This window comes from Trachurus trachurus, assembly GCF_905171665.1.
Source record: "Trachurus trachurus genome assembly, chromosome: 14".
In the NCBI taxonomy this organism is placed as follows: Eukaryota; Metazoa; Chordata; class Actinopteri; order Carangiformes; family Carangidae; genus Trachurus; species Trachurus trachurus.
The window spans coordinates 31267374-31339462 of NC_139903.1; the positions used below are offsets into that span (position 1 = coordinate 31267374).

Consider the following 72089-nt stretch of genomic DNA (forward strand, 5'->3'; position numbering starts at 1 on the left):
AGGTCTGTAGGTCAAAGGGCGTGGCTGCTAGCGCACGGCCAAGTTCCGCGATTCAGCTAAAAAGGTTTAAATGCTATCGCGCCCACAAATTTGATCGCAGCGGCTTCAAACTTGGTGCACATGATGATGACGTGACCCTGAACGATCCGACATATTACTTTCATACGTCGCTCATAGCGCCCCCCGGTGGTTACAGGAAATGACATATTTTGCATCAACATTGTCCGATTTGCTCGAAACTTCACATGTGTGATGAGGTAACGACCCCGAACGCAACGGCACACATCCCGTTACCGCCCCCTGGTGGACGAACCGTAAACTTGCCGTAACTCCATCGTACATTGTCCGATTTGCTCGAAACTTCACATGTGTGATGAGGCAACGACCCTGAACGCAACGGCCCACATCCCGTTACTGCCCCCTGGTGGACGAACCGTAAACTTGCCGTAACTCCATCGTACATTGTCCGATTTGCTCGAAACTTCACATGTGTGATGAGGCAACGATCCCGAACGCAACGGCCCACATCCCGTTACTGCCCCCTGGTGGACGAACCGTAAACTTGCCGTAACTCCATCGTACATTGTCCGATTTGCTCGAAACTTCACGTGTTCGACAAGGGGACCGCCCTCGACGCAGCCGCCCACGTCCGGTTGCGCGCGGGGGTTTCGAAGAGCGGCCCGGGGGTAACGGGGACGCCGAGTGGCGTGGAACGAGGGCCCGTCATAGCCGCTTGCGGCTTTAATTTAATTTTATTTTTTTTAATTTATAACATTTTTTTCATGAAATAATCTGACAAAAATTAGTAAAATCAGAGATATGATATTGACCAATATCATATCTCTGATTTTACTTTCCTGCCGCGGTCCTGCCACGGACCGTGCATGGACACAGGGGAAATTTTGCATGGCTCCTACTTTAACAAACGGACCATACCAGTGTCTGACTGTAGCCGTTTCGATGTGCACAAGAATGCAACTGTTGTGTTGTGTTCACACTGAACCAAACACCAAACTCAGGCCCACAGTTAAACTGGGGCAACCAAAACAATACCTTTGTGAAAACACACTTATAAAATCAGAGATATGATATTGACCAATATCATATCTCTGATTTTACTTAACCAGTAAAGCTGTAATTTTAAGTTATAATTGTGAACTGAAGTTGGCAGATTATTTTGGGGGCTATGTAGAGTTAGGTGGTCCACAAGTGTTTTTTATGGGTTAAAGCAGAAGTGAGTGATCCGGTCGTTTTCGCTAATGCTGCGTTCCAGGCAGGCTTTTGAAATCGTAAATTACAGCTTCAAGTCACAACTTACGACTTTGTAGCGTTCCAGGCAACCCACTCGTGTTTTTCCGACCTGTTTTACCGGTGAAAGTCACTATAACGGCCACTCGTAACTTCCGACCGGTGAACTCGTACCAGATCGAACTGGTACCACTTCACGGTCGGAAAAATACGAGTTTCCTTGAACGCACCATAACAGTCCTCGTCGCTACGTCACCACATTCACGGCGTTCCTTGGCTGCACACACAGCCCTGCATGCCGTTCTCTCTCCTCATTGGATAAAAACTGTAGGATACGATAAATGTTTTCTCCTCGGCTCAGAGCAGAGCAGAGTGACTGACAGACCCGTGTTTCAGTCCAAACACTCTATGTAAGTGATTGCTGTCGGAAGATATAACTATTTAAGACTTATATTAACACAAATATATCACTCACTTCTGCTTTAAGTGGTCCCTGGTCTGAAAAAGTTTGAGAAACACTGCTTTTTACCCCTCATAAGTATACAGCCTAGTAACAATATTGAGTGTAAATAAAGGAATGTGAGCACTGTTCATGAGGCTTGCAGAGCAGAACAGTGTTACACTATGAACAACTGGACAATTATCTTCAACCAATCATCGTTCAAGAAACATGACTATCATCATGATGGTACGGACCAGGAAATTGGAATATTGTGCAACTACTCCACCCACACTAACATGTTACCCATGTCATGGTGTCACACAAAGTGGGTGTGAGGACTCAGCTTTTAAACTGTTGCAAGATTTTCACTCAACACAAACTAGAGAACATTCTGCTAATACACCATCAGGCTACTATTTGTAAGTGCTATTCTAAAATGTACACAAATCAGTCTCAGACCAACATCACTGTTGGACTACAATATCAAGGCTTAATGGGATTAGTGTTGTTTTCTCTTGTGTCTACAGTACCATCCTGTGTGTTTCTCTTCATTAATGGGACTTTGTTATTCACCTTGAGGAGTAAACCAGTGTTTTGTGAGACCTCTCGGTATATTCTTCTGTATAACCTAATTTTTGCTGACACGATAAATTTGGCTCTCAGCCAGTTAATGTACCTCTTAGCTGTCTGTAGAATAAGACTAACGTATCCTGTGTGTGGTGTTGTCAGCCTTTTTGGAAGTCTCTTATCTGTGATTTCTCCACTAACACTGGTGGTGATGTCTTTGGAGAGATATGTAGCTGTGTGTTACCCACTGAGGCAAGCAACTATTATCACCATCAGAAACACAGGAGTGGCCATCATTTTAGTTTGGGCCCTCAGTTCGCTAAATATTCTCACTCGAGTTCTTTTACTGTTAGATTTTCCATTTGAAGAACTGCAGAACCTGCAGATGAAGGACTTTTGCACTGTCATGGCGATGTCACTTAACCCAGTGTCAAGTGTTTATGAAAAAGCCTTCACTTATTTTCTATTTGTTTCAGCTGGTTTGATAGTCATTTACTCCTATGTAGGTGTGGTGGTAGCAGCCAGGTCAGCCTCTACAGACAAAGCTTCAGCCAGAAAGGCTCAGAACACACTGCTGCTGCATCTGGTGCAGCTGGGCCTCAGTCTCTCATCAACTTTACAAAGCCGCTTATTTATAGCTTTGTCAAAGATCCTAGACAGATTAACTATTGTGCGTATACAAACTGTCCTTTATGTGTGTGTTATAATCTTCCCTAAATGTCTGAGTGCTCTGATCTATGGCATCAGAGATAAGACAATCAGACCTGTCCTCATGTTTCATCTCTGCTGTCAGTGGAAACACTCATCTTCTCCTTCACAAATCTCAACCAAGGCAAAAATTATCATACTTTATAGATAAATATTAACTTCAACTTAATCTGGTTTGCTGTAAACTATTAATAACCGGGAGAATGGGTACTTAATCTGGATAGATATGATTAACAGTTTTAGGGATGCCTTTGCTGACAATAATTGACCTAACCCCTTAAATCTACTTTGAAATACTAACAACACTGCAAGCCATAATGTTGAAATGTGAAATGTTAGTGTGTATGTCACGTATTTGAATATGCAAAACTTCAGTATACACTGTTTAAGCAAGGCAAGGCAATTTTATTTGTATAGCCCGTTTTTACCAACAGTTTGTCTCAAAGGGCTTTACATGGCATCATAACAACATCCTCTGTCCTTAGACCCTCACATCCACTGAGGAAAAACTCCATAGAAAACCCTTTTAACAGGGAAAAATCGGAGAAACCTCAGGGTGAGCAACAGAGGAGGGATCCCTCACCCAGGACGGACAGACGTCAATAGATGTTGTTACAGACAAGAAAACAGTTCATAACAGAGAATGTGGGAAGCATGGAAATGTTAACAAGAGCTGATTTACAATTACTTCAACTCAAACATAGTGGAAGCACTACAGCCCTTTGGTTTAGAACTATCATGAACTGTATCAATCATTTTATGATACTGGAGGGAGGCTCACGCCTCTTCTTTTACCATTTGACTTTGGAGGCACCTAACACAACTCGATTATTGTTATTTAATGAAAAACACATTTATTATTGCTGTTGTTGTTGTTTTCCCTTTTCTTCTTCTTCCTCCTTCACATAAATCCTACTTCCAATGCATGAAAATTCACCAAAGTTTGCACAAAGGTCCAGTCCCATGACAGATTTGCTCAGATACAAACACGTCAATAGTCCTCAGTGGGGTGGGGGACAGAAAAGCTTCTAAATTTTATTTATTTGTTTTTAAAAAAAATTGTCAATAGGCTCAGTGAGATGAAGGATGCTCCTCAGTGTCAGAGGTAGTGAGTTCAAGTCTCAACTTATGGAAAATGTACATTGTAATGCCAACTTTCTTATTGTCTTCCTATTCTGTCTCTTGTTTCTCAGAATTGCCTAAAATTGCCTGGTCCTGACCATTGCTGCAAAGCAGCTTTAATGTTATTGTTGAGCTCTTGAGTAAGCTAACAGAATGTACAAGTGTTTAAAGTGCCCTTAATGCACATTTACTGGCAGGTGCCCTATTTTATTGTGCTATTATTGATATTTTATTTTCATTTATTTCTACCCATTAGACCTAATTTCGGTTTAGTAAAATCTATTTGATGTTGATATTTTACAATGGTTAGTGTGATTGGTGTATGTTTATCCTGAGAGGGTAAAAGGTGCATCATACATAACACACATAGTGGAAGTCTTTATGTTTTTACACTGTCACACTCTATACCAGCCTTTCTGGTGCCATGTCATCATTCCGATATTCCAATAGTCCGAAAATTTCCCATTATTTTGAAATCTCAATGTTTAGACCATATTAAACCCATTGTTTCGATGTCCCGTTGTTCTGAAATCTCAATGTTTCAACCCTAACCCTGACTACATGTGATTAAACATTTTGCACTAGGCCTTCCACTTCCCCAGAGGCGATCCTGACTTTGCTGTGGTTCAGCTTGTCTACTGTACCTATGCTTTTAGATTGCCTTCCCTGTCACTGCTAGCCTATCTATCAACCACATTTGGGTTTAATAAAATCAATATATAAATGCTATATCCGCCTCTGGAGATAAATGGCAAAAAAATAAACTATGAAAGAACTCTGTGACTCCTCCGAAGCCTCTCGTTCCTTGATGTCCCCTGAACCAGGCTGATTAACGTCAGTGATTCCTCCATGACTAATGGAGACATTTCATTGGGAGATGTGCAGTTGGCTTTGTATAAATTATCTCTCATGTTTTCTTACCATTCAGGGGCCTCATTTATCAAAAAGGGTGTAAAAGTGCTACTAAATTTTGACGTACGGCAAAAAGCCAAAAATGGCGTACACCCAAAATATTTACACCCTTTTCAGATCTATCAAACTGGGCGAACAATTCTCCGCAATTTCCAGTGATAAATCACACCGGACCCAAGAAAAATGCGGATGTGAACACGCCTCATATTCCACCTCCTAAACAGCCAAACACAACCATATATGGAATATCAATGCAAATCAGCACATGCATATTAAGTAGCCATGTGCGCTCTGGAAATTTGTGGAGTGACGTCAGTGGAAGACGGTGAAGACAATGGATGAGGGCGGGGAAAGAAGCAGAATTTCTCTGAAAGCTAGATACATGGCAATATCAGTCAGAAAAATCATCTTGCAGCTTGAAATAGGCTATAATAAAAACAAAAAACTCCCAAATCTGAATGAAACAGAGCAGAAAGAAGAATAATCTTACTTAATCTGCCCCTTTATTTAGATGATGTCAGAAATAATTTAAAGAAGGGTTTCTAATACCAGTTACCATTATTTTGCACCCCTTTCCACTAGCACTAGAACGGTTACACCCCGCCTTTCCGAAACTCCGCCGTTCCAAAAATAGACTTCCATTCTTTGTAATATCGGGGGGTTTCCTATTTTTTTAAGACCCTCTACCTGGTATTTTTACTAAACTTAACCAACTCCTTCCTTCATTGCTTAAATCCAACCAAAGCATCTCCCCCAGTCTGCTGTCAGCAGGAGCGGCTGCAGCAGCCTCGCGCCCGTGTGGGCTCAAGCCAGGTTCAGCCATGCTCGAGCGGAGCGGGGGAGAGAAAAAAAAAGTGTATTTCTTTTACTCTGTGGAGATCTATCACAAAGGAGTGGGGGAGAAAGCAAGTGGGACAGATCTGATCTGCCCAGTCCCTGTGCAGCACACGTTTCACAGAAAAGCCACAACGCAGAGTCTAAACAACGTTACGTCACCAACGTCAGCACCATGGACAGGGGGGGTTGGAACAGCGGTGTTTCGAGGGGACGTTTGGAACAGTGGGGTTTCGGAACAGCGGGGTGTCAGAATTGATTGATTCTTTTAATGACCACACAGCCAGGCTGGTGGAATTTGCTTCCAGTACAGCTCATTGGTACAGGTTCCAAACATATAACATGTATAGACAAACACACAATTATGGAGGTGTTCCGGAATGGAGAGCTGTCCCCCACTAGAATCGCCAACTGCCGTTCATTGGACGACTTGATTTTCATTTGTGCATAGCTATATTTAAAAAAAACATTGAAGTCCATGAGTCTGTGACTTTTCCTAAAATATGTTGGCCACCATCACTAGTAGTTACTGGGTAACTCCAGGAGAACTACAGTGTACTTACACACTATGGAGGGGATAAGAGTGCACACTTTATAATACAGCCTGATACCCTGTAGTTACAGGTAACTCCAGGAGAACTACAGTGTACTCACACACTAAGGAGGGGATAACTGTCAGGATTGAGGGAAGCAGGAGGACCCAAATGCAGACTGAACAAAACTCTTTTATTCTCACCAAAAGAATTGAGGGACGACAGGGAACCAGGATGAACGTGAGGGGTTGACACTCAGGTAGACATGGGTTGACAATGACGCGACAAGAGACAATGGAAACACAGAGGTTATCTACACACGAGGGAACGAGACACAGGTGGTGCAATCAAACACAGGTGAGACACATGAGGTAATCAAACGGGCGGGAAACTTAACAGGAAGACAGGAATCAGACACAGACTTCAAAGTAAAACAGGAAACCAACAGGAAAAACTAGACAACCACAACACACAGGAAACAGGACACAGAACTACAAATTAACACAAGAACCTACACAGGACAAGACAGTGACAAAATTCCAAAACCAAACTAAAAGCCGAGCCACAACGTGGTGGTGAACTTGGGGCATGACAGTACTGGACACTGGAAACAGGAGCCTGACACTTGGCCGGTTGGACACAGGAATCAGGAGCAGGACGGGCCTCCTGCTGGACACAGAAAACAGGAGCAGGACAGACCTCCTGCTGGACACTGGAAACAGGAGCAGGACAGGCCTCCTGCTGGACACAGGGAACAGGGGTGGCGCCAGCCGTGACCCCCGACGCCGGAACAGGAGTGGCGTCTGCCGAGGACCCCCGACACCGGAACAGGAGTGGCGTCCAAGGGTGACTGCAGCTCAGGACGTGGCGCCGGAGAGCACTGCAGCTCAGGAGATGGCGCAGGAGAATGCTGCAGCTCTGGAGGGGGGCAGGAGAACACTGCAGCTCTGGACATGGCACCAGCAAACGCTGCAGCTCTCAGGACTGTGCCGAGGGATGCTGCAGCGCTGGAGTTGGCCGAACTGCCAACGAGGCATGGGGAGCAGGAGTGGGCCGGACCACCGACCGCCTAACTGCAGGTGGTTGCGGCCCAACTGGAACAGGAGATGGTTGCGTCCCAACTGGAACAGGAGATGGCAGCAGCAGAGCAGGGACTGGAGATGCAGCTCAGCCGGAGAGGGAATGGGTGTGAGGCTAACTGGCTTACCGCCAGTAGCTAAATGGACTTGCACTTATATAGCGCTTTTCTAGTCTCTTGGACCACTCACAACGCTTTACACTGTAGGTCACATTCACCCTTTCACACACACATTCATACAGCGCTGGGCACAGCGCGGGAATCTAGCCATTCACACACATTCGTACACACAATGAACGCATTGGGGGGCAAGTGTGGGTTCAGTGTCTTGCCCAAGGACACTTCCGACATGTTGCCAGGAGGAGCCTGGAATCGAACCACCGACTTTCCGGTTAGTGAACAACCCGCTCTACCTCCTGAGCCACAGCCGCCCGGATGTTCACGTTGGATGGAGAGGGGTCCTCCCCGTGCCAGGCGGGATCCCCAGAACGGGTTGGTAGGTGGGTTGCTGGGGATAAGGCCTGGGTTGCTGCTGCTGCTTCCGACGGCGGTGAGAGGAGACTCCTCTGCTGGGCCCTGGGGAGTTGGTAGATGAAAATACTCAAAAAGAGTGATCACCTGGGGAGGGGAATCACCTGCTGGGTCCTTTTTTGGTCGCGTCATTTACTGAGTTACTGGGTACCTCCAGGACAACTACAGTGTACTTACACACTAAGGAGGGGATAACAGTGCAGACTTTATAATACAGCCTGATACCCTGTAGTTACTGGGTAACTCCAGGAGAACTACAGTGTACTTACACACTAAGGAGGGGATAACAGTGCATACTTTATAATACAGCCCGCTACCCTGTAGTTACAGGTAACTCCGGGAGAACTACAGAGTACTTAAGCCCTAAGGAGGGGATAACAGGGCTCAAAATTTAATTATGTTAGAAATAACAACAAACAGACACGCGGACACCACGAAAATGCAACAGTGTAATAATTCCTGTGACAGTGACTGCAGCTGGCCATGGTAGTCCAGGTCAGACCCCCGTGTCAATCACAGGCTACAGAGGTTCAGCAAAACGTGCGGGCACATGAATTAATATTATTATTGATGACATATGACACGCATTGCCAGGAGAGATCCGATCTGTTTGTTTAGACATATTGGCAGATATCTGATTTATATCTGATTTATTTTCCACATATAAAGAGGGCCTGAATCCGATCTAACAATATCTGATTCCATACATCTTTTTCCCCATTTACAATCGGAATTAGACCACTTGAACCATGAAGTGTAAAGACAGCCTTAGATGGATGTTATCACTATATTCCGGTGGCTGTGATTGCCATCCAGTGACCTACAGGATCCCTGAAAAAATGTCAGCCCCTACCTATGGCCCCTACCCGGGACATAATCACTGCTCCTCCCCGTGGACAAATGAAGCATTGCAGCTGATTTTCACACCGGCTACTCATGGGCGTTAACAGTCGTGGCTGCATTCACTACATCACCGCAGGGGCCCGCGGACCAAGCGGCAGGCCATCACGGATACGTCAGTCACGGTCCTGCTGCGGACCGTGCCTTGAAATGGGAAAAATAAGTATACAGTCTAGTAACAATATTGAGTGTAAATAAAGGAATGTGAGCACTGTTCATGAGGCTTGCAGAGCAGAACAGTGTTACACTATGAACAATTGGACAATTATCTTCAACCAATCATCGTTCAAGAAACATGACTATCATCATGATGGCACGGACCAGGAAATTGGAATATTGTGCAACTACCCCAACCACACTAACATGTTACCCATGTCATGGTGTCACACAAAGTGGGTGTGAGGACTCATTTTATAAACTGTTGCAAGATTTTCACTGTCATACAACTGGAGCTCAACACAAACTAGAGAACATTCTGCTGTGTTTACACTGCTGATACACCATCAGGCTACTATTTGTAAGTGCTATTCTAAAATGTACACAAATCAGTCTCAGACCAACATCACTGTTGGACTACAATATCAAGGCTTAATGGGATTAGTGTTGTTTTCTCTTGTGTCTACAGTACCATCCTGTGTGTTTCTCTTCATTAATGGGACTTTGTTATTCACCTTGAGGAGTAAACCAGTGTTCTGTGAGACCTCTCGGTATATTCTTCTGTATAACCTACTTTTGGCTGACACGTTAAATTTGGCTCTGAGCCAGTTGATGTACCTCATAGCTGTCTGTAGAATAAGACTAACGTATCCTGTGTGTGGTGTTCTCAGCCTTTTTGGAAGTCTCTTATCTGTGATTTCTCCTCTAACACTGGTGGTGATGTCTTTGGAGAGATATGTAGCTGTGTGTTACCCACTGAGGCAAGCAACTATTATCACCATCAGAAACACAGGAGTGGCCATCATTTTAGTTTGGGCCCTCGGTTCGCTAAATGTTCTCACTCGAGTTCTTTTACTGTTAGATTTTCCATTTGAAGAACTGCAGAACCTGCAGATGAAGGACTTTTGCTCTGTCATGGCGATGTCACTTAACCCAGTGTCAAGTGTTTATGAAAAAGCCTTCACTTATTTTCTTTTTGTTTCAGCTGGTTTCACAGTCATTTACTCCTATGTTGGTGTGGTGGTAGCAGCCAGGTCAGCCTCTACAGACAAAGCTTCAGCCAGAAAGGCTCAGAACACACTGCTGCTGCATCTGGTGCAGCTGGGCCTCAGTCTCTCATCAACTTTAAAAAACCGCTTAATTATAGCTTTGTCAAAGGTCCTAGACAGATTAACTATTGTGCGTATACAAACTGTCCTTTATGTGTGTGTTATAATCTTCCCTAAATGTCTGAGTGCTCTAATCTATGGCATCAGAGATAAGACAATCAGACCTGTCCTCATGTTTCATCTCTGCTGTCAGTGGAAATGCTCATCTTCTCCATCACAAATCTCAACCAAGGCAAAAATGATCATACTTTAGAGATAAATACTAATTTCAACTTAATCTGGTTTGCTGTAAACTATTAATGACCAGGAGAATGGGTACTTAATCTGGATGTTTTAGGGATGTCTTTGCTGACAATAATTGACACTGACCCTAACACTGACCCTAACCCTACTTTGAAATACCTAACAACACTGCAAGCCATAATGTTGAAATGTGAAATGTCAGTGTGTATGTCACGTATTTGAAAATGCAAAACTTCAGTAGGCTATACACTGTTAACAATTACTTAAACTCAAACGTCTGTAATTACTGACTGGAACTGCAGAAGAAAACAAAACAAGAATAACAGCTTCACACTAAAAAAAGTTGGGTTAAAAATAACCCAATTTTAACCCAATTGCTGGGTCGAATAAGCACAAATCCATTTTTGGGGTTATTTTAACCTTATCGTCTGTGGATTCTGTATGCCTTTCTTTTAGGGATTGTGAAATTCTGGGCCGATGCAGATGGCGATGTTTAAAATAATAACTTGGCCGATGCCGATGTTTTTTCTTATTGTTATTTATTCCGTCTTTGGTGCCACAGAAACATTACTGAACTATTTTAAAAGTCTTTCAGCGCTTCATCATATTATTATTTAATGAGCACAAATTCAACAAACAGATTTATGAAACAAAAACAACCTTTAATGTCAATTTTTAGTTGACATAACCTTAAAACACTTACAGTAACCTATAGTTAGTATTAGAGTTGCTACATGGTAAAAGTAATTAGTTACCAGGAAAAGTAACACCGCTGTTCCGACACCCTCCCCCCCGCAGCTGTCCAATGTCCAAGGTGCTGAACCGCGTGACGTTGTTTACATTCTGCTTTGTGGCTTGTCTGTGAAACGTGCTGCTCAGAGACTGCTTTCTCCCTGACTCCGTTGTTGGAGATCTCCCACACAGTAATAGAAATACACTTTTTTTCGCCCCCCCCCCCCGCTCCGCTCGAGCGCAGCTGAACCCGGCTTGAGCTCACAGGGGCACGAGGCTGCTGCAGCCGCCGCTCGTGCTGACAGCTGACTGAGGGAGATGCTTTGGTTGGGTTTAGGCAATGAAGAAAGGAGTTGGTTAAGTTTAGTAAAAAGACCAGGTAGAGGCTAGACAGGCTAGAAGCATAATGAACATTATATCATTAATATGAAGTATTTGCTTGTTTTGCAGTTAATTATGCACATGATCCGTTTGACCCCAAAAAGGAAAAAAGGATCACTGCGCACTGGGGGTTTCCCCAATAGCCTTTTCGGAATAGCGGGGTCTTTAGAAAAAATAGAAAACCCCGCTATTACGATGAATGGAAGTCTATTGTCGGAAAGGCGGGGCTTCGGAAAGGCGGGGTGTAACCTCTTTTACTCTGTGGAGATCTATCACAAAGGAGTGGGGGAGAAAGCAAGTGGGACAGATCTGATCTGCCCAGTCCCTGTGCAGCGCACGTTTCACAGAAAAGCCACAACGCAGAGTCTAAACAACGTTACGTCACCAACGTCAGCACCAAATTTAATTATGTTAGAAATAACAACAAACAGACACGCGGACACCACGAAAATGAAACAGTGTAATAATTCCTGTGACAGTGACTGCAGCTGGCCATGGTAGTCCAGGTCAGACCCCCGTGTCAATCACAGGCTACAGAGGTTCAGCAAAACGTGCGGGCACATGAATTAATATTATTATTGATGACATATGACACGCATTGCCAGGAGAGATCTGATCTGTCTGTTTAGACATATTGGCAGATATCCGATTTATATCTGATTTATTTCCACACATAAAGAGGGCCTGAATCCGATCTAACAATATCTGATTCCATACATCTTTTTCCCATTTACAATCGGAATTAGACCACTTGAACCATGAAGTGTAAAGACAGCCTTAGATGGATGTTATCACTATATTCCGGTGGCTGTGATTGCCATCCAGTGACCTACAGGATCCCTGAAAAAATGTCAGCCCCTACCTATGGCCCCTACCCGGGACATAATCACTGCTCCTCCCCGTGGACAAATGAAGCATTGCAGCTGATTTTCACACCGGCTACTCATGGGCGTTAACAGTCGTGGCTGCATTCACTACGTCACCGCAGGGGCCCGCGGACCAAGTGGCAGGCCATCACGGATACGTCAGTCACGGTCCTGCTGCGGACCGTGCCTTGAAATGGGAAAAATAAGTATACAGTCTAGTAACAATATTGAGTGTAAATAAAGGAATGTCGGCACTGTTCATGAGGCTTGCAGAGCAAAACAATGTTACACTATGAACAACTGGACAATTATCTTCAACCAATCATCGTTCAAGAAACATGACTATCATCATGATGGCACGGACCAGGAAATTGGAATATTGTGCAACTACCCCAACCACACTAACATGTCATGTTGTCACACAAAGTGGGTGTGAGGACTCATTTTATAAACTGTTGCAAGATTTTCACTGTCATACAATTGGAGCTCAACACAAACTAGAGAACATTCTGCTGTGTTTACACTGCTGATACACCATCAGGCTACTATTTGTAAGTGCTATTCTAAAATGTACACAAATCAGTCTCAGACCAACATCACTGTTGGACTACAATATCAAGGCTTAATGGGATTAGTGTTGTTTTCTCTTGTGTCTACAGTACCATCCTGTGTGTTTCTCTTCATTAATGGGACTTTGTTATTCACCTTGAGGAGTAAACCAGTGTTTTGTGAGACCTCTCGGTACATTCTTCTGTATAACCTACTTTTGGCTGACACGTTAAATTTGGCTCTGAGCCAGTTAATGTACCTTATCGCTGTCTGTAGAATAAGACTAACATATCCTGTGTGTGGTGTTCTCAGCCTTTTTGGAAGTCTCTTATCTGTGATTTCTCCTCTAACACTGGTGGTGATGTCTTTGGAGAGATATGTAGCTGTGTGTTACCCACTGAGGCAAGCAACTATTATCACTATCAGAAACACAGGAGTGGCCATAATTTTAGTTTGGGCCCTCAGTTCGCTAAATGTTCTCACTCGAGTTCTTTTACTGTTAGATTTTCCATTTGAAGAACTGCAGAACCTGCAGATGAAGGACTTTTGCTCTGTCATGGCGATGTCACTTAACCCAGTGTCAAGTGTTTATGAAAAAGCCTTCACTTATTTTCTATTTGTTTCAGCTGGTTTCACAGTCATTTACTCCTATGTTGGTGTGGTGGTAGCAGCCAGGTCAGCCTCTACAGACAAAGCTTCAGCCAAAAAGGCTCAGAACACACTGCTGCTGCATCTGGTGCAGCTGGGCCTCAGTCTCTCATCAACTTTAAAAAACCGCTTAATTATAGCTTTGTCAAAGGTCCTAGACAGATTAACTATTGTGCGTATACAAATTGTCCTTTATGTGTGTGTTATAATCTTCCCTAAATGTCTGAGTGCTCTGATCTATGGCATCAGAGATAAGACAATCAGACCTGTCCTCATGTTTCATCTCTGCTGTCAGTGGAAATGCTCATCTTCTCCATCACAAATCTCAACCAAGGCAAAAATGATCATACTTTAGAGATAAATACAAATTTCAACTTAATCTGGTTTGCTGTAAACTATTAATGACCAGGAGAATGGGTACTTAATCTGGATGTTTTAGGGATGTCTTTGCTGACAATAATTGACACTGACCCTAACCCTACTTTGAAATAAGAACAACAACACTGCAAGCCATAATGTTGAAATGTGAAATGTCAGTGTGTATGTCACGTATTTGAAAATGCAAAACTTCAGTAGGCTATACACTGTTAACAATTACTTAAACTCAAACGTCTGTAATTACTGACTGGAACTGCAGAAGAAAACAAAACAAGAATAACAGCTTCACACTAAAAAAAGTTGGGTTAAAAATAACCCAATTTTAACCCAATTGCTGGGTCGAATAAGCACAAATCCATTTTTGGGGTTATTTTAACCTTATCGTCTGTGGATTCTGTATGCCTTTCTTTTAGGGATTGTGAAATTCTGGGCCGATGCAGATGGCGATGTTTAAAATAATAACTTGGCCGATGCCGATGTTTTTTCTTATTGTTATTTATTCTGTCTTTGGTGCCACAGAAACATTACTGAACTATTTTAAAAGTCTTTCAGCGCTTCATCATATTATTATTTAATGAGCACAAATTCAACAAACAAATTTATGAAACAAAAACAACCTTTAATGTCAATTTTTAGTTGACATAACCTTAAAACACTTACAGTAACCTATAGTTAGTATTAGAGTTGCTACATGGTAAAAGTAATTAGTTACCAGGAAAAGTAACTATAGCATTACTTCTTCTTCTTTTTCTTTTTTTTAATAAAATGCTCAAATATGTCAAATTACTAACCAACTTGCTCAGTTAGGCCTACTGTAGCCTACTCCTCCACACTAGCAGGCTCCGCAAAGTGCCATCACTCCGCCATCAGTTGTTTGGATCAGTGGTGTGTGGAACAGAGACAGAATGATAAAAGGCTCTTTCCAAATGGTTGATGAACTGAAAATAATCTGTATATGATGTACACTGAAAGAATAACTAAACATAATTTTTCCTGTGGCTATTCTACATTTTTACCTCAATTAAAAAGCTCCTGAGTAATTATGATAGTTAACTACATGACTTGTGACTGGTTACGAGGCTCTCTGCCTTCCATCTGGCGTCTCTCTCGTTGCATCAGTGATTTGATTGATTTCTCGCTGGCTTCGGTGTAAACAAATGCACGTGGCCAAGCGGTAGGTTAGAAAAAAAAGGCCATACAGGGGATTTAAATGACGTGGGGCGTTCAAGCTCCTCCGTTCCTCCACTCGCCATGACCACGCTGCACTTTTTTTTCATAAATCAATTGCGGATCACGTGTGTGCCGAACCGAAGATATTGATCCGAACGGATCACAGATAAATGATGATCCGTTGCACCACTAATGTCCCCCCCCCCCCCCCCCCCCCCCCCCCCGAAAAAAAGAAAGGTCCCTCCCGAGCACAGCGTTCATGCGACATTTAAACCAACATAAACATCGGCCACTGCCATCGGTGAATGTCATCTTTTTTGCCGATGGCTGATGGCAGTTAACGAGCCGACCATCGGCCGACCATCGGTGGATCCCTACTTTCTTTTATTTGGGGTTCTGTGGGTGCACAGTGATCATTCCAAACTTTTTTACCAGTGACATGACTGCCATTCACTTAATCAGTGATGTCATCGGTAGACCAGTTTCAAGCGCTCCCTATGGAACCACAGTACACCAAATAGAACAAATTTCCTAAAATATGGCTCCTTTACTTCCTGACATTATTGGACAAACTGATTAATCCAGGTGTATCCATCAGTTTGTCCAATAATGTAAGACAGTGGGCTCTAAATTCTTTTTTTTTTGCTTCTCGACGAAGGATTTTGGCTCCCATGAGGGCTTCCATGTTTGGTTGCATGTCCCACATGGTTTCCATTCAATCAGGACTTTCTGACCACGCTTTTTTATTACCCTGGAGTACAGGAACAGACCTGGGGTCTCATTTATAAAACTGTGCGTGGGATCGTTACTAAAAGGGTACGTACGCCCAAAAGCCAAGTTTTGCGTGCGCCAGTAAATATTCAGACTTATAAAACCCTTTGTACGCACACTTGCAAGCAAACTTTCCTTTATAGATCACAGAGTTCCTACAAGTGTGCGCAGCTGAATCCGCTTCACGTTCCGCCCTGTACACGCCCCGTTTTAACCGTAGATGGTCAATGCAAACCACCACATAAACGCAATCTGCATGTCAATGAGCCTGACGTGCTCTTGTTCTGTCGCTGTTGTGAATTAGCTGCAGGTGTGAAAGTGACAACGTGACCTGCAGCTGTTAACGGCGTCAGCGGCTCAGAGCGCACGCGGTGTTGTTTTGTTGCGCTGCCTCTCTAATGCTGGACCCGGTTCGGCACATAGTTACAACAATGACAACAGTTTTAATCTGAAAGAGTTATTAACCATTCATCATGGTCTCCCTCTCCCTCCTTTCTCCTCCAGCGGTGCCGTGGTGCAGAATTACGCACGGGGCTCACCGCTGTATTATTTACAGTAATTAGACTGATCGATAAAACTTTGAATCATTAGCGGAATCAGTTTCATTCTGAGGAATGATCAAACATGACACTTCTCTTGATAACAAGAAAACAGAATGTAACAATTGTGCAAACGATTAGCTACTGGATTTTTTTCCCCAGGGTTTGAGATTTAATTGACTCTCGATCATATGTTCACACAGTATCATAGGAACATATAGTTATTTACACCATGTATTTATCCCATGCAGCCGCGCGTCCTCTCCTCCTCCTGCGCTCTGGGAGTGGACAATATGACGGAGAGATGGTGGTGATTAAATATAGAGAAGGAATTTTGATTTTGAATTTTAAGTTGGATTCTAAGAAGATGTTTCTGAAACATCAGTCCGATGCAAAATAATGCTGTTGAATTAAATCACCGTGGCAACATGGATCTAACGCATACGGGTTGAAATTAAATGTGTGACGGCCGATAATAAAAACATAATAGTTCTTCTCACTCATCATTTCCTGAGTCTGACTTCAGTTCACCACCACACCGTCTGTGTCGCCAATTCCCCTTTTCCTCCAAACCATGCGTACGCATGGCTCAGAGTTTGCTTAGGGCTGCGCACATTCTCCCGTCAAGTTTGTTTTTTATAGATCACAACCTTGGCGTGAAAAGTCACGTACGCCACTTTCAGCCCCATTTTGTGCGTACGCAACGGTTATAAATGAGACCCCTGAGCTCTCCCTCTTCCTGCACTCCAGGCGGTATCCGCGGGTCATTCCGACATACCGCCACTCCGACATTGACGTCTAATTGTCGTAATGGCGGCACTTCCATTAATTGAAAACGTCCCACCACTCCGACAATTTTTGTTTCCATTGTCGGAATGGCGGTACTTTCCTTTTTTGGAAATGTCCCGCCATTCCGACATAAGGTCATTAAATGTGTAGGTTAATAATGATCACCGCCTCCCTGCCTGCATCTCTCTCCTCTAACAGCACTTTGACTCTGGTCGACGCCCTTGTCACATCCCATCTCGATTAATATTATTATTATTATTATTGGCGCTGTGCTACTTAGTTTGCAGCTGTGGTCGAGAGAGCTAGAGAGTTAATGGAGAGAGGGACCGCTACGCCGGTGAATCAGATCAGTGATGTTGTTTTTTATTATATCACAGTGGTTACAGTACGTTCAACAGGATCAGTGGTTCTCATGGGGGTCCTGGACCCCTGCATATTTTTGGGCGCATGACGTCTGTCCGACTACCCATTTCTCCGACCATACATTTCTTTATTTTTGCGTCCATTAGTCCGCCCTCCCACTTCTCCGACTTAAGTAGCCCTAACCCTTAACCTTACCCTAAACATAACCTTAACACTGTAGAATGGGTAGTCGGAGAAATGAGCCGTCGGACTTGTGGGCAGTCGGACTGATGTATGCTCCCCCATATTTTTGATCTCTCCTGTAGCCTGGCCGGGTCTGGCTCCAAGTTTAATTATAGACAATTTGATCTGCAGACGCACAGAGGCATGCGTAAAACACATATTTTGACTACTTCGTGCTGTTGCTATTTTTTTTTAAAGTTACCTTTCGTTTCCTTTGGATTTTTGTGCGTATTATGGAGCCGTCCTGGTCCATGTTTGTAAGCCTTTTTACCAGGAGTAAATTCCCAAAAGTTGCAACAACTTGTAGTGATCCACTGGGTTTTGCCTGGCCATAGTCTATTGGAGCTGGGGTAGTTGATTTGCAGGTTTGCTCCCCAGGTTTTTTTCATTGTGTATTAGGCCAGGGAAATGATCAATTATCCTTGTGGTTTGCGCACTGGGACGTGCGGACCTTTAATGAATGAATGAATGTTTCTTTTTTGCTGTAAGTTGTGTGCGTAATGCGTAAAAGTGCATTAGTGGGACCGAGGGTTTAAATGGAGAAGTGACGTGGTGAGAGGGGAGGAGAGGCGGCATAGTGGATTATTTTTCCCGGTGGATTACCCTGTGGATCATAAAGGCCCGTTTGGACACCTCACAGCCCGTTTTCAGCCAAGCGGGACGAGGGAGAGGACTGGTGGTCACCTCGGCGGAGCCGCGGCGTCTCTCCCGTGTGGACAGTAGGACAAACAAACTCTCTCTCACTCACCCTCACCACGCACCAACACACACACACACATGCGCACGCCACGCACGCACGCACACACACACACACACACACACACACACACACATTGACTGTGAGCTCGCGCACCCCCGCACACACACATACACGCCGGCACGGACAGTGCGCTCGCGCACCCACACACACACTCATTCCCACTCGGACTTAATGGACAGTGGGAGGGGGGAGGGCTTTCGGGTGATCTGTGTGTAATAGTTTATTATATGCCGCCTGTGATGGGCGCGTTTTGAGTTCAGTGAAATACAGAGACTCTAAGTAGCGACTTTGATTATTGCTTCCCTGGACGCACCAGTAGCGCGAGCCTAGATCCGCCTGCAGCAGTTGTGTCAGTTCCTCTTATATCCTTATTGTAAGGGAAATAGTTACAAACTGACATCGGAGTGTTTGATTGTACATGGCGAGACTTTGTGTTTGTTTATTTATTAAGCTTCCACTGACTGTATCACATCTGTACACATGTCTTAAAACATGAAAAAAAAAAAACATACACACATACACCTAACCGCCGCTCGGAGTAACGCACATTTCCTTATGGAAATTAAAGCCTTGTCGGAATGGCGGGACGAAACTGTCGGAATGGCAGGACGTTTGCATGTCGGAATGGTGGTATGTCTGAATGGTGACATGTCTGAATAGTAAAATGTCGGAGTGGCAGCATGTCGGAATGGCAGCATGTAACCACTCCAGGCAGCTTTGACTGGAAGCCACAGCTTCCGAAGCCACAGCCTCCACCTCCACTGGCACCAGGGTTAAGATGATCTCCTCCTCTCCCTGGGCAGGTTCTGGAGGGGAAGGGTCAGGGAGCAAATGGTCCTGGGAGGAAGGTGCAGGAAGGAAATGCCCAGGAGGGGAAGGTGCAGGGAGGGAAGCCTCACTGGAGGAAGGGTCAGGGTGGGAGGGATCCGGGGAGGCAGAGGTGGTGGCCGTTCTGTCTTTTTTACAGTATAATTTGAGGATGGTCTCGAAGGCCCCCATCAAGCTTTTTTCAAGGGAGGCTGGTAGCTGAAAATCTAAACTATATTTAATTTCAGCTACCACCCTCCCGCCGATCTCCTTCCCCACCAACATTACTGGGAGGTAGCCCATGCCTGAAAATTGGTCCAGTGGAGGACGCAGGGTGGGCAACACGGAAGACACAGGCACAGAGGCTCTAAATTCATAAACTAGGCGCAGGTGCGGCGGATCTGCCCTGCGCCTCGCCTTCGCGGCGCCAACGGGGCGTGTCCAGGCGCAGTTTGCAATTTTTGTTCACTGCACGGCGAGGCTCAGCGGGGCGCAATCCCACCTTCCCTCCCACCGGCGCAAGTGGCAAAGAGGGAGGTGAGGAGGCGTGGAGTGGGTTTAACACAGCCGAGTCCAATCAATCACCAATCAAATGAGCTCCTCTCCTCGCCAGTTGCTGTACGGCCCGCTTCCCTTCTGACAACCAACTTACAACAAAAACAAAGCACTATACACCATCACCTACCCAGTTTTTAATGCACCACACGCACTCTGCTTTTAATGCATTACACAAACAAATTAAAAGAATAGGAGGAAAAAGAAAGGAGAAAAGGGAAACGAAGAAAAAGATAAGAAAGAAAGAAAGAAAGGGGAAGGGAAGGGAAAAAGAAAAAAAAAACCTTTCCATCTAGGCAGGGAGGCGGGCTGCTGGTGCTCTGGGGTGGCTGGGTGTGGTGGGGCAGGGTATTGCTGGGGGGAGGTGGGGATGGGGGACTACGGGCCAATGCCCCGCTGTTCAAATTGATTTTTTCTCTCTCCTTATTTAGTTATAACTATTATTATGGTTACCACTATTGTCATGGTTATTAATTTTTATTATTTGTATTTTATTTTATTATCATTACCTACTTTATCATTTATCCGTATTCCAGTTGTTTATCTTTCTCCCCATCCAAAATTTTACTCTATTTTATTTTATTTTTTTGCATCTCTCCTCCGCTCCCACACCACTCCTGTACCTTTGGTTCGTACCTCTCCCCTGTACTTCTAGAATAATCGCTGTTACTATTACTATTATTATTTTTATTCTCTTCTAAATAAATTTAAAAAATCCGCCGCTTGCGAGGCACAATTTTGATTTCACCGTGGAAGAAGGAGGCAGCAGTGAGACGGGAGGAAACGTAATGTTCTGGTCTGGGAGGTCCATGGAGGTCCAGACCTCACGGGCTGATGATGCAAAAGTAGTCGGGGAGGAGGTTACTGTTATCCAGGTTTGCGCTGACATTGAGAACCGCTGCCCAGTAAAAAATAAACACACACACCACTTTTCCATTAATAAAGACACTAATATTTAGTAACCTATATTTAAACCCGTGTGCACAGATCACAACATAAACAAATACCATGCGTAACTGGAATGAAATCAGAAACAGCTGTGCGTAAAGGAGGCATCACGGAGCGTCTCTCTTTTTCTTTTTTCTTAAGAATTTTCCTGAGATGGGAGATGTGAATATCTGCTCACTATCTGATGCCGAGGCTGATTGTGGTTTGCTGAGAGAGATTATAGTTTATTTGTTTTCAGTTTTTCGTTATGGTCGCGTGAAGATGCGGCCGCTCGCCTGCTAATAAATTAATAAGTAAATAAATCATCCATCATCACAGTCCTGCTCTTGGGACATCCACGGCTGCTTTTTTTTTTTTTTGCTCCTGGTTTCATCTGTGTTAATTCAGTCAGGCTGAGTTTCCATTACGCATGTCGACAGCCTTTGATCTGTCAAATCAATATAGATATAAGTTTATGTGCTGATTCAGATAGTTACAATAAATAGTGCTTACTGTGATTATTTATTGCATTTAAATGTGCCTGGAACTGTGGAAACCTGCCTTATTTATTCTATTTTGGTGTACTGTGGTTCCATAAGGAGCGCTTGAAACTGGTCTACCAATGACATCACTGATTAAGTAAATGGCAGTCATGTCACTGGTAAAAAGTTTGAAATGATCACTGTGCACCCACAGAACCCCAAATAAAGGAAAGGCATACAGAATCCACAGACGATAAGGTTAAAAAAAAAATGGTGAAGTGGTCCTTTAGCTACAACTACTGATCAGAATTATTTTTATTCCATTAAAAATATACTTAAAACCAATAAAAGCAAAAAATTTGAATTTTTACAAGAATATGTATTTATTTTACAAACACAACTGTCAAACATTTGACAGAATTGGGTAACTTTACTGGAGATAAAAACACAAATCATTCTCAAACATTAGAAAAATCTCCAGAACTGGATCTGACTTATGTCAAACATTTTTGGGAACAGTGGTGGTTCAGACAGTTACTCAAGTCTGCAATTCAGCAATGCAATTTTGAAAAATGTGACCGGCTTTGACTCTGGTCCCTCTATCTGATAAACCACTTGTTGTAGAAACTCCCAGGCAGCGGAACACTCCTTGGGGTAGTTGACGTTGAAAACGTAGAACGCCTTAAAACATACAGTACATCAACTGCCCCAAGGAGTGTTGGCTGGGGGAGTGTCTGGCCTGCCAAGATGACAAAAACCTGAGAGGCACATTCCTGAGGCTCTCCCAGGGCCAGGACTGACGGGTAGGGCTTGGCCTCCTAGATACTCCACCATATTTGTTCCAACCTAAGACAAACACAAAGAAAGATAGATAAAAGGAAGTGAATGTTGCATTGAAAGTGAATCCTCAGCAAGATAACTGATGTTTAGTTTGTGGTATAATATTGGTAAACTATACAACAAAGCCAAATTAAGTCTACTTTCTAGTGTGCAAAATTTTACTTAGAGGCATAAGGTGTATAAAGGCAGCACGTGACACCTCGTTGGTGTGCCGTAGAGTCTTCTTGCCAACTCTGTACACCGTCTGTGGCATCATATCCGGCAGCAGTCTGAGGGATAGTTCTTTGGCATCTGTAGCCCAACAATATTCAGGGTATCAGTATGGTGTGGGTGGCATTTAATGAGATTAAAATAAAGACTCATCCCAAAATGATCTCTGTATTCTCCACAGATTTCTCCACAGCTCTATCCCACTACCCCTAACCCAACAAGTCTGTCCACCAATACTCCCATTAAGCTGGCCTACATACCATAGTCTTGCATCTGACATTTGTATTTCCGCCACACTGATGTCATGGTCTCTGTAGTGGGGGGGAGCACCTGGATGGCAGACCTTTGAAAACCAGGAATCCGACCAGGAAGTGGCATGGCATGGACATCAGCGAAATCATAATGTCATTCAAATAGTTTTATTCTATACAGTACATCATTTTAAATGACCTATTTATCTTATTTATTCAATTAACGTATTATTACTAACTTTTATCTATTTATTCTTGTTAAGTACTTTAAACTGTGAGCTTCAAATCGAGTTTGTTTTAGGCCATGCTCTGTTTTGTCTTAACTTAACTTATGTTATGTTTGTGCATGTATGTGTGTAAGTACTGTATGTACATATTGCAATTTGTTATTGTGACTGTGGCTGCATCTGGCACGTCTTAGCCCAAGCCAAATTTCCCCTTTGGAGACAATAAAGTTAATCTGATCTTATCTGATACCATCTACAGTAAAGTGCTTAATGTAGAATTTTATTTTGAAAGTTCACTCACGCATGCAGAAACTTGAAGGTTTCCCTGCGTATTTGCTGTCCGTCAAGAAAGTAAGCAGTCCGCTGGTGTTTGCGTTCTTTCTGCTCGCTTCTCTTGGAGCGCACTGTATCTCTGGACAGAGTCATATGGGAGCTTATCTTCCCAAGGAGACCCAGATGTTTTTCATCTATAAAAGGACATAATATGAAATTAAAAAAACAAAATCAAGTCATCACAGAGATTTTAAGCTGTCTTAATCATGTTGAATCATTGTTGAATGAGGCCTGATCATTTCCATATTCACATTAATGCAGCCCCATATTCAGAAAATTTAAATCACCATGTGATATCAAATGTGATTGTAAAATACTCTTACCATGTGTCAGGCTATTTGTTTTTGCTATTTGAAATGAGTTCCTCACTCATAGCAACCCTATCTCTTAGAAATTATGTTTGTAGATATTACAAAATTATTTTCATAATTACGTGGTGGTGATGACAATGTAATTGCTGAAGGTACCTGGATTTTTTATTAAGTCTGCTGACATTTAGACATACAGTCACGGAAGATAAACATTGTTTCAATGCTGTTTTGACGGTGAAATAACGTGTAGCCCTGTGGCTCTTATTTTCATTCATTCATATACAGATATTAAAATGTTTGTGTTGGTAATACATAATAGTTCATGAAGTGTTAAAAATGTTGGATTATAAATGTTAAACAGTCATGTTATACAGTCACAAGTCAGAGATAAAGGAGTGGTGTTATCTTAAAAATCATTCATAGGTGATGTCAGCACAAGGAGACCTCGGTTGTTGTGGGGTAGTGAAGCATCTTTTGTTTTATTCTCCCATCTTTGTATGTCTATAGAGCCAATCCTGTCCTCACCTTGCTCAGGTAGGAGGGACTTAGCGTCACCTACGTGCCGCAGCAAAGTTAGCGGTAGCAGAGCCTGCTTTTATCGGCGTCCAGTTGGATAGCTGTAAACTGTAAAGTGAAAAGTCGTCCTGTGGTCGATGTGTGTGAACTCTGTGAAGCTGCCAGAGGTAAATTCATGTGTTATAATGTAGTCTGTGCTGGTGTTTATTTGTAACGTGTTGAAACCCGAGCCGAGTTGCTAATCGCCACTAGCCTTTAGCTTAGCCTCCTCATAGGCCTTCACACTGTTTATTCTGCATTGTCGTTAGCAATTGCTAATTTGTGTGATACATTCTGTGGGTTTTTCTCCATTAATAGGCCTGTAGCTTATTTACTAAGAGGAATTGTGTGATTCAGGACCGGACATTTGCTATAAGAGGGAGAGAGTGAGGACCGGGAGAGCCCTGGACCGTGAAGAGAGACTGTAGCTGCTGTACTTGAGCGTGGTTTCCCCGCACCGTGTTGCTGCACGCTCCGTTCGAGCGGATCGATCAGCAGCGCGCGTGGCGAAACTACGGTTATGCATGCGCGCTTCTCTGTGGTGTGTGTGTGTGTGAGAAGATGCGGAGATGAATGAAGGTGCTCGTCCGACGGGGGGGGGGATATCGCTACATTTTTATTTTTTTAAGACGTTAGTTTAGGCGGCAGCTCTTTGTTGTTAAGGCGGCCGCCTTAACAGGAAAGCGCTGCGGGAAACCCTGCTACCTCCATTGTTGACGCGCGACATGCACGCACGTTACCCAAAGCAGCGACGCCGTTTTTTCCCCCCGTGCCTGTCCGTGGAGCTGTGCACCGCGGACATGCACGGTTCCCTACGTTGCTGTGGGGGACAGCTCTCCATTCCGACACACCTCCACTTCGACACCCCGCTGTTCCGAAATACCCCCACTTCGAAACACCGCTACTCCGACACCCTCCCCCCCGCAGCTGTCCAAGGTGCTGAACCGCGTGACGTTGTTTACATTCTGCTTTGTGGCTTGTCTGTGAAACGTGCGCTGCTCAGGGACTGGGCAGATCTGTCCCACTTGCTTTCTCCCCGACTCCGTTTAGTAGGAGCCCCAGGAGGGGTTCACGTGCACCCCCCTTATTTTTTTTTCTAGTCTGGATTTTTTGCATCCTTGGAACCTCTAAAATAGAGATTTGGGTGATCCCCGGAACAAAACCTGTCCAAAATGTGTTTTTTGCTATGTTTTAGTACCCCTATGATACCTGTGGAATTGTTGCCAGGAATGCCAGTCAGACTGTCTTTCAAAGACTGTAGCACGCTCAAATTTCGAGCGAGCCCAAAGATAGAGATATCAATGTATTCGGGACAACCTCAGGTTTCCAGTGTGACCAAGTTTGTTAAGCTACCTTGTCAGAAAGTGAGCTAAAAACCTAATGATTTAAAGTCAGATGAAAATTTTGTGAGGGAAAAACAGCCATGTACATGTTTTCAAATGGTCCCTTGACCTGTCACCTAGATGTATGTGAATGGAAATGGGTTATATGGGTACCCACAGGCCTCCCCTATCCAGACATACCTAATTTGTGTGAATCTAATGCAGTTTTGGGGGAGAACCATGCAGTAATTTGCATGCAGTAGCCTACAAATATGTCATTTCCGCCTATATACAAAATGGTGTATTTGACTATTTCTGCACACTGGGTGTTCATAAACAGTCACAAAATTGCATGAATTGGGTATGACTGGATAGCTGAGATGCTTGTGCATCCAATCAGCCTATTCAATTGTGATTTTAGTCCATAAAGTAGTGTATTGGCACAAATGGTGCTTATTGCTTATCATGAGCAATAATTCAATCACTCTTTGATTTATTCACGTGTGCTAAACAGTAATTTCACCAAATGTAGCCATTTAGTAACTATGTATGAAATGCAATAACCTATGGTCATAGGAGCAAGAAATATTGCAAACATTAACTACTGTAGGAACCAGGGACATGTCCCCTATAGAATTCCTCTAGAGGAAGCTTGATTTTAGTAGTTCTCTTCATCATCATAAATTTTTGCTTCAATGGTCTCATCTTGCTCTTCTTCCTCTTCTTCACTATCTGCCTCCTGTGTGAGTATGTCAACCAGAGATGGAGGCATTATGGGTCTAGCAGTCCACACTACTCCACAGTACTCCATAGTACTCCACAGTACTCCATCTTCATTCTTCTCTCATCCCTGGTGAAAATCATTTTGTAATATATGTTCTTGTTATACATAAAAAAGCAAACACAGTTAACAATATAATATTATTTACCAGATCTAGGTCATTTAGGCTGCTCAGAGATGGGTGTAGCTGCCTGTTTGTAACCTGCCACTCCAAAAGAAAGTTAATGCAGTGCATGTGAAGATGATACACAAGATGGTCAGAGAGGATGAGTCCCTCTCAGCTAAGTCTGAAGTGGACCTTAGACACCTCCCACCATCACAATGCTGTCGCCATCCACCACAGTGCTGTCTCTCCACCCACATTGATCGCTGCAACCATAGAGTTGCAGGTTACAAGCGGGCAGCTACCTTGGACTGCTGGACCGATAATGCCTCCATCTCTGGTTGACATATTCACACAGGAGGCAGATAGCGAAGAAGAGGAAGGACAACAAGATGAGACCATTGAAGCAGAGACTTTTGATGATAAAGAGGAATACTAAAATCAAGCTTCCTCTGCAAGAGGAATTATGAATGGGACATGTCCCTGGTTCCTACAGTAGTTTATGTTTGCAATTTTTCTTCCTCCTATACCATTAGTTATTGCATTTCATACATGAGCTCTTGAGGATATTATTGTGTTAAGTTACTGTGTGTTTAGAGTAATGACTGTTCAGGGGAAGGAACTGTTCATGATTTGTCCTGGACCTGATGGACCTGTACCTGCTCCCAGAGGGCAGCATGCTGAACAGGTGATGGTTTGGATGGAAGTGATCACTGAGAATTGCTGTAGCTCTGGAGAGGCAACAGAGCTAGCAATATAGTCCAGGGAGGGAGGTGGACAGCTGATCACTTCTTCTGCAGACCTTATCACTCTCTGCAGTCTCTTCCTGTCAGTGCAGTGCAGCCAGCATACCATACAGATGGCATGGCATACACCAGCAAACTCTCAATTGAGATGAGAAGGTCTTCCTGCAGTTTGTTCCATCTCAAGACCCTCGGAGGGGGAGAAGTTGCTGGGCTTTCTGGACGAGGACAGTTATGTCAGCTGACCACGATAGATCCTCTGAGATATGGATCCCTACAAACTTAAAGGTGGAAACCCTTTCCGCAAGGTCAGGAGGGGGGGTCAGTCTTGTGCCTCCAAAAGTCAGGATGGAAGAGCTCTTGTCACCAACTTTAACAGACTGTGGATGGTTAGAAAGAAAATTCTTAATCCAAGCACAGGTGGTAGGAGGGAGGTTTAGTGTGACCAGCTTGTCTGGTATGATGGTATTGAATGCCGAGCTGTAGTCGAAAAGCATCCTAACTTTCCCTGAAAATTGAGTAAGTGTGGAGGATGCCACCCTATTCCAGCTGAGATGAAGATGTGCTTTCGTGGTTGCCATGCTAGTGGAGTAAAGGTTAAAGGCCTGGAAGTGGAGATGAACTGGGTCCTTTCTGCCGTCAATTATCAAGGGAAATGTCAACTCCCTGCCCATCAAGAGTGATGAGCCGGAGATATTGGACTCAGAAAGTAGATTGTTTCAAAATCATAACAATTGTGTACATCCCACCAACGGCTGCTGCTCAAGTTCAATGCAAAGTTTTCCATGCAGTCATTGCTAGGATACAGGCCAAACATCCTGAGGCACTGACCTCAATGACGTTTCCCTGGTGGACTCACTGGGGGATGTGGTGGAGAGATGCACACTGAAGATGGAGGAGGCCATTCTGAATAACTTGGATCATCCTCTTCATGACAACTTGATGGACCAGGAAAGCAGTGGTGGTGGACGGCTCCTCTGTCTTCACTGCAGGACGAAGAAAGCCATCAGGCTGAAGGTAGCTACAAAGAGTCTTCTCTTCTGCAAATTGTCAGAAGACTCTTCTGCGAATGGTCGATCACAGACAAATTAATTTGTAAAGTAATTTGTATTCGTATTTGTAACAGAAGTCCAAGGATGTTCCAGGTAGCATCCTCGGTGGACCTGCTTGTCTTGTAGGCAAACTGATGGGAAGCGGTCCTTGATGTGATTTAGGACCAGCCTCTCAAAGCACTTAGTGACCACGGGTGTTAGGGTGATGGGTCTGAAGTCACTGAGGCCGCTGATGGTGGTGGATTTGGGAACAGGGATTATGGTGGCTGATTTCAGGCAGTGAGGGACAGTGGCTTATGTCAGTGAGAGGTTGAATATTTTTGTAAATACAGTAGACAGCTGATCAGCACACACTTAAAATACTTTGCCAGGGACTCCGTCAGGATCAGCAGCTTTCTTCTGATTCACTGACTTAAACACACTTGTGAACCTGATGTTCTTTGAGGGAGAGTGTGCGTGGATATGCTCAGAGGAAACTATGGGCAGCGGTGTGTGGGAGGCTGGAATGCTTTGGGTTTCTCAAAGCGGGTAAAGAAGTGGTTTAGCTCCTCTGTTAAGGTGACCTTACAGACCCAGCCACGTTGCCCTGATAATATGTGTTTTAGGCCTTCCCACACTTGCCTGGGGTTGTTGTTTAACATGTCATCCTTCAACTTGTTCTTATAGGCTTTATTGCTCATGATAAGCAATAAGCACCATTTGTGCCAATACACTACTTAATGGACTAAAATCACAATTGAATAGGCTGATTGGATGCACAAGCATCTCAGCAATCCAGTCATACCCAATTCATGCAATTCTGTGACTGTCTATGAACCCCCAGTGTGCAGAAATAGTCAAATACACCATTTTGTATATAGGCGGAAATGACATATTTGTAGGCTACTGCATGCAAATTACTGCATGGTTCTCCCCCAAAACTGCATTAGATTCACACAAATTAGGTATGTCTGGATAGGGGAGGCCTGTGGGTACCCATATAACCCATTTCCATTCACATACATCTAGGTGACAGGTCAAGGGACCATTTGAAAACATGTACATGGCTGTTTTTCCCTCACAAAATTTTCATCTGACTTTAAATCATTAGGTTTTTAGCTCACTTTCTGACAAGGTAGCTTAACAAACTTGGTCACACTGGAAACCTGAGGTTGTCCCGAATACATTGATATCTCTATCTTTGGGCTCGCTCGAAATTTGAGCGTGCTACAGTCTTTGAAAGACAGTCTGACTGGCATTCCTGGCAACAATTCCACAGGTATCATAGGGGTACTAAAACATAGCAAAAAACACATTTTGGACAGGTTTTGTTCCGGGGATCACCCAAATCTCTATTTTAGAGGTTCCAAGGATGCAAAAAATCCAGACTAGAAAAAAAAATAAGGGGGGTGCACGTGAACCCCTCCTGGGGCTCCTACTAGTTGTTGGAGATCTCCCACACAGTAATAGAAATACACTTTTTTTCTCCCCCCCTGCTCCGCTCGAGCGCGGCTGAAGCCGGCTTGAGCTCACACGGGCGCGAGGCTGCTGCAGCCGCCGCTCGTGTTGACAGCTGACTGAGGGAGATGCTTTGGTTGGGCTTAGGCAATGAAGAAAGGAGTTGGTTAAGTTTAGTAAAAATACCAGGTAGAGGCTAGACAGGCTAGAAGCATAATGAACATTATGTCATTAATATGAAGTATTTGCTTGTTTTGCAGTTAATTATGCACATGATCCGTTTGACCCCAAAAAGGAAAAAAGGATCAATGCGCACTGCGCACTGGGGGTTTCCCCCAATAGCCTTTTCGGAGTAGCGGGGTCTTTAGAAAAAATAGAAAACCCCGCTATTACGATGAATGGAAGTCTATTGTCGGAAAGGCGGGGCTTCGGAAAGGCGGGGTGTAACCGTTGCTGTGTCAGGCAGGTGTTTCCACGGAGATCTGCCCCGTTTCAGAGGTGCAGGAAGCCCTAAGTGGAAAGACGTCGCCTCCGCCATGTAGAATGTGTTCAATTAAAAAGTGAAACTAACACATTATATAGGCCTATATGTCCATTACACACTGAATGGAATGTTAAATCCCATGTCTTTATTTATTCAGTTTATTTTAATAGTAATAATTATGACTAACATTCAGTGAAGACCTAAAAATCAGTATCTCCAAAATTGAAATATTGCAATGTTTTTTTTATTTTTTTAAGCATTTTTAATATAGAAATGTTGGCCTTCTGAAAACTGTCCATCTACAGGTAATACTCAGAAAATTAGAATATCGTGAAAACGTTCATTCATTTAAGTAATTCAACTTAAAAGGTGAAATGAATATATTATTTAGACTCATAACAGGCATTGCAAGATATTTCAAGCTTTTATTTGTTAGAATTTTGATTATTATGGCTTACAGCTTATGAAAACCCCAAAATCAGAATCTCAAAAAATTTGAATATCGTGAAAAAGTTCAATGTTGTAGCTCAAATTGTCAGCCAATTAATCCAAAACACCTGCAAAGGGTTCCTGAGCCTTTAAAAGCTCTCTGTCTGGTTCAGTACAGTTCGCAATCATGGGGAAGTGAATGAACTTTTTCACGATATTCTAATTTTCTGAGTATTACCTGTATATGCACTCAATACTTGGTTGGGGTTGAACTACTGGAAATTGACTTTTCTGTGATATTGTTAATGGTGAGCCCCCCCCCCCCCCCCCCCAGACAATTCCTCTCTTTTTTGGTCCTGACCCGTTTGCATCCCTGATTATAGATTAAGATTTGCTTGTAAGTAGTAATTTAACTTGTAGTAACAGTTCAGTGTCAGATTTACTGTGCTACAGTAATGACTTTATGATACTGAAGGGGGATTCGGGCCCTTTTCTTTAACCATTTGGCTTTTGAATCCCGCTCTCTCCCGGTTGCTGCCGTAGTGTCCTTGGGCAAGACACCTTACCCACCTTGCTCCTGATGGGTCGTGGTCAGCGCCTTGCATGGCAGCTACCGCCATCAGTGTGTGAATGTGTGTGTGAATGGGTGAATGCAATGTACTGTAAAGCGCTTTGGGTATCGTTCAGGTATAGTAAAGCGCTATATAAATACAGACCATTTACCATTTACCATTTTGAGTCACCTAACACAACTTTTACTCTAATCTTGATTATTGTGATTGTTCTGAGATGAGGTGGAAAGATAGGTGGAAAAGATACTGTAGTCTACTGTAGTTAAAAAATGCCACCCAGGGAATTTCACATTTCAGTACACGTCTCATGTTTGTTACACAGGGTTTCAATATGGGTTACTAAATGTGAGTGTCTTTATTAGTGTAAAAGGTGTGTGTGTGTGTGCGTGCGTGTGTGTGTTTTACACTGGGAAACAGAATGAATGAACTGAATCGGCTGTGTTAATCCCACTCCACGCCTTCTCTCTCCGCAGTGATATGTGTTTTCACGTTCAAACCAGAAACATTTGTAAAAACACAGGAAAAAGTTACTAGATTTGTTGCTAGTCGCTTTTGACAAAAAAAAAGTCGCCAAGAGGGTTGGGAAAGTCGCCAGATTTGGCGAGAAAGTCGCCAAGTTGGCAACACTGCCAATGACTGTGTTTACATGCACTTAAAATGTAACGTATGTTTTATTGTTTTTAAAACATTCTGTATGTTGCCAATAAAGATGTCTGTCTGTCTGTCTGTCTGTCTGTCTATCTGTTATTTTACTCAAAATTCCAGGATGTACCATGCCCAACACTGTAGCAGATCTCAATAACTCTGTAAATTCTGTGACAAAGATGTATATTCTATTTATTTTGTTTCCAGTTCCCAAAATGATCTCATCTATCAATCTGTAATTATACTGTATGTATTGCATTTACAGTAAAACCTGTGTGTACATTGAGTGTCAGTGATCACATGATATTAAGACCCACTGAAATAGATCACATATTTCAAATATTTATTTCAACAGTAACTTCAATAAAACAATATAATTTCACACAAACTAAAAAACCATAATGCTACTTTACTAAAACCCTATTTCCCCTCACCACGTGCACAGGTGCTTTATTCCTACTAACTTAGGTCAATATTGCAATCGTCACCACCCTCTTTCCTTCCTTCACCACATGTGCTGTGATTTTGTCTTTCTCGAGAAGGTTGTCGAAGGGCCTCCATAACTCTTCTGACACAATCAGCTGTTGGTTATCTTCGAGCAGGAGATTCAGCATGGTCTTGTCTCCGGGAACCTCAAGTACACCAATTATTGTCAATAGTGAGGGATCTGTGTCCCTCACCTTCTGTTGAGAGAAAGTAAACACATGTTTGATATTTATCTCACTAACAAATCTCTCGCTCTGTCAGTGGTGGGAATTGTGGAGTCAACAAGTCATCTTCATGCTATGTATTTGTTCTGCTCATGCACTGAACCAGCTGAGTCTTAACAGCACAGCTATCTATCTATCTATCTATCTATCTATCTATCTATCTATCTATCTATCTATCTATCTATCTATCTATCTATCTATCTATCTATCTATCTATCTATCTATCTATCTATCTATCTATCAGTACCCCGGTCTTGATGGGTATCCCTATTTTGATAAAATCTGGGATGAAGTGAAGAGTTCTTTTCCAAAACGCTATAAATCCATTTTAATAGTTTTCCAGAAAATGACATTTTTTACCTAGACCCACCCATTTTGTTAATATTCAATTTATCCTGTTAAAATGATTGTTGGCTCAGTCTGAACATGTTGAACAATGATTATTAAATCAAACAACAATATTGTTGATTAAAAACTCAAAGTTTATTTTATTTTTTCTCAAAACGCTATAAATCCACATATAAAGGTACAGTATGTAAGAAATCTAAAGCAACTGGCTGTAAAATCGTCCTAATATGTAACAGAGACTCAGGAATAATGTTCATATAGCATACTGAACTCACCAACAACAATCCTACAGCCAAGATATTCGCATTAAAAAAATTTTTTGCGGACCGCAAATCATGTTTATGTTTCGAATTTCTATGGTTGGCTTGTGTCGCCACCCAGCGCTTTCTCGCTGTCACAGCGTCTGTGGCATTTCAGCCTCCGGGTTGCCAGTTAGCTTCCACTGAGCTGCAAATACGGCTGGGAGATAAAACCAGATCATGAAAAAAAAGATTGTGTTCTATTATCGGTTATTGGTCATATTTGCTTGATATCACAGGGTAGAAGCGGCTTGTCGCTCTGTCGTTTAATAGGCTCCACAGCTTGCTGTTGTGAGCATGTAGCCTAGTTAGTTTGAGCTGCTGCTAACGCTAAAGCTAAAGGGAAGAATTACAAAGTGAAAGTTAGAAAAGAGGGAGGAAATGTGGCGAAATGGAGCCGATGGTAAATGAAGTGATTGTGAACGTGTGGAGCGGTTCATGAGAGGAGTCTGTCCCGGTCAGGTCGCCTGTCTCCGGTCCTCATGTTTTATGATCCCACGTCAGAAAGTGGAGGAGAACCGGAGCGGCTCGCGTCGTTTATTCTGCAGTAAGACGTCTCATATGTTGGCTCATCTACGGCGTGATTAACACGCACTACGGCTCCTGTAGATGCGGGGTTACAGTGTGTGTGTGTGTGTCTGTGTGTGCGTGCGTGCGTGTGTGTGTCAGCGCTGCAGACACAGCGTCGGAGCGGTGAATGTAACAATAACTTGCAGATCACCTGAGTGACTTGAACTCCGCTCGTAGTTACTGTGAGTCAGAGCAATAAAACAGTGAGGTTGTTGATGAATATTTAGCTTTTTACTCTGCTTTGAGCGGAGGTTAGCGCGTCGCTGTCTGGCAACCTGGAGTCTGGTGGGTAGGGGAGGGGGGACAACGCGCTGCTGTGTTTTGAATTTGACTGCAGCAACAATTTTGGCCACATTCTTACATAACGTACCTTTAAAAAAACAAAAATTTATGGTTTCTGTCTTGAAAAACCAACCAACATGACATGAGAACATCACTGAGGTGCGTGCGTGTCTCTCTCTCTCTCTCTCTGTGTGTGTGTCTGTGTGCGTGTGTGTGTGTGTGTGTGTGTGCGCGCACGTCGGGGGGGAGGGAGGGGGCGTTGACGGTAATGATGTCTGTCTCTTTACATGTTAAACAAAGAGAACTATGGACTATGGAAGTTTTAATAGTCATAATACAGACGCTATCATGATGTGAGCACATGTTGCTGTAAACAAAACTACGTCTTTGCTGTAAAAAAAAAAAAAAATCGATCGTTGATACGGAGGACACCCGGCGTTACAGGCGGGGGCGGGGCTCGTACGGTATGCGGGGGCTGTGGGGGTATACTTAACGGCCCAGTGTCCACCACATAAACAGATACAGTAATTAACACAGAACCCAGAAACTACTGAATGAATGACTGAAAACAGACCTGGGTTCAGCGCACCGCCATGTTGGACTGCATGGAGCCCTCATAGAATTCTGAGGAGAGGGAGGAGATGTCGCGTTTTGGCTAAAAATAGACTGGGCGCTTATCGCGGTTTGGAGGAGAACGGCATCTTGCGGTGCCTTTTAAACAGGGAAATGTAGCGATTTGACGTGATACGTTGATGGAGCAGTTAATAGGCTCAGTACACAGCAAAATGGCGTGACAAACTCATTTTTTTTAAATTTGGCGTTTATCGCGTTTTGGAAAAGAGCTCCTCAAGTGTTTAAATGAACTTAGAGAAACCTGGTTATTCAGTATCCCTGTTTACATGATAAACACCAGTATCCCGGTTTCTGATAACTGCGTCTTATGTGCGCATGCACGTTTGTAATGTTTATTGTTTACTGAAATCTGTACAAATCAGAAAATTTACACATTAAAAATGAGACCTATCCGGGCGATAGCGGCCTTAGCATTACTAAATGCCAACATCCAGCTGCAGATATGGCTGATCCACCTTATTACCAGCAGTGGGAGGAGAGAGCGACAGCAAATACTTTTTCTCTTTCAATGGTCTTCTAGAGGGTGAGGCGAAGAGGGAGGTCCAGGCCGCGGCAGAAGATAGGAACAATACCCCCAAAGCTGCTAATTTTCTGGCTGAGCTGTACGGTGACATCACCCCAACAGCTGCTTTGAGGGCCCAGTACTTTAACTGTAGACAGGGGCCCAAACAATCTCTGCGCTCCTTCTCATTGGAGATTCGAGAGCTGTACGCCCGACAGAAGGGGAGAAGGGACCATGGCCTCCTCGATGGAGACGCGTTTTTGTGAGACCAGTTCCTCATGGGGCTCCGTGATGGCCCAATCTGCCAGGGCCTGAGGCTACAGCTTTGTCAAAACCCAGATATGACTTTCGAGGACATCCGGAAGGAGGCCTTGGCCCTAGAACTGGACCAGCTAGAGACAGCTGGGCAGTCTATGTGTATGGCCACCAGCAGTTCCAATACTCCCATCCCCCATACCCCCAAAGACATTTTAGTGGGCCAATGCCCTATTGTAGAGGTACATGTCAACGGAAAAAAGGCCAGATGCCTAGTTGATACTGGCTCTCAAGTTACTCTGTTTACACAAGGCTTATGTAATGAACTGTTTTTGTCCAACAATTACATGGGGTGGAGGTACCATGCAGGGTTTCCCGCAGCGCTTCCCTGTTAAGGCGGCCGCCTTAACAAGAAAGAGCTGCCGCCTAAACTAACGTCTTAAAAAAAATAAAAATGTAGCGATATTCCCCGCCGCCGCCGCGACAGGACTGGATATCCCATATGTTGCCGTGTGGTGGCTGACTTCCAGGTGCAGGGCGTCACAGTTCCAGAGAGGGGGGCCGTTATGGTCAGAGACCAGTGTCTGGGTACCCACCGAGTCCTGCTAGGCATGAATGTCATTTCCGCCTGCTGGGAGGCACTGTTTGAAAACCAAAAGGCCAGAACGATGCAGTCCACTGCATGCCGAGAATGCCCGGATTTCAGGAGAACCTGAGGACACTGCCCGGGTTTCCTGTCGATATGTCCTCACCGTCCCAAAGTGAAGCAGTCGTTTGGGCTAGGTTGCCGGTCCGGCCTTATGGACCGAACCACTGGGTGATAGTGGAGCCACACAGCGAGTGCCAGGGGGTCGAGGGGGCCCGAGCCCTTGCCACCTCAAGAATCTAAGTGTCACTTTCGATCAATACATGAACTTCGACAAACATATTAATCAGTTATCCCGGATCTGCTTTTTTCATCTCCGAAACATTGCCAAGCTCAGAACCATGGTCTCCACACCTGAACTAGAAATGATCATTCACGCTTTTGTTTCATCCCGTCTGGACTACTCCAATTCACTGTTTGTTTGTTTATTAAAGACTCCCATTAGCTGCTGGACTTTCCAGCAGCTACTCTCCACTGTTCTCCTGCCTCAGCAAATCGTCCACTGACCGTCTTCAATTAATACAGAATGCTGCTGCCAGGCTCCTTTCCAGGTGTCATAAATCACACCACATCAGCCCCATTCTGTTCTCTCTTCACTGGCTTCCGGTACATTTCAGGATTCACTTCAAAATATTGGTTATTACCTATCAGGCTAAGCTCCCACCTACATCTCTGAACTCCTAATACCCTACACCAATTCCAGACCGTTACGTTCCTCATATCAAGACCTGCTCCATGTCCCCCGCACTAGGCTCATTACGAAAGGTGACAGGGCTTTTGAATCTGTTGCACCAAGGCTTTGGAATACCCTGCCTCCAGAATTGAAAGCTGCTTCCTCAGTCATATCATTTAAAAAGCAGCTAAAAACCCACTTATTTACTCTTGCCTTTTATTAAAGCAGAAGTAAGCGATCCGGTCGTTTTCGCTAATGCTGCGTTCCAGGCAGGCTTTTGAAACCGTAAATTACAGCTTCATGTCACAATTTCCGATTTTGTAGCGTTCCAGGCAACCCACTCGTGTTTTTCCGACCTGTTTTACCTGTGAACGTGCACTTTAACGGCCACTCGTAACTTCCGACCCGTGAACTCGTACCAGATCAAACTATATGACTTCACAGGTCGGAAAAACACGAGTTACGGGCTGCCTTGAACGCACCATAACAGTCCTCGTCCCTACGTCACCACATTCACGCGCATCCCTTGGCTGCACACACAGCCCTGCATGCCGTTCTCTCTCCTCATTGGATAAAAACTGTAGGATACGAGAAAAGTTTTCTCCTCGGCTCAGAGCAGAGCAGAGTGACTGACAGACCCGTGTTTCGGTCCAAACACTCTATGTAAGTGATTGCTGTCGGAAGATATAACTATTTAAGACTTAACACAAATATATCGCTTACTTCTGCTTTAACTCCTTTGCATTGTAATCAATGTATTGCTGATAGTTGCTCTGCATTGTTGTTGTTGTTCTTGTTCTTGCTGATTGTCTCCCTGTCGGTCAAATGTTGACTGATCGTGTACAGCACGTTGTGACTGCTGTCTGTGAAAGGTGCTATATAAATACATTTTCCTTCCTTCCTTCCTTCCACCGTGCAGAGGGGCCGTGTGCCCATGAGGGTACGCAACACCAAGCCCTACTCGGTCAACCTCCACTGTCACCAAGGTCTGGCACGCGTGTAGGGCCCCAACACCTGAAAGAAGACAGTGATGTCTGCTTTAACCAAGTAAGCCCAGGTGTGGTCGAGGTGGGCGTGTAACGCCGCATTATGTAATAATGCCGCATTATGTAATAATGTAATAAATCTTCACGTCATTATGTAATAACGCCGCATTTTGTAATAATCTGCCGCATTTTGTAATAAAAATCTTGAACGCAATATGTAATAAACTTTGCCGCATTTTGTAATAAGTTGTTACATTTTGCATCACTTATTACATATTGCGGGTGTTGCACTTTTTTATGAAGAAAATGTAATAATTTGGTGCATTATGTAATAAACCACCAAAATGGATGTCTTAATTAGAAAAAAACAAGTCTCCCGTGTCACGCTGCTCCTCCGCTCCGCTGAGCAGAGCGGTCTCCTCCGACAGCAGATGGTAACCGCTCGACCCCCACCCCCCCCCCCCCCGCCCACCGACAATAATACGCCCGGGTCATGTTCGTCTGTGGAGGGATGACATGGACCACGGTCCGACTGGAGCTCCAGGCCGGGTCCAGTTCTGCTCCAGCAGCGGCAGGGGCGGCTGGGATCACCGCCCCTGAGCCGCAGCTGGGGCGAGCTGGGGGGGGTCGAGCTGTGGGATTTCATCGGGCTGATGATGCTGGAAGTGATTTTGCCTCTGATTTTCACCAGATTTAACATTTTATCAAAATTTGCCCAGCTGATCCATTTAAATTATTGAAATATTATCATCATCTGCAAGCAGCAGCTGTAAAACGAGAACCAGTCCTAGAAGCTCCAGGCCCGGAGAACCAGAGAGGGGACCCTCCCAGAGTGCTCCCCGAGAATGGTGCATCGCCGCCCGGGTAAAATACGTGAGGGAGAGGGCTGGAGGATTTGACGCTTTTTTCAAAACTCCGATCTAAAATATCAGATTATACCACTTTCCCTTGGTCGACTGAGGTCCAGTAAAAAGTATGATGGTCTTTTAACTCTCCTCTAGCCATGTGTGTATTATGATGTCATGTTTTTACACAGAGAGTCACGTGACCATGCCTTTTAGTCAACATGTCACAAAAAACTATATGGGAGTACATGGCCATATAAAATGAAAGAAAAAAAAAGCTCCAGCAAACTATAAGTAAACAAATCAATGTTGGCCCTGTTCAAAGGCAGACATATGACTGTTCTCATAATAGTTGGAGGAAATTATTATTTTATTGCAGTTTTTCAACATTCGGTAACAATGGGACTCATCGCTCGATCATTATAATACTGCACAACTGAAAGGTGAGTGTGAGGGTCCTGTGTGCGTGTGAGTGAGTGAGTGAGTGAGGTGGAGCAGAGGAAGAAGTGAGAGCTGTCTGATAAAGTTTGTGTTATGTTGTTGTATAGTTACATTGGGTCGGACGCTACAATATCAATAAAAACGTGTGCTTAACATAGACGTCGGACGCGAAATAGCCGCGGAGCGAGGCAGTTTCCTTTCGGCGGGGGGCAACCGCCATTCCGACATGCCGCCACTCCACAACCTCGTAAACCAACGAAGGAGGAGATAGGCCTTGAACGGGAAGCAGACCGTGCTTTCAATCATACACTCCGAACCCACTTGTTGCACTTAAGAAAATATAATTCAGGGGGGAAAAGGCTTTCAAACATGGACCAAAACGGCTCCAAAATACGCACAAAAATCCAAAAGAAACGAAAATTAACTAAAAGATTAACTAAACAGGTCGGTGTTTTACGCATGCCTCTGTGCGTCTGGCACACGCGTCTTGGAGCTCTCCCACATTGGTTTGTGAATGAAAACTATATGTTCAGCTCCCCTTACATGTGAAATGTATTACTTATTATTATCTAACTATATGGACAGTGCCATGGATTTATCAGTGAAGAGTGAACTGCTGATATTTTGTAGTGCTGAAAGACAGCGGAAGCGCTGTCCGCTGTCTCGGTGCTGAAGAGATAGAGAGAGAGAGACTCTGTACGCAACGAAATGTCATTTTACATGTAAGCGGAGCTGAACAGGCAGATGCGTAAAACACATATTTTGACTACTTCATGCTGTTGCTATTTTTTTTCAAGTTACCTTTCGTTTCCTTTGCATTTTTGTGCGTATTATGAAGCTGTTTGTAAGCCTTTTTACCAGGAGTAAATTCCCCAAAGTTGCAACAACTTGTAGTGATCCACTGGGTTTTGCCTGGCCAGCCTGGGTAGTTGATTTGCAGGTTTTTTTCATTGTGTATTAGGCCAGGGAAATGATCAATTATCCTTGTGGTTTGCGCAAGGGGACGTGCGGACCTTTAATGAATGAATGAATGTTTCTTTTTTGCTGTAAGTTGTGTGCGTAATGCGTAAAAGTGCATTAGTGGGACTGAGGGTTTAAATGGGGAAGTGACGTGGTGAGAGGGGAGGAGAATGAGAGACACGGTCGGCGTTTGGATGGCTGGCGTGGCGGCAATTCCAAAGCGGCATAGTGGATTATTTTTCCTTTTGGACACTGCACGGCCGGGCCGTTTTCAGCCAAGCGGGACGAGGGAGAGGACTGGCGTGGTCACCTGGCGGAGCCGCGGCGTCTCTCCCGTGTGGACAGTAGGACAAACAAACTCTCTCTCACTCACCCTCACCACGCGCCAACACACACACACACACACACACACACACACACACACACGGACAGTGACAGTGGGAGGGGGGAGGGGGGGGGGGGGGGGGGGGGGGGGGGGGGGGGGGGCTTTCTGTTGATCTGTGTGTAATTGTTTATTACATACACACACCCTAACCACCGCTCGGAGTAACGCACATTTCCTTATGGAAATTAAAGGGCAACTTCGGTTTTTTTCAACCTGGGTCCTGTTTTCATATGTTTTTCTGTATATGTGAGTGATGGATAATACTTTTATTGAGGTGGCTCCAGTATTGAGCCCGGCAGGCAGCCTACAGCCCAGCTAACGCTCTTACATGGGGCAAGTGGCTCCCGTTAAAGTTCGCGGTATAAACAGGCATTTTTTTCAAACTGACAGGCCCAGATAGTTACAATGAGTGTCCGACAACATACCAGACCCTGTGGTCGGCACGGCCTCGCTGAAATTGTCTGCCCCCGCGCTGGAATCTTGATTGAAACTCAATGTAGGCGACGGTATGGAAGCTCAGCGGCGCTGTTTTCAACTGGTTCAACCCGACCGCAGCAGGAGGGGTGTGTTTGATTTCAGCTCCGGGCCAGACCGTTGCGCGGCTTGCTTGTGTGCCTGCGGGGGCGGGGCTCATTGGGGCTCATAGACTCCGCTCCGGTCAAACCTGGTGCTGAGTGTAAACACACCCCACCGGCACAGAGCGTAGAGAGAGAAGGAGACGGAGGGCTGCAGCTACTGTAGCGAGCCGGGCTCTCCTGTAGCCTACTACAAAGGTGGCTGTTTAACCCGGCTAGATCTCCATGGTAATTTATGTTTACGTTATGTTCAGAGTTTCATCCTAAAATCGGCTGTAAAAGCGCGGATGTTACACTATTACAGCTGGCGGCACCTTTACTTTGCAGTGGATGTGGATCAGGACGGGGCGTTTGACCGGAGGGAGAGATACGTATCCCCGCGGCCGCCTCAACCCAAATTTTGGCCAGAAAAAACCCTGAATACGTTAATTTCTCCTTTCTAGTATGTTGTCGGACATTCATTGTAACTATCTGAGCCTGTCAGTTTGAAAAAAATGCTCGTTTACGGCGAACATTGACGGGAGCCACTTGCCCCATGCAAGAGCGTCAGCTGGGCTGCAGGCTGCCTGCCGGGCTCAATACTGGAGCCACCTCGAAAAAAATATTATCCATCACTCACATATACAGAAAAACATATGAAAACAGGGCCCAGGTTGAAAAAAACCGAAGTTGCCCTTTAAAGCCTTGTCGGAATGGCGGGACGAAACTGTCGGAATGGCAGGACGTTTACATGTCGGAATGGTGGTATGTCTGAGTGGTGACATGTCTGAATAGTAGAATGTCAGAATGGCGATATGTCGGAGTGGCAGCATGTCGGAATGGCAGCATGTAACCCCTTTCGGCGCCCTTAACCGACTGTGCCAGATGCGCCAGAGCGCGCACCTCTGTGCCAGGCTCGCGCTCTGCAGCGATTTGTTTGATGCCCTGCCCTGAAAGCGGTAGCCTATTATAATGAATACACTTATATTTGATTTAGATTTGACCGTCCTACTGGTTTTAGAAATTAATTCATGATTCATGCATGCTGGTATGCTTAAAGTCAGTGTTGTTCTGATGGTCCTAATGTTTGTTTTTTTCTAATTAAGACATCCATTTTGGTGGTTTATTACATAATGCACCAAATTATTACATTTTCTTCATAAAAAAGTGCAACACCCGTAATATGTAATAAGTGATGCAAAATGTAACAACTTATTACAAAATGCGGCAAAGTTTATTACATATTGCGTTCAAGATTTTTATTACAAAATGCGGCAGATTATTACAAAATGCGGCGTTATTACATAATGACGTGAAGATTTATTACATTACTACATAATGCGGCATTATTACATAATGCAGCGTTACAGGGCGTTATGCAGGTTGGCCAGGGGGAGAATAAAATGAGTGAGGTAATGCCAGAACACCTGTGCTGTGAGTCTCTACAGGGAAATGGCTTGGAGGAGAACCAGCAACAACAGCTCCGATGTTTCCTGGCCAAGTGGCAGCATGAGTTCTCCACCCATGATGAGGACTATGGATGCACAGACGTTGTCCGACACCAGATCCCCACGGGCGATGCAGCCCCCATCCGTGAGCGTTAATTTTTTTTTTTTAATTTCTAAGATCACATCCTCAAACTACGGTTATCTTATGTTGATGCTACGATAAAACTGTGTTTTTGGACAGGTTTGAGTAACTAACTGGTCGCAGACACAAGCAGAGGAGAATGGAGGTCTTCACTCTAGAGTCCACCTTGGGTGCAAGGGTTCAACTGGGCACAGAAGACCAGCTGAAGCAATGCCTAGCTAGCCGAGCTGAACAGCCGGTTTTCTGATGTGGGAGCAGGACACACATCAGGCAAGGCAATCCAAGATGGATGCATGAGGCAACAATTTCCTCAGCCTAGAGATCATCCCATGAATGCTGTCAGTGCAGATGGCCAAGCAGTTAGAGAGGCACTCAACAATTACATGGCAGCAAACTTTCCGCTCGAGCTGAAGGTGTTACTACCCAATTTAACTGTGGGTTATGAATTTTGGATGAAGACAGATTTGCCCCACAATGTCAGATTTCCGTAACAAAAGAACAAACAAAAATATACTGTAAATAGTTATTTAGTTTAATTAACAGTTACCATTCTTCATCTTTAAATATTAAATACTCTTTAAATACAGCACAGAAAAATACTGCTCAGCTGACTTAAACTATAAAATGCAATACAATACAATACATACAAAAATGATTCACCATGTTACAGAGCCATGAGAACAAACTTTAACTTAACTAAATGTTCATCCATCTAGATGCTTTTTCTGTTAGTTTTGCTGTGAGAAATTTTGGAGATATAGTCCGCCTGCCCTCACTTTAATATAAAAACTAGGGTTTAAAAAAAAGAGGTGTCAGAGTCATTCTCCATTCCTCCTGTCCCCTGAGAGCTACCAGATGGAGGGTGATATGGTGGAGAAACATCATAATGGATGTTATTAGGAGGACTGGCATAGGGAAACCTTTGCTGTGAAGATGGTACATTATAAGAGCCTCTCATCCCACTAAGCAGCTGGCTCACCGTTAATTCCATAGAGCGACTGCTCTGTTGTATGACTTCAGTGAGAAGCCTACGCTCTCGCTCGTAGCTCTAGTGGAGCTGACACTCCATCGGTGTTTGCTGGAACCTTTCCAGGAAATCCTGCTGACAGCTAGGGGTGTTGCGCCTTCTGCACCTTGTCCCGTCTGAAAAGAACACACATAACAAAATATAAGTTACTTGCTTTAAATTTGGTTAAAATTGTGTGAACAGGATATGTGTGGCGGCCTGGGAAAACCCGTTGGAAGTCGCTGACGTTCTATTGTAGCAAAGAGCCAAAATAGGTGGAAAAGTACTATTTCCACAATTTTTATATTTTGTGTGATTCTGGTACTTTGAACTCCCTACTACATTTTGGTGAATAAATATTTTAAGAAAACAAAACAGAAAGTACTTATTTTTTAAGTTTTTGTGGCGAGTAAAGCGTTTAATTTCCAGCTGAGCCACAGCACAGCGGGCGCATGACGTCTGTCCGACTATTATCTACTACTATCCCATTTCTCCGACCATACATTTCTTTATTTTTGCGTCCATTAGTCCGACCTCCCACTTCTCCGACTTAAGTAGCTCTAACCCTTAACCTTACCCTAAACCTAACCATAACACTGTAGAATGGCTAGTCGGAGAAATGAGCCGTCAGACTTTTGGGCAGTCGGACTGACGTATGCTCCCCCAGCACAGCTGAGCTGCAGCAGCAGCGCTAGAGGAGAGGAGGTCTGTTGTTATTGTAGAGGTAACATTCAAGGACCTTCGGAAAGCAGAGAATCCCGCGATTCAGATGCTTTTTTACAGCTCGTCTTCATCATAAACGGTTCATAAGTTATAATATGTTGTTGAAGTTTTATAAAACATGTGTAAGTGCCGATGATACGTTCGGTTTAGCATTGATGCTACGTCCTGTTTAGCATCGATGCTACGCTCTTTTCCAGTGCTCTAGGTTTAGCGTCTGTTCCCGTACCACGTGATCCACAGGGGGGTCATTCCTATGTTCCCACAGCCCTATGTTCCCTCAGCTCTATGTTCCCACATTTCTAACTTTTGTTGTCACTGAAAATTAGGCCCTATGTTCCCACAGCCCTTTGGTCCCACCATTGGTTGGGTTTAGGCAATGAAGAAAGGAGTTGGTTAAGTTTAGTAAAAAGGTAGAGGCTAGACAGGCCAGATAGGTAGAGAGAGTCCAGTGGGAACATAGGGCTGAGGGAACATACGGTCCCTTCTTGTCATAGAGGTACCATTCAAGGACCCTCGGAACTCAGAAAATCACACGATTCCGATACAGTTTACAGCTAATCTCTATCATAAACGTTCAGAAGCTGTTTAATCTTTTGTAAAACACTCTTCTTTAGAGGGTTAAAACAGCAACGTTATATTTAAAGCCATTTTTCTCACTTTTCAGCTTTTTGGTCATAATAGATTAAAATGCCCAAATAACTTTTGATCTGAAAGGGCTATGTCAGTTATTCAAACAGTTATGAATAGCTGAAAACTTATAGTTTATAGACATATCAAAAAATTAAAATGTCAAAATCCCACCATGTGAAGGGTTTTCCCAGGCCACCACACATATTTTATATAATTACCACTATATTATTATAGCTGTACATAATACAGTTAAGATCTTTTTTTGTTCTTTACTACATTACTTTTAGAGTAGACCTTAAATATGATGAACTTTTGGTAGCCTAGAGACAGTCACAGTTTGAGGAGCAGTGAATTACATGTGATTAAACATCTTGCAGCAGGCCTTCCACTTCCCCATGTGCTGTCCTGACAGCTTTGCTGTGGTTCAGCTTCTCCAGCTTAGTGATGGGATTGGCAGTTCTTTTGACTGTACTGAATCACTAGAATCAGTTCTTTAAAATGAGTCGTTAAAAAAATTTGTTCACCGAATCACGTCAGACGTTATGGTCGTCTTCGCCGGTGCAAAAAAATAAAAAAGCGGGGGGGCGTGCGTAGTACAGTACAGACATTCGTGGGAGAAGCAGCAAATATTACTATGATGATACAGCTCTGTGCATGCAGTACACCAGGCAGTGAGTGACACAGCGCTACATTCAGCACAGTACGTGAACCTGAATCACGTCTGCAGCAGCAGTTCTCTGGTGCAGGTTTGCGAATCACCAGTGAGTGAGTAACAGCTTCCCCAGCGGCAGTTCTCTGTGTGTGCAGTAAGTTCGCAGGTAATGAGTGAGTGAGTGGCAGCGCGAACCTGAATCACGTCCTCAGCAGCAGTTCTCTGTGTGCGCAGTAGGTTCATGAGTGAGTGGCAGCGCGAACCTGAATCACCGTGTCAGTACGTTCGCGAACGACACGGAGTGAATGGGCAGCCTCAGCCCCCATTACATGCAGTGAACGACGCGCGCAGTGAGTGAACTGGAGCCCTCAGCCCCGACTGTCAGTGAACGCATCACTGACACCGTTCCCTCGCAACGAGAGTCTCCGCCACCCGCAGGTCATTCAGTGATTCACAGACCACACAGCAGTTCCACTGTCGGCCTGCACGCTCGCTGCTGAGCTCAACTACTGAACTGAGAAAGGAACAAATCAGGTCAGGAAGTGATTCTAGTCAGTACGTTCACTTAAATAATTCGTTCCTTCGAACGAATCACTCGCAAACTACACAACACTACTCCAGCTATGCTTTCAGATTACCTTCTTCTCTGTCACTGCTAGCCTATCTATCAACCAGATTTGAGTCTAATTAAAGCAGAAGTGAGTGATCCGGTCGTTTTCGCTAATGCTGCGTTCCAGGCAGGCTTTTGAAATCGTAAATTACAGCTTCAAGTCACAACTTACGACTTTGTAGCGTTCCAGGCAACCCACTCGTGTTTTTCCGACCTGTTTTACCTGTGAAAGTCACTATAACGGCCACTCGTAACTTCCGACCGGTGAACTCGTACCAGATCGAACTGGTACGACTTCACGGTCGGAAAAATACGAGTTTCCTTGAACGCACCATAACAGTCCTCGTCGCTACGTCACCACATTCACGGCGTTCCTTGGCTGCACACACAGCCCTGCATGCCGTTCTCTCTCCTCATTGGATAAAAACTGTAGGATACGATAAATGTTTTCTCTTCGGCTCAGAGCAGAGCAGAGTGACTGAGAGACCCGTGTTTCAGTCCAAACACTCTATGTAAGTGATTGCTGTCGGAAGATATAACTATTTAAGACTTATATTAACACAAATATATCACTCACTTCTGCTTTAAATAAATATAATTACATGCTATATCAGCCTCCTGAAATACCTGGTCAGTGTTTCCCCCAGAAAATGTGTTAGTTAAGGTGGTGTCTGTCCTGTTGGCGGGGGGGGGGGGGCGGAGCGCGAGCGGAGCGATCGATCGTCCGGGGGGGGGGGGGGGGGGATTCGGCGCGCCGTATTAAGTTTCGCCACGCGCACTGCTGTTATGCATGCGCGCTTCTCTGTGGTGTGTATGTGTGTGAGAAGATGCGGAGATGAATGAATGAAGGCGCTCGTCCGACGGGGGAGGGGTCGCGGCGGCGGGGAATATCGCTACATTTTTATTTTTTTAAGACGTTAGTTTAGGCGGCAGCTCTTTGTTGTTAAGGCGGCCGCCTTAACAGGAAAGCGCTGCGGGAAACCCTGCTGGTGAAGAACAAACTGAAAGAGCTCCCTGACTCCTCTGAAGCCTCTCCTTCCTCTGTGGTTGTCTGAGTCCTGACCCAGGCTGTTTAACCTCAGTGATTCCTCCGTGACTAATGCAGACATTTCATTGGGAGATGTGCGGTTGGCTCTGTATGAATGATCTCTCACGTTTTCCTACCATTTGTATTTCTTTTCCCGTTATTTTCTACACTTCCGCGATCGATTTTTTATTTTTTGCTACCGCACTTGTCTGGGGTAGTGTAGTGCATCAGCCACATCTCTAAAAGCGGCTTCGCAGGCGTATCCTAGCAACACTTCAACGACCCAGCAACATACCGGTGTCCCATTGGTCAATGAAGCTCATTCCAGACAGCCAGAGTCAGCAGCGGCAGTCAGAGCTGCAATGGGTCATTATTAAAAATCGCCTGACACAGATTTTCAAAAATATGGGACAAAGTGCGTCCAGTATCAGTTCAATACGGGACACGTCTTTTAGTTTCCAAATACGGGACGATTCCGTATTTCAAGGGATGGTTGGCAACCCTAGCGGTGGCCCAGCATGTCATCCATAATTTTATAAAACTTGAAAGATGACGGATTGGAGCCACTTTTTTTTGTTTTGTTGTTTAGCCAAGTAATAACTTTTTTTCAGAAGTTTCCACCTTGACCTCACTTGCTCCACGCTCCGCTTTGGAAAACCAGCGTCCTGCAGTTTATCAGCGACACACTTAAATAGGTCCGCGTTCCTATGTTTCCTGCCATTGTGGTGGCATTTTTCTATGGGAAATGACATAAAAGTTTGATAACAACAAGACCAGTGAACAGAGTGTTATGCCACCTTTAAAGATAACGTATGAACTGTATTATTATTTCAATAATGACTACATTACATTTAATGTCATTTCGTGTGGGTTTGAACAGTTAAAGTATAGTTATTTTGTGTTCTTATATTGCTTAATTTCAACATTGCATTATCACTACTGGCAGCCATTTTGATCTCCAAAATTACAACATGCTCCTTAGCACCACCTATGTGCACTTCTACAGGATCTGAGGGAGTGCAAGGCTTGGTGGTGAACGGGGATGGATGTGGAGTGCAAGGAGTTAGTGGTGAACGGGGATGGATGTGAACTATATATGACCCGTATAATACTTTCTGCTGAGCTAGTAGTTTTGGCTTCCGGCGCACTTACATAGAATGGCCACCAGGCAAGGATCGAGAAGGTGCGCTTAGTGCATGGAAGTCTATGGTAACAGTCCAAATAAGGCTAGTAAAGTGGTACACATCCGGAGAAAAGTATCAGGGTGAAACCAAGGTCACAGAATAAAGTGCACAGTCAGCAGATCAGACCTCAACAGGTGGGAGTGAGAAATACTGAGATCAGCACATGCCCACCAGTATATAAACCACACCTTGATGATATGAAGTCAGTCACTTCGTTTTGTTTGTTCCTGTCGAAACTCTTTTTCGTGTACTTTGTATTTTGTAAGTGACTCGGGGTGTATGCTTTTACTTTACTTCTGTTCAAGAGTAAATAAAAGACAACTCTATGTCGGATCCATCTTTGGTCAGCGTTTAATTGGAATCTTTGAAGTAAATGTCGGACAAGTTCACGGCCCAAAGGACGAGCTTTTTTATCACGACACCATCCAAACACCGTGTGGTGTTTACATGCTCCAGGATCCTGGTTTCTTTCAGAGTTCTCCAGGCAGCAAAATCAGGTCTCTCAAAATCGGGATATGGGCTTATCCTGATTTCTGGAATCAGGAAATGGTGTTTACATGCTCAAACACATAAACGGGATACTTAAAAACCCAGATTAAAACCGGGGTACTGAAGTGCATGTAAACGCAGTCAATGTGGTCTGTGGGGCCAGCTATGACGATCGGAATCGTTGAGCAGACACGCACACAATCCCAAGGAATTGATCCAAGTTGGAACTGGTTCTGAAGAGGAACTGGTTCTCAATTCCCACCCCTACCCCACCCACACTAACACACTAACATGTTACCCATGTCATGGTGTCACACAAAGTGGGTGTGGAGACTGAGCTCATAAACTCTTGCAAAATTTTCACCATCATACAATTGGAGCCTAACACAAACTACAGAACATTCTGCTGTGTTTACACTGCTAATACACCATCAGGCTAATGTGAATTAAGTGCTGTTCTAAAATGTACACGGATCAGTCTCGGACCAACATCACTGTTGGACTACAATATCAGGGGATGATGGCTTTAGCACTCTTTTCTGTATTGTCTACTGTGGCATCCTGTGTGTTTCTCTTCATTAATGGGACTTTGTTATTCACCTTGAGGAGTAAACCAGTGTTCTGTGAGACCTCTCGGTATATTCTTCTGTACAACCTACTTTTGGCTGACACGTTAAATTTGGCTGTGAGCCAGTTAATGTACCTCTTAGCTGCTTTTAGAATAAGACTAACGTATCCTGTGTGTGGTGTTGTCAGCCTTTTTGGAAATCTCACAACTGTGATTTCTCCTCTAACACTGGTGGTGATGTCTCTGGAGAGATATGTAGCTGTGTGTTACCCACTGATGCATGCAACCATTATCACCATCAGAAACACAGGAGTGGCCATCATTGTGGTTTGGAGCTTCAGTTCACTGGGTGTTGTTGTTCGAGGTTTTTTGCTATTAGATTTTCCATTTGAAGAGCTGGACAGTCTGCTGATGACAGACTTTTGCTCTGGTGTTTCTATGTTGCTTGGGCCTGTAGCTGACATTTATGACAAAGCTTCCACTTACTTTTTATTTATTCTAGGTGTTGTGACAGTCATTTACTCCTATGTAGGTGTGGTGGTAGCAGCCAGGTCAGCCTCTACAGACAAAGCTTCAGCCAGAAAGGCTCAGAACACACTGCTGCTGCATCTGGTGCAGCTGGGCCTCAGTCTCTCATCAGCTATTAACAACCCCTTGCTAATGGCCATCTCAAAGTTCCTTGACAGGATAGTAATTGTTCGCATTAGTATTGTCCTTTATGTGTGTATTATAATCTTCCCAAGATGTCTGAGTGCTCTAATATATGGCATCAGAGATCAGACAATCAGACCTGTCCTCATGTATCATCTCTGTTGTCAGTGGAAACACTCACTTCCTCTCTCAGAAGTCTCAACCAAGGCAAAAATTATTATACTTTATAGATAAATATTAACACTTAATCTGGTTTGCTGTATACTACTAATGACCTGGAGTTATGAGTACTTAATTTGGATATGTATGATTAACAATTGTAGGGATGTCTTTGTGAGAAATTTTTTTTTTTAAGCATATTTTTTGGCTTTTTTTTTAGCCTTTATTTGATAGTTCAGTAGAGATAGACAGGAATGGGGGAGGCAGAGAGAAGGGGAATTACACGCAGGAAAGGCCCGCCCAATGCGGGACCCGAACCGGGGACGCCTGCGCTGAGGACTACAGCCTCTACATGGGGCGGCCGCCTTAACCACTGCGCCACGCACCGCCCCGTCTTTGTGAGAATATTTGACCTAACACTGACCCTAAGGCAAGGCAAGGCAATTTTATTTGTATAGCCCGTTTTTTTTTTTTTTACAAACAATTTGTCTCAAAGGGCTTTACATGGCATCACAACAACATCCTCTGCCCTTAGACCCTCACATCGACTGAGGATCATTAAGACACACACCTCCAGATTCAGAAACAGTTTCTTCCCCCAGGCCATCACAGCACTAAACTCTCAATAAACACTGTTGCACTACGAACTCAACGAGCTATGACCATTCAGTACTGTCATGCACTGTAGTATGGCAGCTGATGCCAATTGCACTACGGACTATGATTGTTTTATATGTGTGATGTGTGGATGAGATGACTGCTGCTTTTTTTATTAATTCATTCTATTTATATACATTGTGTTTATGCACCACTAGGAGTAGCATCTCCAATTTCGTTGTATCTGATACAACGACAATAACCCCTAAACATACTTTGAAATGTTAACACTGCAAGCCATTATGTTAAAGGGATAGTTCAACATTTTGGCAACTTGGCCAATTGCCATAATACCTATAGTCATAGCAGTAGGTTCGCTACCTTTAATTGTCGGAGTTGTTTTCGAGGTAAATTCATGCAAAACCGCTGATGCGCGTTGCCTTCAGGGGTAGTTTTTCAGCAAGCAGTCTCTGTATTTACCTCGAAAAGCGTTTTGGAGTTTTTGGATTGTGTATTTGATGAGGGAAACAAAGAAATCCCATTAGCCTCCGTAGTGTAGCTCTGAGCAGCTTGCGGTTGTGCTTCGCCATTCTAAAAATAGCTTACACCCACAAATGAAACAAACAAACCTACTGCTATGACTATAGTGATTATGGCAATGGGCCAATTTGCCAAAATGTTGAACTATCCCTTTAAATGAGTAATTTAGGACAAGATCCAACTCCTCTGGCTCCACCTACAGCCTGTAATAGTATTTGCCAAAATCCACCGTGACCGAAGATTCTCCTCCAGTCAGGTAGAGGGAGCAGGAAGAGCAGTCAATTGCAGCTCGTACATGTCGTAGTAAGCTGACAAAAGTGAAAGTAAAGTCCGCGACTTGGTCAGAAATTTCAAGACAATACACCAGCGGTACTCAATAGGCAGCCCCCGGGCAACATCCGGCCCGCCAGCCATCTATTTGTGGCCCCAGAACTGTTATTTCTTCAGTATGTGTTTTGGATGGGTCAACACGTGTATATCGAGACTAGTCTCCATGCAAATGATACACAGACAGCCTGTTACTTATGAATATTAAAAAAAGACATTTGCTGGTGCATGAGGACGGCAGTCGAATCACAAAGATCATCAAGACTACGCTGTCCGAGGAGATGGACAGGCGATGGGAGCTTAAAGGGACAGGGCTGGAAATAAGTGTCTGTGCGGCGGTGCTTGACCCACGCTTCAAGAAGCTCTTTTTTCTCTCCGACGACCAAAGAGATGAGGCGTATTCAGTGGTGGCAGAACTAACTGAGAGTCTAACTGACAGGTCTTGCTGGGAGGACAGTGACACGGTGGAAGTTTCGGAGTCCTCCGTGCCTTCTCGGAGTTACAGGGGGGCTCGGCGTAGCACTGCATGACACACCAAAAAACATCCAAATACCTCCATACTGCTCGTCTGTAATGTCCCTCTTGTATTGAAGCCCCGACATAAGAAATTGTTCAGAAAAAAATGTAATAAGTCTATATTTTAAGCTTGTTTGTAGCGGAAGCTCCCAGCACTACTCTTCCTGGTCTGTCCAAATCTCGCGACTGACCAGGAAGAGCAGTGCCACAAGTGACATAAGTCTTGTGTATTGGCGTATTATTCCACGTTTTGATGGGTCATATAGTTTTTGATCAATCCCTGATCATGAGCATTTTTGGAGAAATTATGAGATTATAATGGGTGTGTATTGCACGGAATGTTTGTGTCGGAGTGCGTGACATCATTGGTTAGAGTGGGAGAGAACCCAGAAAAATTCCAGAATTTTTCTCTTTCCACACTCCTCCTGGACACAATTTACACTCTACATACATGACTTTTTCCAAATTTGTAGACAATCTTGTTATCTCTCTCACCATGTGCTCAAAATATCAGAGAGACTTACAGAATTTGAATTTTCAGCCTCTAAGTGCGGCCACGTCTGTCTCTGCTCCTCATTGACTCCAATACAAAGATTTTCTGAGAGAAGCAGATCGGACCTCTGTTTTAAAATTGCCAGTGTCTCCAAAATATTTACTGTAGAAACACCAAATCGTACCAAATTTTTCAGGAAGTCCTTACAGCAGCGTTGATCCGTGTTTTTTTCTGATAGGAGTTACCGTTTTGTCACAGTAAGCCTTAATGCGAGACCAGTGCAGAGGCAGAAAATCGCTCTTTTTCTTGACAGTTCTGTCTGTCTCAGCCTGGGGGGCCCCTATCGTCATTGGCAACCACCTCAAGTTGCCGTGGTAACCTCTGAGCCTCAGGCCAGAGCTCGTTAACTTTATAAACAATCCACCTGGAGCTCGTTAACATGTTTATAAACAATCCACCAGGGGTCCGTTTCACAAAGCAGGCTCCAGCAGCTCGGAGCTGAAACAGGAAGCTCTCAGCCAACAGTCCCGCCCGGTCTTCATCTGGAGCAACACGGGGTCCGCCCGCTATTCAGACATCCCGCTATTCCGACATGTCTCTATTTAGACATCCCGCTATTACGACATCCCTCTATCTAGACATGCCGCTATTCAGACACTTTTTGGTATCGCTAGTCCGACAAGTCATCTTTTTTTTTTTTTTTTTTTTACAGCTGCGATACCCAGGCGTGTCTCTCTCTTTTTTTTTTCTTTTCAGCATGCCTATCACTGGTTTGATAAGGGAGTGATGTTCTTAATCTCAACAACTCAACTATCAAGTCCCAAACAAAACTGACACACATGATAAACAAACAGAACTATGCTGCAGTTTGTTTGTCAAGTTAACCTGTCACCTTCAGCACCACGGACAGCGCCGCAGATGAGCCGCGGAGCTGCAGCTGTGAGCGTCTGGGCTCTGGGCTTATGCCTGGGGCCTCATTTTTCAAAACTGTAAGTAAGCAGTGTAAAACTGCTGCTACTAAATGTTTTTGCTTAGGCCTACGAAAAGACACCCAAAATATTTACACCTTTTTCAGATCTATCAAACTGTGCGTGCACAACTCTCCGCAATTTATCTTTGATAAATCAAACTGGATCCAAGAATGGTGCGCACCATATTCCGCCCCCGGAATGCCTACACAACCATATATGGTCAGCACGTGCATATTAATTAGCCATGTGCGCTCTGTGGAGCGGCTACAAAGTGACAACGAAGACAACGGGCGGAGGGTGGGGGAGAAAGCGAGATACGTGGAATCAGGCAATAAATCAGTCAGAAAAATGATCTTGCATTTTAATAAACTACAATAAAAACAAAAACCTCCCAAATCTCAACAAAAGGGAGCAGAAAGAAGAATAATCTTATGTAATCTGCCCCTTTATCCCAGAATATATATATATATATTTTTTTTTTTTACCTATGTTAAAACAATGTAAGCAGGACGATAGTTACCATTACTTTGAACGCTTTTCCAATACACAGTTACAGCTCTACTGGACTCGATTTAGGTCATTTTCCATTACAGCTGAGTCCTTCACAGTTCCTCCTCATAGCCGCGTTGTCTCACTCTTTATTCTCTCCTCTCGTCAGCTCCAAACACACGTGCACCTCGTTAACTCAGGTGACAGAATACTAACAGTCTAGGCTGCAGATCAGTGTGCGCTGCTGCCGGTGTGTTTTTAAACTTGGTGGGTTTGTTTTTCTTCTCTCTTATAGGCCTATGTATTTGTGTATGAGAAACAGTGTCTCAGATGAAAAATCAGAAGTACACGTCTGACTATAACGTAATCAATCAATGTTGGAAAAGCGGAATGTTTGAAAAATAGTAAAGTGCCGCTACTCCGACAATGAAAAAAAAAAAGTCGGAATAGTGGGACGCTTGAAAAATAATGTTAATGCCGCTATTCCGACAATTAGAAGTCAATGTCGGAATAGCAGCATGTAACCGAGCAACACCGTGTCCTCCCCAAGGTCCCCCCGCGGTAAAATCTGATGGTCTCTGGACCAAAGCAGACCGGCATCACCGACCCGTACCACAGAAGGACCGCGACCACCGGCGGGACCGGTGTTCCCGAGCCGCTGTGGCCGACAGACCCTCACATTCCGCAGCGAGAGGCTGTGACACGGCACGGTGCGTCTGTGTTATTGTTGTTTAGTGGCGCCCGCCCCCCGATGGTGGTTTTGTGAATAGAACAACAATTGTTGTATATATTTATCTTACACGAGCCCTTTGATCCAGAAATGCGAGTGTCAGAAGAGCGACAGACACAAACAGAGCACCTTTCATAACAGACGCTGTATCTCCTTTTCTAGAAAAAAAGCAGGGGTTTTGGTGAAACCCAGCCATGTTTAGCTTGACTTTTCTCAGGAACAGAGGCACGTAGAAACAAACGGTTTGTGGTCATTTGAAGCATAAAGTTTCACCTTTCAAATGAGCTACAGTATGTGTTGGTGGCAATAATATAGAATACACTATGGCTCTACATAAAAAGTCATAAATGGTCTAATTGCCGGTACACTTGACTAAAACTTAGGAAAGGAGCGCGGCACTCAATGAGTTAAGAACCGGTTATTGGTACTTAAAACTGGTCCCAAGCACCAACTCCTTGCTGGGCTAGAGCTAAGAACCGGGGGCTGCATGGCCACCAGCAGCGGGGTTACATGAGCAACAGGACCAGTGCGAAGATATACAGACACGTTATCGATGCCATTATAAGTTAGTTTATCTACAGTGTATAGTTGATGTAAACACAGTTGAAGCTAACTAGCTGAGCTACATGCTGTGGCTAACAACAGCTAACGCTCGTATTAAACATAGCACCGTCACAACATAGTTGCTGCCGGCCGATCACGGCGATTACAACAAAGACGGCTTCCTGTTTTCTTTTATTTTTCAGCCGGGTTTAATCAGAGAATGATCACTAATTAGACAGACGTCGGGTCAGGTCTTCAACACCCACGGGTCGGACCAGGTTTTAATTTCCAGGTCCGTTAACTGTAGCTGTAGCAAAGACAGAAGCAGCTGCTGTATGGGGAGTGCGGCTCTGACCTAACGTTAGCTCCTTAGCAGTGGAAAAGCAAACACAGAAAACTGGGATATTCTACAGCGAACAACAAAAAAACAAACAGAATATTGCAACGGATGAGTAGATATTCTATTTTAAATAAGTGATAATGCTGTGAGGCTGTAGTGTGAAGTGATTGAACCACATTGTTGGACGGCACCCAAACAGTCTATAGACAGTACATTATCACTGAGCACAACTGCCGTCCGTCATGGCGTCGCCTCTCGCGTCACGTGATAATTGTGACGTAGCTGCAAGTGGTCAATAGAAGACAACACTTAATCAGCACACACACACACATGCATAGGGTATACAGTATATATACTTTTTAATTTTTATTTTACAGTATTTGTATATATTTGATGTATTTGTTTTGTTTCATTGATTCTTGATGCTTTGGCAACATAGTTCTCGCAACATTCATGCCAATAAAGCAAATTGAATTGAATTGAAAATTGAAAAGACAGGGGGACAAGATACAGTATATGACTTCTTTTTAAAGAGAAGCAAATCAGGCAAGGATAAGGACAGACAGACAGAACTCAGCTCTGGCATCAGCAGTCCTGGCAGCTCCTATCCTGGGACTAGTCAGGAGAGAGAATGTGAAGCATTCTTTGCTTGAAGCCCTACATCATTTATAACAGGTACTCAAATACAAATCTTCTATTGAGTACCGCTGATTTATAACCTGACTGTTGTTAACAAGGAGATGACAGAAAATTGTGAAAAATTAGTCCTGAAAATTACATTATAGTCAGGGTTCTAAATTAACTTTATACCGTTTTCACACCTGCAGTTGTTCCGATTCAGCAACTAAACCGATACAACTGTTGCGTTCTTTTTTCTGGGCCGTTTGTGTTCACATTGCATGATTCTGAAGCGGTACAGCGCTTTGCGCTGTGGAACAGCGCCATAGCAACGGCCCTAACAACACCCCATCAGCTGATCAGCAACAATGGCAACAATGAACCGCGGGCTGACTTGCAGTAGTGAGGAGGTTCAATTTCGTATTAATATTTGGGCAGACGAGTATTTAGTTGAAGTTCAATTTTTAAAAAAAAATGCCCAAGCTGACTGGTTTATGGCTGGGGCGAGACCTTGAAGTGTGCCTATAATGTGCTATAGCTATAAATGTAGTCTAAAAGGCTACATTATTATTTATTATTATTATTATTAGCTAGTGACCAAGCGTGCTGTCCGCTGTCTCAGTGCTGACACGTGAATGAATGACAGAGCGTGTCACTGCCCGTGAGAGAGAGAGAGAGACAGAGAGACAGAGAGAGAGAGAGAGAGACAGGGAGAGGGGTGGTCAGGTTGTGTTGGTCAAGCTGTGTTTTCAGTTTCAGGTGTCATAGTTATGTCAGATGAATTGTCCTCTAACACAGCCATTCTCAACCTTGGGGTCCCTCCTGACCCAAGTTGATGTGGCTGGAGGGGACGAATGAACGACATGTTTCTTGGCATGCATTGCTGACCTGGGCAATGTTTCTTAATAAATTAGAAAAACTTTTCTTGTCATTCCCCTTTTCCGTGCATGGTTGATTGTCTTGCATCCACGCTCCACTCGCTCCTGCGCCGACAGGTCCTCGCATGTCGCATCAACTCGCCACCCGCATCTATTTAAACTCCGTCACTTTGTTTTGTTCTTTTGCCCTGATGAAAACCTCCAGGTCGGAATATTGGCCATGGAGACAAAACTACAGTAGCCAATTGTTTTTTTCAGTGCAGGGATCAAGAACTAAAAAGGCAACAAAAAAAAAAACCACCGCGGTCAACACCAGACTTGAGAGTTGAGAGTGAAGATTCACTGGACACCACTCCCAACTTCACTGACACAGAGGCAGAAGAAACAGGACAGAAAGTAACACCCCGACTGCCTATTCCTGGTAGTCAATCCAGGAAGCGGAGAGCAAAATCTTCTCCCGAGGACCTGTCTCAGTTCCAGGCCGAACAAAGAAGATTCCTGGAGCAAATGCGTGATGAGGATCGCGTTCATCAAGCCCAAGACAATGCTTTATTTGAAAACCTTATGAGGTCTCAGCAGGAGGCAGAAGATAGAAGGTTTAATGCCATGCAAGCACAACAACAGGCCTCTCAACAAACATTCATGCAGCTGCTTGGAACACTGATTAGTACATTGCAGCCGCAACAGAATTTGCCCCACAATTCACCATGCCTCATTCCCCCAATGTATCAATTCAGTCCTACAGCCATTCACCCTGGATCACCACCACCACCCGGACCCCCAGCCACACATCCTGGACCAGCACCCCCCGGACCACATCCTATGTACCCTGAACCACCACGGATGAGGTCTTCACAGCAGCACCTCTTCCCTCTGCCACCTCATACTCCACAGCCGACAGCCCACCCACAGACTGGTGAAAGGCCAGATCAACCTGTGGATACCTCCACTATTTTGCATAGTGTTCACAACACAATTCACTTTAACAACACCACTCAAGAATTCTTTAATTGAAGTAGTTTAATTCAGTTGTACACCTATTACACACTACTACATTTCTGTCTAGAATTTACATTGTTCAATATGTTACACAAGTTTAGATTGTAAATAAGGAAAAAAAAAACTATAAAAAAAAATATATATATATATATATTACAAAGAGAAAAAAAATGTTCTAAGTGAAATTATTTTGTTCTTAGCAGATTGTTTTTATGTTACAGAGAATGCTATATTTACTCAGTGTAATAAAACTGTATACTGAAACAGAAGAGTAAGTATTTAAAAATTTTTTGTACAGATGAGGGATGGTGGAAATAGGGGAGGGATTGACATGGGGGGACACTACAGACTGGCAAAATGTCTGCAAAGTGCACCTCTAATGTCATTAGCCCTTGCATTTCCCTGCTGTTCTTGCATCACAACTGCTTCACTATTGTCCCCATCCTCTTCGCTCATTCCATTATCCCCATCAAAGTATTGTTCACTGTGAACTTCACAAATGTTGTGCAGAATGCAACATGCACATACAATTTGGCTGATCAGGGTAATATGGGCATCACAGACCTTCAGGAGACACCTCCACCTGCCTTTTAGGCGTCCAAAAGCGCGCTCCACTGTCATGCGTGCCTGGCTATGGCGATGGTTGAAATGTATCTCCTCCTCAGTTACTCCTCTGACCTCGCGGTAAGGTGTCATAAGCCATGGCAACAGGGGGTAGGCTGAATCCCCTAAAATAACAAGTGGCACATCAACCCCTTGAAATCTTTCCTCCATCCGTGGCAGCAATGCACCCCTGTTTCCTCGCTCATACAGCCCTGAAAGGGCAAATACACGGGCGTCATGGATCCTTCCTGGCCGTCCAACATTAATGTCCCAGAACTTTAATTTGTTGTCCACAACACCTTGTAACACAACAGAATAATGGCCCTTTCTATTGAAATAATCAGCAGGTACTTCAGGAGGGGCCTTAATGTTAATGTGTGTTCCGTCAATAGCGCCAGCTACTTGGGGGAATCTCCACTTGCCTCGAAATCCTTGGCTAATTACTTTAAATTCAGCAGCAGAGGGTGTTCTAATATACCGTGACTTTAGAACAGTGTTTATAGCAGTGACAACTTCCTGTGTAATAAGACAACAGGTGGACAGGCCAACGCCAAACAGGTGGGAAAGAGAACGGTACTCCAGGTTTGTTGCCAGTCTCCAGATACAGATAGCAACTCGAACCTCAACAGGCACTGGCTTTCTGAATCTTGTTGTGTGTCTGGTCAACCAAGGCCGGACTGCATCACACAAGTAAAAGAAGGTTGCTCTGTGCATCCTGAAGTTAGACAGCCATTCATGGTCAGTCCAGGTGCTGAAGATGTGTGGCCACCAAGATGTAGTGCGTGGATACACCCATATGCTTCTGTGATGAAAACAAAACATAATGTATTATAGTCACACTGACACAGCTGGATTAAGGCTACAGCAATGTGACAAAAACATGTGGGCCTTCAGTGATTTCTTTTGACAGCTTCTGAATTTCCCTTCTAAATAAAAGTATTTTCTATTCTATTCTATTGGCCATCAACTAGCCTGACCTAACATGATCATAACCTGACAGGCTTGTTCAGCTATGCATGTATTTTATAAATGATACAACATATATATTTTATATTATTTTTTAATAAAGCTTCTTCTTCTGCTTGTCAACATGTAGATCCAACCAAGATGGATGTTATATATTAACGTTCTCAAATCAGTAACTTGGTCAAGTGTGAAGCACCCTAAAACGGTAGTTTTTTCTAGCCATTCTCATTAAATAGCCTAAATAAATAAATAAAATAAAACACTTTTTAGCCTCAACTTTGTTATCACTCCGTAACTTACTGCCTGTGGTTTTCATGGCAACAAGAAACGCTACATTGTAAGCGGTATCAACAGCCGGTGTTGATAAAACTTTTTAACAACTTGGTAAAAAAGAAAAAAGAAAAAGTAACACACCCAGGCTTAAATCATAACGTAATTCAGACCATGTCACTATAACAAGCTTACCTTGGCTGTCTGAGGGAGAAAAGCGGTAGTTCTAGGGCAGCACAGGTTACATAACGGTAGTATCTTCTCCGGCGGCGAGTCCTTTCAGCAACCAGATGTCTGATTATGGGCATCACATTGTTGCTTCGCATCCTGTCGCGTCTGTACTCATTGTACAAACGGTTTTGCTCGTTTTGGTACATAAACCAGAGTAAAATCAAGAAAAAGGCCAAGACGACACGCTGCTGATGCTCCATTATGTTTTTGGGGCAGTTGCCCGTGGTCCTCCTCCTCCGGTTGCCAGGTAACCAGTCAATTTGTTCCGATACATGTGTCGGTTGCGTTCTCACTACAAACGAACCGCTCCAGGGCTCGGATGGAAACGAGCCGAGACCGCCTCTCCCAAGCGATCTCGGCCCGCTTGTTTTGTTCCGCATCGAGCGCGATTGCTGCGTTCACATCTGACCAAACGAACCGATATATGACGTAAACGCTCCCTGTTTCGGAACAAATGGTCAGGTGTGAAAACGCCCTTAGACTAACTTTGATCACCAGCCAAAATCAGAATTTCCACTAGCCAAATTTTTTCCAGTGAAAATAATAAATTTTAGATAAGAAAGATGAGTGCTGCTGGATGAATTATTTTTACATTTTGGATTTTATTAACACAATCCAAGTACAATACATACACATACAGTACATGCATACAACAGCAAAAAATCATTTATTTTTCATTTTGATCATTTCAGACTACCACATCAAATTTCTTCAGCACTCTCTGAACTCATTTGTTCATCTGAATCTGAGCCTTTGCGCACAAACTCAGGCCTGCGGGAGCGCAAACTGTCTGCATGCCAGATGTCAATGGCTTTGGTAGGATCGAAGTCTTTGATGTCAGGTGAGGACAACTGGGTTTTTAGGAGGTCAGAGAGGGTCTCACCTTTCAGGCGTGAGCACCAGTCACTCTTTACCTGATTCATCACTCTGAACCCTCTTTTGCAATCAGCGGTAGTTGCAGGGATGGTGAGGAGAGCATCAAAGAGATCAAGGACGTCAGGACACCGATGGCGGAGCATTCTGTTCACAGTAGGCCAGGTCTTCTCAAAGGTTCCTGTAGCAGGGTCAGACAGCATTATGCACAAAATGCAAACAATTATTTTCAAATGCAACTTTAGTTATTAAAAGATAGCATCATATTTGGATTGTGCCTTTAACAAATGGCATTCACTCTGATTGTTGATAAAATAAAACTGTCTCACAATATCAGACATTTCTATAGAAAAACCGAAGTTTCCCTTTAACAGTAGCATTTTTAACCAAGTGTTCACTTGGTTAAAAAATGTAATGGTTAAAAATTTAACCAAGTGTTCACTTGGTTAAAAATGCTACTGTTAAAGGACAACTTCGGTTTTTTTCAACCTGGGCCCTGTTTTCATATGTTTTTCTGTATATGTGAGTGATGGATAATACTTTTATTGAGGTGGCTCCAGTATTGAGCCGGGCAGGCAGCAGCCTGCAGCCCAGCTAACGCTCTTCAACCGGGCAAGTGGCTCCCGTCAAAGTTTGCCCTATAAATGGGCATTTTTTTCACACTGACAGGCTCAGATAGTTACAATGAGTGTCCGACAACATACTAGAGAGGAGAAATGAACGTAACAGTCTCTACCTTTAGCTGGAGGTCGCTGTTTGCTGTGATCTGTGTCCAAATCTCACCACGCCAGAAATCTCGTTCTGAAATCTCGCGATAACTCGCGGCAAAACACTGGTGGGGAATACTGTTACCTGACTGAGGTGAAGAGAGACGACCAGAGAATTTACAAATTGTAACAACAAAATGTTGGGCTGCTCTTCGTGCAGCTTTCACAAGTTAGGGCTAACAGTTAGCTGTGCTACAAATGGATGCTAACACTCCTGTCGATGCACTGCGCCGTCGCCGTGCCGACCACAGGGTCTGCTGTGACCACTTGGACTGGGGATAACTACTGCCAGTCAGAAGAAGAAGAGACGTGCTAAAGGTAGAGACACGTTCATTTTTCCCTTCTAGTTTGTTGCCGGACACTCATTGTAACTATCTGAGCTTGTCAGTGTGAAAAAAATGCACATTTATAGGGCGAACTTTGACGGGAGCCACTTTCCCCGTGGAAGAGCGTTAGCTGGGCTGCAGGCTGCCTGCCCGGCTCAATACTGCAGCCACCTCAATAAAAGTATTATCCATCACTCACATACACAGAAAAACATATGAAAACAGGGCCCAGGTTGAAAAAAACCTAAGTTGTCCTTTAAGGTATGTAACGCCGCATTATGTAATAATGCCGCATTATGTAATAATGTAATAAATCTTCACGTCATTATGTAATAACGCCGCATTTTGTAATAAAAATCTTGAACGCAACATGTAATAAACTTTGCCGCATTTTGTAATAAGTTGTTACATTTTGCATCACTTATTACATATTGCGGGTGTTAAACTTTTTTATGAAAAAAATGTAATAATTTGGTGCATTATGTAATAAACCACCAAAATGGATGTCTTAATTAGAAAAAAACATTAACAATAATACACGCTGCTCCTCCTCCCCGCTGAGCAGAGCGGTCTCCTCCGACAGCGGGTCCCACGCGGATGGTAACCGCTCCGCGTCTCTCCCTCCCCCCTTGCCCACCGACAATAATACGCCGGTCATGTTCGTCTGTGGAGGGATGACGTGGACCACGGTCTGACTGGAGCTCCAGGCCGGGTCCAGCTCTGCTCCAGCAGCGGCAGGGGCGGCTGGGATCACCGCCCCCGGAGCCGCAGCTGGGGGGGTCGAGCTGTGGGATTTCATCGGGCTGATGATGCTGGAAGTGATTTTGCCTCTGATTTTCACCAGATTTAACATTTTATCAAAATTTGCCCAGCTGATCCATTTACATTACTGAAAAATTATCATCATCTGCAAGCAGCAGCTGTAAAACGAGAACCAGTCCCAGAAGCTCCAGGCCCGGAGAACCAGAGAGGGGGCCCTGCCAGAGCGCTCCCCAAGAATGGTGCATCGCCGCCCGGGTAAAATACGTGCGGGAGAGGGCTGGATGATTTGACGCTTTTTTCAAAACTCCGATCTAAAATATCAGATTATACCACTTTCCCTTGGTCGATTGAGGTCCAGTAAAAAGTATGATGGTCTTTTAACTCTCCTCTAGCCATGTGTGTATTATGATGTCATGTTTTTTTTATAATACATTTTTTTATTTTACATAGCCTACTCATCGCTCATTTTTAATAATACTGCACAACTGAAAGATGACTTTGAGGGTCCTGTGTGCATGTGTAGGTGAGTGAGTGAGTGAGGTGGAGCAGAGGAAGAAGTGAGAGCTGTCTGATAAAGTTTGTGTTATGTTGTTGTATAGTTAGGCTACGTTGGGTCGGACGCTACAATATCAATAAAAACATGTGCTTAACATAGACGTCGGACGCGAAATAGCCGCGGAGCGGAGCCAGTTTCCTTTAACAGATTGTGCCAGATGCGCCAGAGCGCGCACCTCTGTGCCAGGCTCGTGCTCTGCAGCGATTTGTTTATTCATCTTAACAGAGCGCGAGCGAGATTTAACACACACATTCACACAGGCGACACACACATACGGGCTACACATGATACATATACCCACACACACACACATCTGAGGGGCCGAGGCGCCTGCCGAGCGGCACAGAGAAAAGCGCATCTGGTGGCGTGCCCCTCAGGGAGCACCAGGGTGCTCAACCTGGTTAGTGGGATGGATGGATGGATGGATGGATAGATAGATAGATAGATTTGACCGTCCTACTGGTTTTAGAAATTAATTCATATTTATGATTCATGCATGCTGGTATGCTTAAAGTCAGTGTTATTCTGATGGTCCTAATGTCTTTTTTTTTCTAATTAAGACATCCATTTTGGTGGTTTATTACATAATGCACCAAATTATTACATTTTTTTCATAAAAAAGTGTAACACCCGCAATATGTAATAAGTGATGTGAAATGTAACAACTTATTACAAAATGCGGCAAAGTTTATTACATATTGCGTTCAAGATTTTTATTACAAAATGCGGCAGATTATTACAAAATGCGGCGTTATTACATAATGACGTTAAGATTTATTACATAATGCGGCATTATTACATAATGCGGCGTTACAAGGTACATCAGTATGATGTTTTTTTCCACACAGCTACAAACACACATACAGATACAGATACAGATACAGATCTTTGTTACACAACTTAAAGGTTTTGGTGTTGTCAGTACATTATAAATACTCTGAATGTTCTGTAGCTGTCATGGTACATTTATGTATATTTCAGCTGCCTGTAGCAGCATTAAAGGTCTCTACTGCAGTCTCACGTTTCATACTGTTGGTAGTGCTTTGCTAGCCTTGTATCCAAGAAGACACACATAGTGTAGGTATCAAGGGTCAGCACTAGGACCGGTTATTACAGTTTTTCTCAGTCGCTTTGGTCCTTTTCTCGGATCAAAAATAAAATTCTCACAACTATTAGTTTAACCTCCATAACATTTAGTAATTTGTGCACATCATGGTAGCAATTTTTCATTCCTATAGCAAATGCTTTTTGACATATTGCTTTCATACAATTCTCTGCTGTTTTATAACATTATCATTTGTTTATGTCAGGTCAGTCAAAATGAACTGTACTTATGAATGCTAAATAGTCCTTCCCTATAAAACTAATAGTCGTCATTTAATTGCTTGAGTCATTGTTGAACTAGTTGTCAAATTTTAAAATGTTGGAGGAACCACTGTAAATTCAATTATTCAAACATTTCGTATGTATACTGTATTGGACAGTAATTCAACACTAAACAACCTGCACTGCACTACTGTCATTGTGTCATACATTACATCAGCTTACAGTGGGACAAGATGTGTGCATTGTTTGGTGATTGCAAACAATGACATATGGTTGAGAGAGATACAAATTGAGGATGACTCTGGGAATATTTAATCTGCTACAATTAATGCAATTGACAGAGTGATGTAGATACAGTACAGTACTCTACATGTTCAGTTACAATATGCACTACAATATTGTTTACACTTGTGCACAGCTCTACCCAAAGGGTGCTTCTTATGTTTGTTGTGAAAAGATGACGTAGTGTATTTTTCTTTTGCACAAACACAAACAAATTAGAATCACAAAGAGCAGTGTGAAACATACGTATTCAGTGCCTTGTTTATGAACAAGCCATTTGACTATCTTTAGGGCTGACCCAAAAAATTCGAAGCTTCGAAGCTTCGTTCATTGCCATGGTAATCGATCATGAAGTCCGTGATCGATTTTTTTTTTTCCCTTCCTTTTTTCCTTTTTGACACCGGTTTTCATCAGCAATTGTTACATTACAATGAATAGGCGACTTGGCATCCTGGAAACCTGCCTGATTTTGGAGATATGCAGTGTTTGTTTGCCATTACTTTAATTATTTCCGCTACGATCGCGCGCCCCCCCCCCCCCCCCCCCCCCTGCTATTGACAACAAAGATAATTCACTCTAAACAAAACACCCACACACAAACAAAGTAATAATGAATAGCTAAAATTATTAAAAAGCATTAGGAGACCGGGAGAAAAAATGTAACCTGGAACTAAAGTGCAAAAACAATGATTGACGTTGGGATGTTAATTGCAGCGGGCCAACATTTGCAGCGGGACAACAAGGCAGCAGCAGCAGCAGCAGCAGCAGAGAATTTCTAATAGAGACTGGCTCTGGTAGCAGGCTGCTGGGTTCACACCGGATGCCGAAGCACCGCGAATAGCGCGGAACAGAGACCGCTTCAGTGCTCAAGTACTAGTTGTGTAGTTCAGACCAGTGGTGGAAGTCGCGCCCTGCAGCAATCAGTTCGGCATCTGGTCAATTTTGTGCGCGAGCCGCGAGCGATTGCGTCAATCTTGGCAGGAAGTCACACATGAAACAACGAGAGAATCCGGTCAATTGTCAAAATAAAGCACTTTTCAAAATAAAACACAGCTATTGACAAATGCGATAATATTTGTGTGCGTTTTATAGCTTATGTCAGACTCAAGAGAGATGAAAACACACACATATATACACACACACACACACACACACACACACACACACACACACACACACACACACACTTCTCAGCTCAACATTGAGCATGACTTGAGGCAGTTTCAAGCCTGCAACCCCGAGGATGTGCAGTGCAAAACAGGCACACTGCAGCCACTAATGCAGGGAAAGTTCACTTGTTCATGTTTTTGTTTTTTGCACAGATTGCAAATGAAACACTGTTTCATTATTTTACTACTGTAGCCTACTTTTACTTTTTTTTTTTATCTGCACTTTTATTTTCTCTTTTTGAACTTTGTGTTATTTCATGTTTTTGACTCATGAAATATGACTGATGTAGTTGGTGCTAGTATGTTCAATAAATTTGAAGTAATTTTTGTTGGAGCGACGGGGGGAAGTGGGGCTTGAAAATCCCCACTTGTTAAAAGTGGGGAATGACGAAAAAAGTTTGAGAACCACTGTCCTAGATGAATTGGTTTTAGAGTCATGGATCGGTTATCGCTGTGGGCTAGAGTGCCTAGCCGTTAGCTGTGTCTTTAATAACCAGTAGCGTGCGGTGGCCTTTCAGTCAGGGCCAGCAGTAACACCCTCAACCCCCCCCCCCCCCCCTCCCCCCCAAAAAATAAAAAAATTAAATGTAAAAAATGCAAGGCCACTATTGTGCAACACTACTTAATCAACACCAACGACCGCTGAACAACCACAACGCATCAAGACACCACTGTGCAGCATCGCCATCTGATCATCTTCCCTTAGATCACTCACCACTTTACGCACCATATGACACAAAACATGAAAAACAGCACCTACTGCCCAACTTCTTAATCACTTCAAAAATAAAATCAATTTCTGTAACAGACCCATGCCAAAGAGCGTGCCCACAAAAATTAAAAATTAACAATCTCTTAATGGTTGAGACACACCCACAGAGAGAGAGAGAGAGAGAGAGAGAGAGAGAGTTTTTGACCCAGAAGCAACACCAAAAGCATACAGTAGCCTATTAGCCCAACAGTATGCAGCGCCAATCTGAGAAAGTTTAAAAAAAAAAAAACTAGCACTCACCCATCACCACGGCTTGTACTGAAGAGTGGACATGTCCATCAGAACAGCTTGTTGTGCTCCGAGCTAGCTGTCAACCAGTCGTACCATAGTTTCCCACCTTATGCCACACAAAGCTTGTTGGTTTGTAGTTAGCATCCATTTTAGGCGTCTGTCTTGCAAAAAATCAATTTTTTTCTGCAAAGGTCCGCAGTCGTATCACAAAATCTTGCTGTTAAATCACCCGCCATCACCTCTCCAGAATAACAGACTACGTGCGTCATCACGCAGCTGCCCATGGGCCAATCAGTCAGGCTAACTTCAATGACAACACCAAGGCCAGCACTAGAAACTCCGCTGGCCCTAGGGCGTTCTGTCAATAACACATCAAAATCTGATTGGCTGATGATACTGTCACTCAACGTTTTAACCCAATAGCAGCGTCCAGCTTCGACCAAAGGCTAGCAATGCAACTACTGCTGGCCCCAGCCGAGGAACGGAGCTGTGATGCGTTTATAGGACATAGGAAATTTGAGTTCCACAAAACCAATCGTTTTCTGGATAAAGTTGCATACTGAACAAGTAATTGACTCCAGACACATTTCAGAATCACTTTTCAATTATAAAAAATAATAATTATTTCATTTTTGACAGGGCTAGCAGTGCTGGCCCTGCTACCCCTGACCGCACACCACTGTTAATAACTCATAAATCAACCAACGGGCCACGTAAAAAACTTTTTTTTTCAGCGAATATCTTAGTTACAACACGATTCGCTAACTGGAGTAGTTTAATGTTGTGTCCGATAACGTGTGGGAGGGGGGGTTTAACAGATGACGTCCTGATGTTCTGTTAGCACACTCCCCATCCCGGAGCTGCTCCTGTCTCTGCTGCCTGCTACAGTTAAGACAACCCGGTCCGACCTGCGGGTGTTGAACACCGGACCCGACGTGGAAGCATAGACTAGGCTTTTAATTAGCGATAACTCTAAACCTGGCTGAAAAAAAGCAGCCATCTTTGCCGTAATTGCAGCGACCGGCAACTACGTTTCAACGTTTTGATATGAGTGCACAATTCACTTTTGGGAAGATCATACACAAAAAGTCTGGTTTCACTTGCCAGGATAATGATTGTCGAGATTATTGTACTGGTGTCAAGTTACTTTCACTATGAAATCTCATGAAAGAATATGAACTTGAGTGTGAAACACTATCAATATTTCACCACTAACATTTCTTTACAATAGTTTGTTAATCCAAAACTTACATTTGCCTGCCATCAGCTGTCTTCCTTTCTGGTCGGCCCCTATGGTGGTTGTAATCCAGTGCCGCAAGAATGGTCCGGGCTTCGTAGACGGGTGGTGTGAATGAAAACCTTTTTCTGCCATACATCAAAATGTGATTTTGCCGATCTGTGAGACCACATTCATATTAATGACTGCACTCTTCTGCCTTTTGAATTTTCAATTTTCCACACAGCACTTTCCATCATAATCACCTAAAGGTCAGGTATTTGTCCACTCTTTTCAACCACTGCTTGTCGATCATTATATCTCGAAGGGCTTCCAAAGCCTTCAAACCCTTCTTCAGCCATTGTTTGGTGGGGCTATTCTCCAGTACCTCGTGCTGGCATCGTCCAAGAACCCAGTGGTGCTCACTCACCACATGGTGGAGCAGGCTAAGCCACAGATCCTGAGACAAAATGGCAGGATGTTTATGATTTATTGAAAGAGAATTCCAATAATGACATTCACATGTGACTGCATAATGACGCATCTACACTGACTATGTACATATTTTCCAAGTCTGTAAAAAATGACTGCAGATTGAATTTAGAGGTGCTGTTGAAATGTAAAAACATACCATGAACTGGTCATAGCTTTCAGCCTTGCAACACGCCCACCAAAAATGGTTCACAATGTCACGCAGCCAAACAAACAACTCAGGGTGCCCCTTGGTCTTGGCCACCTGAAAAGTAGATGCACAAAATAATTTTAGTTTGATAAATACATTTTTGGCCATTTTGAGTTTGCCATGAGAGGTAACACAATTTCAGTATGATAAATCCAAGTTTTAGTCAGTTGGAGTTTTCCATGACAGGTAGCACTTACTGCAGAGATCTTTTTGGCCAGCTTTTTCGACCCATGCCACATGTCATAACTATGTTTGACTCCAGGAAAAAGTCTGCGGTCTGTTTGACAAACAGAGTACAGCAGTGTAGTTTTTCCATCTCATCAGTGACAGAGACAGACAGCATCATTGCTATTATAAAACCCACTTACCCATGAGGGCAGATATCTGCACATGGGCATCTGTGCACACCTCAACCACTTTGACCTCGGTGATGAGTTGGGTCATGGTGTCCACAAACGCCTTTTTCTCCATGATAACGGAGTTTCGGTCTGTCTGGCGCTTGTCAACGGTTAGGATCGAGATGATGTCCTTCGAGTCGTTGTCCGACTACGTGCAGTAGTGAGCACAGTGGCCAGGGCTGTCCATCCTCCCATCAGCTGTTGATGAAGTATGAAATGAATCACTTTATTTACCTCTTTTTTTTAACAGAGACCTAAAAAAAAACTATAAAATATTTCTCACCAATGAGCACCACATCCCGGTGTTTGATCCGGTCGATCACCTACTGCCTTTGCTCCATCCAGCACTCCTTTATACTGTCCACACAGTACACGTCTTGGATGGAGTAAAACGTCCTTGGTGCGACAATCCGGATGTTCATGAACTTGAACAAAAGTGCTACTTTACTGTAGTTGTTTCCTGACAGCATAATGTTGCACGTCATCAGGAAATCTCCTGCTTGCATCCCAAAATTGAGGGTTGACTGGGAGTTCCACCTCCAAACTAGATGGCCAGTGGCACATGTCTAAAAGTAGTCAAACATACAAAAATATAAAAAAATGTTCAAAAAAAGGAGCGCTGCCATAATTCAATAAAGGCATTTTAGAGTTAAGAGAGTGCCTTGGGATTTTTCTTTTGTCTTCATACAAAAATATTAGATGGTAAGTTTTTATCCAATAAGTTATTAAAAGCACAACAATGTAGTACCATGTTAGTAACCAGCAATAGTTACTCAGTAAATAAGCATACCAGCATATAAATATCAAAAACACAAGACCGTCGACATGGTTTTGGAATTTATATTTACAATATGAAAACATACTTCTGTTACGGATACTCACCCAGTCCATAAGGCTTGCTGAACCCCGTGCATGAATGGAGACATTGTAGGGTGGATGGCAGTCACACTGCATCCCGCTTACCGATGGTCAGAGATCTATTTAATTTACTTACTGTGGTACATTTGTTTTGCTGCAGACAGTCGCGCACATGTGCAGAAAGAATTGTACATAATGACCACATCAACAACTACATTCACAATAGTATTTTCAATAAATACCTTGCATACGTATGGACATCTGCTGACTGGGAGAACAAGGAATGAAGCTAGCTGTTGCAGATTGTCTTCATACACAGTGAAGGCACGTTTCCCTATTACGTCTTCTGCACTTTGAACCCGGAGTGGTAATGGGAGGTTTGGCATTATGGCCTCTGTCTCAAGCGGTGGTGGCTCAGTGTGATCTGGGACATCATGAACCGTCTCATCCACACAGATGGATGGTAATGTGTCAATGAATGGGCACTTTTGCAGTGCTCCACCAGTGCTGTTAGTGCATGAAGAAAATGTCACATTTATGACACTGAAGGGAGTCACAGTTATACCAATTACATATACTAAGCAGGCACAAATCACATACCGTATACAGAGACCAATAGTCCTCATCTGCTGAGCTGTCCTTTTTAGTGGAGTCGACCTCTGACTGGACCTCTGAATCTTTCCAATCAATACTGTGTATTAAATATTTTGTAATTACTTTTTGACCACAATAAATAAATAAATATCAGTTATCAACTAGGCTTGAAGGGATAGTTAGATTCATCGTCACTGCAACTTACACACTGTTCCTCAGGTCATTGATTTCCTCTATGTCTATCTCCACATTCTGCTCTTGCTCACTCAGATCCTGTAGGCTAAAGAGAATGGTGACAAATCAGATAGGTGGAGTGAGTAATTCAAAATGATGTAGTAATATATTTGTGCTTTGTCTATAAGGGCGTAGCTTTGGGTTGAACATTTGGGGGGGCTGAATTGTCAACCGGTATAAAGCCTGTACCTGTGTTTCAGCTACATTTAAGTGGCTTATATCTAGGCATTTGTCTTGGTCTCTGCTTTGTACATGTACACCTATGATAGTCTCAATATAGTGAAATGAGATGTCAATGTCATTACAGAAACTAACAGAGGGTGGAAAAAAAGTCACGTCAGTATAACATTCCTCTAGACCTGTTCCTTCGGCAGCTGTGAGAGTGTTGTCCTCTTCATTGCTGCTGCCTAGCTGACAATGCTTAGCCTGATGCATCAGCCGCTTACTTCATTACATTTCATATAGCGTCTGAACACGAGCCATAGGGATTCGTTTGCTTCCGGGAGGCGGTTGCTTACATTTGCTTCAACTAATCGCTGCTGCTTGGTGGTCACGTGTGCTATACACCGGTTAAGCTCATAGGTTAATCTTGAGCGCTTGAGTTCAACGTCATCGCCTTCACTTACCCGTCTGTTCGCTGATTGGTCCGTCCGCTCTGGCGGACGGAGCAAACCGAAACGCATTGCTAGTGTCCTGACTACATTGTTGAGGCAAATGAAATTTGCCGGAACCAGTAGGCGGCGCTAGCCTGGCTAGACAATGCTCCCTTCAAATAATGAAAACGTTTATCCATATACAACCTTCGGATGAGAATCAGTAATTGTAAATACTGTAGATGAGTTCCACAAGTAGACTTTACTTTGCTATACTAACCGGTCTGGTGAAAGTGCACCTATACGAGACAGGGCTGGTGCAGGTGTCAAGGTGCATTTCCTTC

At 43.8% G+C, this 72089-nt stretch overlaps 4 protein-coding genes across 4 annotated transcripts; all 4 read left to right on the forward strand.

Moving 5' to 3' along the window:
- Positions 1 to 2183: 2183 nt before the first annotated feature.
- On the forward strand, positions 2184 to 7439 carry LOC310996592 (odorant receptor 131-2-like; the record flags this gene model as incomplete). Its single annotated transcript, XM_083986013.1, has 2 exons — positions 2184 to 3089; positions 7161 to 7439. The coding sequence occupies 2 exons, from the start codon at positions 2184 to 2186 to the stop codon at positions 7437 to 7439; spliced, it is 1185 nt and encodes a 394-aa protein (XP_083842139.1).
- A 2027-nt stretch (positions 7440 to 9466) lies between these two features.
- On the forward strand, positions 9467 to 10393 carry LOC310996593 (odorant receptor 131-2-like; the record flags this gene model as incomplete). The annotated part of the gene is made up of 1 exon (XM_083986014.1): positions 9467 to 10393. One exon carries the CDS (start codon positions 9467 to 9469, stop codon positions 10391 to 10393), a length of 927 nt encoding a protein of 308 aa, XP_083842140.1.
- A 2594-nt stretch (positions 10394 to 12987) lies between these two features.
- LOC310996594 (odorant receptor 131-2-like) lies at positions 12988 to 35227 on the forward strand (the record flags this gene model as incomplete). Its single annotated transcript, XM_083986015.1, has 3 exons — positions 12988 to 13893; positions 19355 to 19466; positions 34980 to 35227. The coding sequence occupies 3 exons, from the start codon at positions 12988 to 12990 to the stop codon at positions 35225 to 35227; spliced, it is 1266 nt and encodes a 421-aa protein (XP_083842141.1).
- A 13910-nt stretch (positions 35228 to 49137) lies between these two features.
- LOC310996595 (odorant receptor 131-2-like) lies at positions 49138 to 57884 on the forward strand (the record flags this gene model as incomplete). The annotated part of the gene is made up of 2 exons (XM_083986016.1): positions 49138 to 49999; positions 57775 to 57884. 2 exons carry the CDS (start codon positions 49138 to 49140, stop codon positions 57882 to 57884), a joined length of 972 nt encoding a protein of 323 aa, XP_083842142.1.
- Positions 57885 to 72089: the final 14205 nt, after the last annotated feature.